The 72,089-nt window shown below is 42.9% G+C and overlaps 2 protein-coding genes across 2 annotated transcripts; both read right to left on the reverse strand.

Annotated features, from left to right (window-relative positions):
* Positions 1-5,447: 5,447 nt before the first annotated feature.
* Positions 5,448-5,792, reverse strand: LOC125372991 (ATP-dependent RNA helicase vasa-like). The gene has a single exon (XM_048383771.1). It carries the CDS (start codon positions 5,790-5,792, stop codon positions 5,448-5,450), a length of 345 nt encoding a protein of 114 aa, XP_048239728.1.
* A 9,030-nt stretch (positions 5,793-14,822) lies between these two features.
* Positions 14,823-41,619, reverse strand: LOC125372992 (A-agglutinin anchorage subunit-like). Its single transcript, XM_048383772.1, has 4 exons — positions 41,578-41,619; positions 40,668-41,407; positions 39,635-40,614; positions 14,823-15,034 (listed from the first exon to the last, which is right to left on the reverse strand). The coding sequence occupies exons 1-4, from the start codon at positions 41,617-41,619 to the stop codon at positions 14,823-14,825; spliced, it is 1,974 nt and encodes a 657-aa protein (XP_048239729.1).
* Between the last annotated feature and the right edge of the window lie 30,470 nt (positions 41,620-72,089).

The following is a 72,089-nucleotide window of genomic DNA, read 5'->3' on the forward strand; positions in this document are numbered from 1 at the left end:
ACTAGAAAAATGTGTGTATTATGAAGTCTTTTGATTGGCATTTTGAAGTTGAGGGGTCAAGAGGTAGCCCTGGACTGTTATTTACAAAGAATATAGAAGGTGTTATCCACAGATAAGGGGCATGTATTGATGTATATAACATGTTAACCTGGAACAGTGAGTGAGTGAGTATGGTTTTACGCCGCTTTTAGCAATATTCCAGCAATATCACGGCGGGGGACACCAGAAATGGGCTTCACACATTGTACCCATGTCGGGAATGGAACCCGGGTCCTTGGCATGATGAGCGAACGCATTAACCACTAGGCTACCCGACCGCCCCCTTAACCTGGAAGAACAGGTGGAGTAGCCTAGTGGTTGAAGTGTTGGCTCGTAACGACGAAGACCCGGTGTAAAGTCTGAAAGTATACCCCTCCTTCAAAGTATACCCGGGTAGATTCTGGGGCCTTCCAGAATCTACCCCCCTTTCCCAGAATCAACCCCCGGGGGTATACTCTGGGAGCTCCCAGAATCTACCCCTGGTTATAACTATAATCTAGGAGCTCCAAGAATCTACTGCAGCCTTGTTGTTGTTGTATAAGTGTTTAAGTGGTCGCCTTCTGCCAAAGCAATTTCGGCTGACCTGTCCCTCTTTGGGACTCCTGTGTAGGGTACACATATCTATTGTGAGTTTGGTGTTCACATAATTTCTGTTTTTGTAATGATATGATTTCTATTTTCTCATATTGATATGATTTCATTTTTATCCTTGGCTGCTCTGTTTATATACGTTTGAGTAGCTGTCCATCTCTCAGAAATAGAGGTAGTTTAGCCTTCGCCATTGCATCTTTTGGCTTTAGGAGATCTATGACAGATAGCAGATCTAACTGCAATACTTGTTTTAACCTAGCCCAGGCTGGGGCATGGTCTTGACATTCTAGTAACATGTGATCAATGGTTTCAGCCTGATTGCAAGATGAACAAACCTTGTCATAGTGCTTTTTGTGACCGAGTCTGAGGCGTGAGATAGCAATTTAAATTTTCCTTTCATTTGAGTATGAGTTTGGCTTTTTGTTGGACCTTGGGTGGAATTTTGTATAGCCATCTGCCGATCTTACTTGTGTCCCATTGGGCTTGCCATCTTTCTGCTATGGAGGCTTTGCTTTTGCTTTTTATCTCTAGTTTACTAAAAGGAATAGGCTGTATATCCGCATTGTCTAGAGCTACCTTCGCCAGTGAGTCTGCTTTTTCATTTCCATGAATATCTATTTGAGAGGGGATCCAACACAGCTCCACCTGTTGCCCTTGGTCCGATAGTTTTGTATATTCGTATAGAATATTGTTGACTGTTTGGCCTGGAGTTTAAGTTTCTGCCACTGATGGCCTGAAGTGCACTTGGCGAGTCTGAAAGGACGACTGCCTTTGCTTCCGGGAGTTCCGGTATGAGTTTGAGTGCATGATGAATTGCCTCCAATTCAGCCGTGAATACTGACTGACCATCAGGCAAGCGAACTGAATGTGCTTGGGGTTTGGAGCTGTGGATATGGATCCCGTAACCAGCACTGTTGTTGATAGGATTCTTGGATCCATCAGTGTATATATGGGCCCGGCTTCAAAACCTTATCCATATATAGTGGGGCGGTCGGGTAGCCTAGTGGTTAAAGCGTTCGCTCGTCACGCCGAAGACCCGGGTTCGTTTCCCGACATGGGTACAATGTGTAAAGCCCATTTCTGGTGTCCCCCGCCGTGATATTGCTGGAATATTGCTAAAAGCGGCGTAAAACCATACTCACTCCACTCCATATATAGTTCCAAGAACAGCACATTGTCCTGAAAAGGTTGATTACTAGGTAACTGGTTTGAAATGTTTTCTGGGTCAGTCTGTCAAAGGGGAGGAGGCAGAAGATTACTTACTTCCATCTGATCAAGACTGACCTCATTGAGTGACCTCTGTGCATCTTTGATGACGTCTCCTTGCCTTGTAATTTGCAGAAATTATTTGAGCCCTTATTGTGTCATATATGGTAATTGGCATCCAAGATTAACTGTTGAAGTGAGGCTTGAGCAGAGAGGCAGTGTAATTTTAATTCAGATCTCTGAAAACTCACTTGGTCTGTAAAGCAATATTACCCTAATTACACAGTGACAATAAGTTCAGTCAGACATGATTATGGACAGCTCGAACTTGACTGACAATGTGCACCAGGTCGTGGAGCATAGTCTATTAAATTTGTTCTGAGACTACGAGATAATTTGCCATCTGCGGCTTCTCCATCTAACTGTCACGGCACAAATAGGCATCATGAAGACAGATAAATTTTGTGTTACAATTTCGGTATTGTTTTCTTACATTATGTATCATGAAAAAATCAATGGTCAAGGTCACAAGACATGGTAGTAAAGTAAAACTGATTGTGGATATGGTTGGGAGGTTTGATATGACTGCTACCGTAATCGACGTAATAAACGCCCAGGACGCTCTCAAAATTAGAAATATGGGGGCTCTTAATTATTAGAATATTATTTTGGTGAGAAAAAAAACAGAGTTGAAAGATAAATTTCCTTGTTTATGCCGACAGCCTGAAATGTTTATATATGACAGATATATTTTTCCAGAATTTCATTGCCCATATTTAAGGTGCATATAACACACGAGTGCATATTATACGCAAATAAATAAGTCTTGTGTACATATATCAATCAGAAGGGGGGCTAATTGGAATTGTTCACTAGCCAATTTATTAGCAAATATCGCCATGGGTGCTTATTAGAGTGGGCCGCTTATTACGTTGAATACGGTATTTGTATCATCGGAAGTTTTGGAAGCGAATATGGCCCAAGGTATTTTTTTATCGAATAGAATACCCTGGATAATCGAGGATGAGAATGTTTGAGTTAAAGGTGTTTCACTTCATATATGCCATCTTCCTGAGGCAAGGGAATTAACTGACTATGAAAGTCCAGTTTCTACCCTTGCCGAGCAAGGCTGGAATTATGGAGTTATATTTTAGCTGGTCTAACAAGTCTATTATGTCCAGTCAAAATCGTGTAACAAAATTAACATCCGGTTCCTAAACTGCTGTGCAGATTTTGGTCGATTGCAGGATTTGCAAAACGTGTACTGTCATCGGCGTCACCAGATATTTTCCAAATCTTGTTATGTTTTTAAACAAGGTGCTGATGTGATTTGGTGCACTTTGCTGGGTAGGACACATTTTATTACAACATAGCTCTTGATTATCGGTCAGATTATCTTGACTGGGTACCACCATTTGGTTTGAAGCAAACGCAGGTGATATGAGGGGTGGAATCTGATTGGTCAATAGGAGGGACATAGAAGCAGCATCATTCTATCAAGCCCAGAAATTACAGTCTAAATTGGCAAGGGTGGAAAGTTGGTATTAATGCTGTTTTGAACATTCATTTCAGTTGTAACAGCATGTAAGATTAGGTTCCGGCATCATGAAAATGATGTAGATCTGAACACTTACTACACACCTGGAATCATTATCAAGGAGAATCTTGGTTTCAAAACCCCAATGAAAAGATTCTCCTTCCCAGTGTGTGACACCTTCATTACAGACTCGGTAACATCGCTGCCAACAGTCAAAACTCCCCACTGTGACAGGTGGCCCTAACCATGCTTGGATTCAAATCCACAACAATGCTTGGATTCAAATCCACAACAAAAGGTTCTGGCACAGCTAATGAAGGGACACAACTCTGCACAGCAAAGTAGTGACAGAGATGGTAGCGTCACCTTAAACTAGACTACTATTGAAAATATTGATATACTAAGGTGTGGTTTATTGTTACTTGATTTACAGGTTCTTCTTGACAAGTAATGTATGAATACATGAATGTATGACTATTATTGATGTCTTGCAGTTTAACCTTTTGTATGCTATAGTTATAGTTGCAACCGAGAGTGACCTCCCTTTCATACATAGATTTGGTGAGGTGAGGTGAAATTGGGTTTAACGTCGCGTCCAAGATTATTGCACTTATATAGCGACGTGCATGCACGTGTATGTGTGTGTGTGGCTGCTTGTACTAGTCCGGACTGATGCCGATTTATAGTGCTAGCTCACTGAGATACCATGCCGCAGTTTAACATGAATACCACACTCAGACACAGTATACTGACTCCGAGCCGACCAGTCCTTGTTTTAGCCCCTTAATGCCGAGCGCCAGACAGGGTAATACATAGATTTGGATAGATGCAGAACAAGAAACATGTTTGATCATTGAACATTTTGCATATCTATATTTTATTTTGCAAATTTTGGGGTCAATGCCTCAGTTTGCATTTAGATAAATAATATAGACATACCCATCATTTAAATTGTTTTTTAGGGTATTTATACAACAGATACAACCGCTCCCTCCCCCTCTACAATAATATAGACATACCCATCATTAAATTGTTTTTTTAGGGTATTTATAAATAAGTATCACCTACAACATTAACTTGTGCCGCTGTGATGAAGACAATATTGTCGGATGGGAATGAAGTGCTTATTGTGTTCCACCTGTCATCACCTGATATATGATATATGGTGGTGGAGATTTCGTCCACCCACTGTCAGGCTGTTCTCGGGGTTGTTTACATTCATATCTTAATCAAGGTCACAGCAGCATACACAAATGACATTTTATTGATATATGATATATCACAGTTGAATGTCGATTGTCAAGCCTGGAACACTGAAACTAGTGATCAATAGTGTGAGGAATGCTCCACCCCCTACAATGGCACAGGCTGCCATGTCACCCTCCCCCCACCCCCTCCTCCTCTCTCTGACCCGTCTACCCATTTCCACATCCACCGCTCTCTCCCCCTCTGCCCCATTTCCCCCTCCATCCCTCTCTCCCCCTCCGTCTTCTCCCCCTTTCTCCCCTCCCCTCCTCTCTCCCCCTTCGCACCTCTCTCCTCATCCCCTCCACCCCTCTGCCCCATTTCCCCCTCCATCCCTCTCTCCCCCTCCGTCTTCTCCCCCTTTCTCCCCTCCCCTCCTCTCTCCCCCTTCGCACCTCTCTCCTCATCCCCTCCACCCCTCTGCCCCATTTCCCCCTCCATCCCTCTCTCCCCTCCGTCTTCTCCCCCTTTCTCCCCTCCCCTCCTCTCTCCCCCTTCGCACCTCTCTCCTCATCCCCTCCACCCCTCTGCCCCATTTCCCCTCCATCCCTCTCTCCCCTCCGTCTTCTCCCCCTTTCTCCCCTCCCCTCCTCTCTCCCCCTTCGCACCTCTCTCCTCATCCCCTCCACCCCTCTGCCCCATTTCCCCTCCATCCCTCTCTCCCCTCCGTCTTCTCCCCCTTTCTCCCCTCCCCTCCTCTCTCCCCCTTCGCACCTCATTCCTCATCCCCTCCACCCCTCTGCCCCATTTCCCCTCCATCCCTCTCTCCCCCTCCGTCTTCTCCCCCTTTCTCCCCTCCCCTCCTCTCTCCCCCTTCGCACCTCTCTCCTCATCCCCTCCACCCCTCTGCCCCATTTCCCCTCCATCCCTCTCTCCCCTCCGTCTTCTCCCCCTTTCTCCCCTCCCCTCCTCTCTCCCCCTTCGCACCTCTCTCCTCATCCCCTCCACCCCTCTGCCCCATTTCCCCTCCATCCCTCTCTCCCCTCCGTCTTCTCCCCCTTTCTCCCCTCCCCTCCTCTCTCCCCCTTCGCACCTCTCTCCTCATCCCCTCCACCCCTCTGCCCCATTTCCCCTCCATCCCTCTCTCCCCCTCCGTCTTCTCCCCCTTTCTCCCCTCCCCTCCTCTCTCCCCCTTCGCACCTCTCTCCTCATCCCCTCCACCCCTCTGCCCCATTTCCCCTCCATCCCTCTCTCCCCTCCGTCTTCTCCCCCTTTCTCCCCTCCCCTCCTCTCTCCCCCTTCACATCTCTCTCCTCATCCCCTCCACCCCTCTGCCCCATTTCCCCCTCCATCCCTCTCTCCCCTCCGTCTTCTCCCCCTTTTCTCCCATCCCTTCCTCTCTCCCCCTTCGCCCCATTAGCCCCTCCACCACACTCTCTCCTTTACTCCTCTCTCCTCTTTCTCCCAAACCCCTCCACCCTCTGCCTCCTCTCTCCTTCACCCCTCTCTCCCCCTGCTCACACCCCTCCCCCTCCAATCTTCCTCACCCCTCTTTCCTTCTGCATCCTTCTGTCCCAGCAAACAGAATCAATCTGCAACTCTCCAGGAGTCACAACGATGACCCCTGCCCCGCCCCCCTCCACCAACACTACACATGTACTCCTCCTACAACACACCTACACAGTGTTTGTCTCCAACACAGCTGTGTTCTGCACCTTATCCCCCTGAGTAACACCTGCATTGTGATATTTGTTTGCGCTCACCCCCAAAGATGACTCACCACCTTACCCTCGAGGTCTCTCACCCCTCCCTCAATCCACATGTACAGTTGGTCCATATTCTTTCCTCAGGAGTGTCTATATTCTTACAGATTTCACCTACTTTCAAATACCAACCAGATCAGAATTGATTATATTACAGAGCCATCTCCCACCCCTCTCCCCCTCTCCCCTAACATTTGATCGCAGAGCCTTCTCCCACCCCTCTCCCCACCCCCTAACATTTGATCGCAGAGCCTTCTCCCACCCCTCTCCCCCATTTTGCAAATTTTGGGGTCAATGCCTCAGTTTGCATTTAGATAAATAATATAGACATACCCATCATTTAAATTGTTTTTTAGGGTATTTATACAACAGATACAACTGCTCTCTCCCCCTCTACAATAATATAGACATACCCATCATTTAAATTGTTTTTTTAGGGTATTTATAAATAAGTATCACCTACAACATTAACTTGTGCCGCTGTGATGAAGACAATATTGTCGGATGGGAATGAAGTGCTTATTGTGTTCCACCTGTAATCACCTGATATATGATATATGGTGGTGGAGATTTCGTCCACCCACTGTCAGGCTGTTCTCGGGGTAGTTTACATTCATATCTTAATCAAGGTCACAGCAGCATACACAAATGACATTTTATTGATATATGATATATCACAGTTGAATGTCGATTGTCAAGCCTGGAACACTGAAACTAGTGATCAATAGTGTGAGGAATGCTCCACCCCCTACAATGGCACAGGCTGCCATGTCACCCTCCCCCCACCCCCTCCTCCTCTCTCTGACCCGTCTACCCATTTCCACATCCACCGCTCTCTCCCCCTCTGCCCCATTTCCCCCTCCATCCCTCTCTCCCCCTCCGTCTTCTCCCCCTTTCTCCCCTCCCCTCATCTCTCCCCCTTCACATCTCTCTCCCCATCCCCTCCACCCCTCTGCCCCATTTCCCCCTCCATCCCTCTCTCCCCCTCCGTCTTCTCCCCCTTTCTCCCCTCCCCTCCTCTCTCTCCCTTCGCCCCATTAGCCCCTCCACCACACTCTCTCCTTAACTCCTCTCTCCTCTTTCTCCCAAACCCCTCCACCCTCTGCCTCCTCTCTCCTTCACCCCTCTCTCCCCCTGCTCACACCCCTCCCCCTCCAATCTTCCTCACCCCTCTTTCCTTCTGCATCCTTCTGTCCCAGCAAACAGAATCAATCTGCAACTCTCCAGAAGTCACAACGATGACCCCTGCCCCGCCCCCCACCACCAACACTACACATGTACTCCTCCTACAACACACCTACACAGTGTTTGTCTCCAACACAGCTGTGTTCTGCACCTTATCCCCCTGAGTAACACCTGCATTGTGATATTTGTTTGCGCTCACCCCCAAAGATGACTCACCACCTTACCCTCGAGGTCTCTCACCCCTCCCTCAATCCACATGTACAGTTTGTCCATATTCTTTCCTCAGGAGTGTCTATATTCTTACAGATTTCACCTACTTTCAAATACCAACCAGATCAGAATTGATCATATTACAGAGCCTTCTCCCACCCCTCTCCCCATCCCCCCTAACATTTGATCGCAGAGCCTTCTCCCACCCCTCTCCCCACCCCCTAAAATTTGATCGCAGAGCTTTCTCCCACCCCTCTCCCCACCCCCTAACATTTGATCGCAGAGCCTTCTCCCGACCCTCTCCCCACCCCTTAACATTTGATCGCAGAGCCTTCTCCCACCCCTCTCCCTACCCCGTAACAATTATCACAGAGCCTTCTCCCACCCGTCTCCCCACCCCCCTAACAATTGATCACAGAGCCATCTTCCACCCCTTTCCCTGACCCCCTTACACTTGATCGCAGAGCCTTCTCCCACCGCTCTCCCCACCCCCCTAACACTTGATCACAGAGTTCTCAACCCCCACCCCAAAACCCCCTAACAATTGATCACAGAGCCATCTCCCACCGCTATCACCACCCCACTAACACTTGATCACAGAGTTCTCAACCCCCAACCCCCCTAACAATTGATCACAGAGCCATCTCCCACCCGTCTCCCCACCCCACTAACAATTGATCACAGAGCCATCTCCCACCGCTATCCCCACCCCACTAACACTTGATCACAGAGTTCTCAACCCACCCCCCTAACAATTGATCACAGAGCTATCAACCCCCACCCCCTAAGCCCCCTACAACTGATAAAATGATAAAATATGAAACACGACCACTATAGCCTTCACCAGAGATCACAGAGCTATCATTCCCTACCCCCCCGCCCCCTACCTCTTCACAAGTGATCACAGTGCTAACTAATTACTTCCCCACCCCTCTCACAAGCACCTGCTAGCATGCAGCCCCTCACCAGCAATATGCTGTCCATGTAGGCACAGCTTAATTCAATGTATGATTATTGCTGTGAGGGATCCCCTCCTCCCACAGCTCCAATGGTAACAGCACCTGGAGAGCTGGTGATTGATGATAATGACCAAGGTATAAAGAAACCATATTTGATTTGTACTGGAAGTGTGGTAGTAATCAAGTTATCAGTCCACCCTATTGTATATTGTTCAGTATTATCTGTGTATTCATGCCAGCTCACGTGTCGGTCCGAATCATGGGAAAATAAGTACTGATTGATGAGATTATTCTCTCCATCAGCACAAGAAGGCTCCATGCAGTGGGACCTATTACAAGGCTATTCCAACACAGTCAAAACGTGTGATGATTCGTAGAATTGATTGATAGCCTGCCAACAGAATCAAATGACCCTGTCCTCAATCATGACAAAATTCATCTTTTATTTGAACGCGGTATTTCATGGAATTATGGATCAAACATTGTTACCACAATGACCACCACACACGATGTGGCACTAGATCAACCCAGTGAACATACATCTATAGACATGAAAATCTTCTATCATGTTAATGTCAACATTTAGCATTTCAGTGATGGTGACAGCTCCACTGGAGCAACAACAGGCAGTATGAGAACTCAGTAATGAAACATGGAGGTTGTTGGCAGTTTGGACGTATCTACAAGCTCATTACACAGTCCTGTAGCTCAAGGGGGAGGCCTTCCATGGGTGCCAGAAAAAATGTAAAAACAGCAATGTTTGTTTGTTTGACTCATCAGTCAACAACTACCGGTATTGAACTTTATTACCCATGAGGTTAGAAATAACCAAGTTCATTAAAATTGTATGTCTGCTAGTGTAAATATCACTTCACCCGCACCAGTGTATTGTTTCCATCATGTGGATGGCATTGTTGACGTCCTTTGAATGTTATTGTGCTGTAAGCTCGGAATGATATCACACTAGAAGGTTCGTAGCTGAAGATTGTTGACATCATTCGACAATTGTGGTTTTCTAAGACGGCAGTCATGATAAGTGCATTTTTCTAAAGGGGAGCTCAAAAGAATTAAGAAATAATGGGTAATAAAGAAAGGTAATAAAGAAATTATTATACTCGCATGTGTGTCACACTGATTTTACAAAACTTGTGTAAGAATTCATGTATTACCCTCGCTCTCACTCGGGAAATATAAAAATTCAGACATTTGTTTCGTAAAATCAGTATGACACACATTTGAGTATAATAGTCTGTATATCACATCAGCCTGTAAAAATGCTTGGACCAGACAAACCAGTGATTGATATCATGAGCATGTTAAAAAACTCATTGATGACATGCAACTGGCGAAGTCAAATGTGAGGATGTGCAGGGATTTCTGTTTGACATATTTTTAGAATGTTCAAAGCATCATAAATTTTATTTCAATATCATTCAAGGAAGAGAATTTATGGATGTCAACATCTTTGTTATGAGGAACACAACGTTTCAGAGTATGTGCTTACTCATTCATCGGGTAATTAAACGAGTAGGTACTGTAAATCTGGCAATTAATGCATCTCCAAATTAATGCAACTGCTGACCCCTATTCAAATACGACGCAACTCCCCTCCCCACCCTCCCCCATCCCCAGTGGAATGATAGACTTACCTTAATCTAACCTTACCTGTATCCAATCAAACAGCAAATAGCACCGCTTATTAGCACTGAGTAGAACCCTTCGGTAAAAACAATAAACAGTGTTTTCCTAAAAACAACACACAGTATATATGTTTACTCTGTTGACTGGCCTTAAAGAAAGTTCAAAGGAAATAAAATAATCAAACCAACAACAGTTCACTGATTGGTATGCGAAGGTGTCAACAAGCTTGACATGAGTGGGTACAATTCTTGACCCCAACAGTGATAACTCATCGGATGCCTGTTGTGTAATTCCTATTCTTTGAATGACATTGTTATATACTTGTTGCAACTGCTGTTCAATAAACCATGTTTGTGTTTATATTCAAGTTGCTATTTCCGCTGTCAAAAGTGTGCAGTGAGGCCGTCTTATTGTTGCTAGTCATTTCGGTGACATAAATGCGAAGTTAATGAATGCGAGCTAAGACCACTCACATTTTTCGCATTTAATTCACGCTTGCGTTAATTTCAAGATTTACAGTATATAATCCAAAATGTTGTGATGCTCAGAATTAAGAAGTTGACAACCATTTATTTTCTTCCTTATGTGTATCACTTCAAAATGCCTTTCAAAGACTTGAATATCATTTGTTTGGTATTCTGAAATCTCAGTATGAGATTACATTTGAAAATAGGAAAACACACAAATAAGTATTTGTCACATAATTTGTCATTAGGAATGTAGTTTGTCACAACTCAACACATTCACAAAAGCAATTGGTCTGAAGCAGCAGTGCACAGTCCTTCAGCTACATCACGGGATGTTGGCTCCATGGTCAGAAAGATCCCGAAGTGATGGAGGTCTTAGACACCTACAACTTTGGTGCAACCCACGAGCATGGGTATGGTGCTGACAAACCTGGAATGTATCAGGCTGAATCTCGGATTCGAACCCATGATCAGATGATTCTGTCATGCCCAAGGGAGGCAACTCTGCACAGCAGATTACGGCACCTGAGACCTGTAACCTGACTTCTAAAGGAAGCCATCAAGCAATACCTAAAGACTGGAAGTCCTAAATTGACATGTGACCAAAATCGATTGCTGCTGTGAAAAGTCTTTAAAGACTTTAAGTCAAATTGTGCAAGACACAGGATAAAATTTTAATCAGGAACCCTTTAGGGACCGACCATTTGAAAATCGGGTTGGGGGCGGCTGGGATTTTATGAGAAAAAAATATAGTCCCCTAAAACTCTTGAAACAAATAATTATGCTTCAGACTGTTGAAATAAATGAAATTACCTGTCACAAAAAAAATCATTCTTGCAATGTGTTTTTCTTTTATAAAAGATCAGACTCGTAGTTTAAATATGAAAATATCTGGTTTTGTAAAAAAATAACTTCCAAAAAAATCCCAGCAACCAGGCCAATTTCTGCAACAGGATAGTTACGTGAAAAGTTAAATATTCTTAATGCAATCTTTTAGCGAGGCATCTTAGAATATTTAAGAATGAATGTTTTACTTGCGGAAACCATAATAAAAATAAATGTTTTTTATGTTTAATTTATTGCTTGGACTGGCGGTTTATCAGTAGGGGCGGCGGGGCCGTGAAACGGGGAAAAAATGTGTGGCCTAATTCAACTACTGATAAGTGAAGCCAGAGCTGCTGCCCAGACTGGAACACCTTGATATCCATGCATCCCTGTGTATGTACAGGTGATAACCATGATTCATTGCTGGTGACATTTACCTGTACAAAGGTTTAGGGTTAGGCAAGGAGGATGTTCTAAGCCTCTTGTGAGCGATATGAATCGTGATGTAGACACTTACTGTGGGGCAGAGATAGGTGTTGAATGTGTATTGTTACAATGGGGGATTTGCCGATAAGATGGGATAGTTGTAGCTCACCTGGTGCATTTTAGTGTTTCATGTGTATTTACAGTTGTAGTGCACGTGATTCATGTAAATCTAGAGATATAGCTCACCTGATTCATGAATCTTTAGAGATATCTCACCTGATTCATGTAGATTTAGAAAAATAGCTCACCTGATTCATGAAGATTAAGAGATAAGTCTCACCTGATTCATGTAGATTAGAGATGTAGCTCACCTGATTCATGAAGATTTAGAGATATAGCTCACCTGATTCATGAAGGTTTGGAAAGATATAGCTTACCTTATTTGTGTATATTTAGAGATGTAGCTCACCTGATTCATGACTATTTAGCGATATAGGGTCACATGATTCATGTAGATTTAGAAATGTAGCTCCCCTGATTCAAGATTTAGATATAAAGCTCACCTGATTCATGTAGATTTAGAGATGTAGCTCACCTGATTCATGAAGATTGAGAGGTTTCGATCAACTGATACATGCAGATTTTGAGATGTAGCTCACCTGATTAATGAAGATTTAGAGATGTAACTCACCTTATTCATTAAGATTTAGAAAGATATAGTTCACCTGATTCCTGTTGATTTAGAGATGTAGCTCACCTAATTCATGAAGTTTAAGAAAGATATAGCTCACCTGATTCGTGTAGATTTAGAGATGTAGCTCACCCGATTCATGACTATTTAGAGATATAGGGTCACCTGATTCATGTAGATTTAGAGATGTAACTCACCTGATTCAAGATTTAGATATAAAGTACAACTTATTCATGTAGATCGAGAGATGTAGCTCACCTGATTCCTGTATATTTAGAGATGTAGCTCATCAGATTTATGTACATTTATGTATCAAACCCTTTTTATCTGTAGGAATCTGAGTGGGTGTTTACACAAAGCATTACTGGAACTGCTGCAAAATCATAGGGATGGCTATAGTTGACTCACAAAAGGAACCTGTTAGTGAATCTTTTAACACTTTAACAACTAGACCACCCGACCACTCCCTCATTTCTAGAATTTTGACTTATCAAGTAGTAATAATAACTTACCATGTTTAATTATAAAGGTCTGAAAGAATGAAATATATCAAGAAGTTAATTGACCTATGGATTGTTTCAGTAATGGAAGAGATTACAAGTGAAATATTTTGCTGACCATTTACATAGTAGCTTGTACTCTGTACCTCATCACCAGTTGTACCTCTGTACCTCATCACCAGTTGTAGCTTGCACCTCTGTACCTCATCACCAGTTGTAGCTTGTACTCTGTACCTCATCACCAGTTGTAGCTTGTACCTCTGTACCTCATCACCAGTTGTAGCTTGCACCTCTGTACCTCATCACCAGTTGTAGCTTGTACTCTGTACCTCATCACCAGTTGTAGCTTGTACCTCTGTACCTCATCACCAGTTGTAGCTTGTACCTCTGTACCTCATCACCAGTTGTAGCTTGTACCTCTGTACCTCATCACAAGTTGTACCTCTGTACCTCTGTACCTCATCACCAGTTGTAGCTTGTACCTCTGTACCTCATCACCAGTTGTAGCTGGTACCTCTGTACCTCATCACCAGTTGTAGCTTGTACCTCTGTACCTCATCACCAGTTGTAGCTTGCACCTCTGTACCTCATCACAAGTTGTACCTCTGTACCTCTGTACCTCATCACCAGTTGTAGCTTGTACCTCTGCACCTCATCACCAGTTGTAGCTGGTACCTCTGTACCTCATCACCAGTTGTAGCTTGTACCTCATCACCAGTTGTAGCTTGTACCTCTGTACCTCATCACCAGTTGTAGCTTGTACCTCTGTACCTCATCACCAGTTGTAGCTTGCACCTCTGTACCTCAACACCAGTTGTAGCTTGTACCTCTGTACCTCATCACCAGTTGTAGCTTGCACCTCTGTACCTCATCACCAGTTGTAGCTTGCACCTCTGTACCTCATCACCAGTTGTAGCTTGTACCTCTGTACCTCATCACCAGTTGTAGCTTGTACCTCATCACCAGTTGTAGCTTGCACCTCTGTAACTCATCACCAGTTGTAGCTTGCACCTCTGTACCTCATCACCAGTTGTAGCTTGTACCTCTGTACCTCATCACCAGTTGTAGCTTGTACCTCTGTACCTCATCACCAGTTGTAGCTTGCACCTCTATACCTCGTCACCAGTTGTAGCTTGTACCTCTGTAACTCATCACCAGTTGTAGCTTGTACCTCTGCACCTCATCACCAGTTGTAGCTTGTACTCTGTACCTCGTCACCAGTTGTAGCTTGTACCTCTGTACCTCGTCACCAGTTGTAGCTTGTACCTCTGTAACTCATCACCAGTTGTAGCTTGTACCTCTGTACCTCATCACCAGTTGTAGCTTGTACTCTGTACCTCGTCACCAGTTGTAGCTTGTACCTCTGTACCTCGTCACCAGTTGTAGCTTGCACCTCTGTACCTCATCACCAGTTGTAGCTTGTACCTCTGTAACTCATCACCAGTTGTAGCTTGCACCTCTGTACCTCATCACCAGTTATAGCTTGTACCTCTGTACCTCATCACCAGTTGTAGCTTGCACCTCTGTAACTCATCACCAGTTGTAGCTTGCACCTCGGTACCTCATCACCAGTTATAGCTTGTACCTCTGTACCACATCACCAGTTGTAGCTTGCACCTCTGTACCTCGTCACCAGTTGTAGCTTGCACCTCTGTACCTCATCACCAGTTGTAGCTTGTACTCTGTTCCTCATCACCAGTTGTAGCTTGCACCTCTGTACCTCATCACCAGTTGTAGCTTGTACTCTGTTCCTCATCACCAGTTGTAGCTGGTACCTCTGTACCTCATCACCAGTTGTAGCTTGTACCTCTGTACCTCATCACCAGTTGTAGCTTGTACCTCATCACCAGTTGTAGCTTGCACCTCTGTACCTCATCACCAGTTGTAGCTTGTACTCTGTACCTCGTCACCAGTTGTAGCTTGCACCTCTGTACCTCATCACCAGTTGTAGCTTGTACCTCTGTACCTCATCACCAGTTGTAGCTGGTACCTCTGTACCTCATCACCAGTTGTAGCTTGTACCTCTGTACCTCATCACCAGTTGTAGCTTGTACCTCTGTACCTCATCACCAGTTGTAGCTTGCACCTCGGTACCTCATCACCAGTTGTAGCTTGTACCTCTGTACCTCATCACCAGTTGTAGCTTGTACCTCATCACCAGTTGTAGCTGCACTACAGTTCTGAAGTCCTTACTGATTGAATCTACTTACTTACAACCAGTTTGAATTTTAATTATCTTTTCAGCAAATGATTTGTGGCAAACATGTTTAAATGAAATCAAAATCTGCAACAAACAAAATTTTGACAGGTTTGTTAGCTTTTAATTTAAAAGCTTTTACATGCTGAGATGAACGGTCCATCTTCAGCTACCACTAGAACCAGTTCTTTCTCTGGGAGGAAAATGCACACAAGGGAATATTTACCTACTTAGGACCACATTCATTGATTCATATATACATATATCTTAATTAGCCTGGTAAATATTTAGCCAGGGCTGCTTATATCAAACAGAGATGATGACATTATCATATGTTCATTTGTCCTCTGTCTATAGGTATTTACTTACGTCGATAGTTCTACATCAGCATGAGAGTAAAGCATGCTTGTTTCTCTGGAGCAGCTCATGACTGCATCTGTGCATCGGTAGAGATGAAGACAAAGTATTTGTCTGATTTCATCATTTGTTGCTGTGTTATTACGGACATACGTTGGCATTATGTGGCTCCATGCTCATGGGTAGGCACATCAATATTCTTGAATGTTATTTTAGGCTGAGCAATCCCTTCTACTGGAAGAGGTCTCAAATATCAGATCAAATCATGAGGGTGTTGATGAGTGAGTGAGTGAGTATGATTTTACAACACTTTTAGCAAAATTCTAGCAATATCACAGTGGGGGACACCAGTAATGGGCTTCACACATTGTACCCATGTCGGGAATCGAACCCGGGTCTTCGGTGTGACAAGCGAAAGCTTTAACCACTAGGCTACCCCACCAGGTGTTGATCAGTGGCATGTTTGACATGATGTATGTAAACATAAAACGTCAACGACAGAGAACAACCATTGTCGATTATCTGCCAAATCTTATTTCATTGGGTGCAAAAAGAAAAATGGTGTTGAAAAATATATGAACGGATCACTGAAAATCAGTGACAACTCCAGGTCTTCACTCAAAGGGTAAACAAAGAATTTCTTAAAGTCCTATTGATCTCATCAAATGATAGAGTTTCTGTAATTTGATGTTGTTAACCACCACACTCTAGGGCTGTGACGAGTCCATATTTACTACCGGGGTACCCACCTCGCTATTACCCGACCCTACCTGGTAGGTCTCGAGAGATGGGTACAAAATGTCTGATTGGGAAATGTGTGACCGTATTTCCGGCAGAAAATTTATAGGTACACGTATTAAACGGTCTGGTTGTGCATACACTGAAGTTGACTGAACTTGACTGAAGTTTTTTCTTCATGCAAACCTATAAAGTCAGAAGGAATGTGTGCATAGTCAGAAAGAAATGTAAACCTTTGTCACAATGTAACCATGGAGTTCTAGATAATTTAAGCCATTTGACAATATAATCAAATGACTAACCACGGGTCAGGGTAGTCCTGTGGTCACTTGGGTTCTACTTAGTACCCTCGACACCAGTACCTGAGGTACTTGCCCAACCCTACGGCATTCAACAATATTCCAGATGTATGAAAGGGGTCTTTAAATAGTCAAGTCTGGACAATCATTGACATCATGAATATCGATCTATGCAATTGAGATACAACGACATGCATGTAGTCAGCAAGTCTGACCACCCGATCCCATTGGTCGCCTCTAACGACAAGCATGGGTTGCTGAAGACAAATTGTAACCCAGATCTATTGGAAACTCATTTTATGTCAATAGGTAGCTGTAGTGTCCCACTTGTGAGGCATACAGTATTTGACAACTTGAATGGTCTCAACTGAAGGTCAAGGAGTGCACATGTGAGGTGTACAGTATTTGACAAGTTGAATGGTCTTACCGAAGGTCAAGGAGTGCACATGTGAAGCATACAGTATTTGACAAGTTGAATGGTCTTACCGAAGGTCAAGGAGTGCACATGTGAAGCATACAGTATTTGACAAGTTGAATAGTCATACCGAAGGTCAAGGAGTGCACATGTGAAGCATACAGTATTTGACAAGTTGAATGGTCTTACCGAAGGTCAAGGAGTGCACATGTGAAGCATACAGTATTTGACAAGTTGAATGGTCTTACCGAAGGTCAAGGAGTGCACATGTGAAGCATACAGTATTTGACAAGTTGAATAGTCATACCGAAGGTCAAGGAGTGCACATGTGAAGCATACAGTATTTGACAAGTTGAATGGTCTTACCGAAGGTCAAGGAGTGCACATGTGAAGCATACAGTATTTGACAAGTTGAATGGTCTTACCGAAGGTCAAGGAGTGCACATGTGAAGCATACAGCATTTGACAAGTTGTATGGTCTTACTGAAGGTCAAGATGTGCACATGTGAAGCATACAGTATTTGTCAAGTTGAATGGTCTTACCGAAGGTCAAGATGTGCACATATGAGGTGTACAGTACTTGTCAAGTTGAATAGTCATACTGAAGGTCAAGGAGTGCACATGTGAAGCATACAGTATTTGACAAGTTGAATGGTCTTACCGAAGGTCAAGATGTGCACATGTGAGGTGTACAGTATTTGTCAAGTTGAATGGTCTGTCAGCTCGTTAACCCCCACACATGCACCTGTTCACACCTGCAACAAATTTATCATTACATTTCAACAAGTCATGAATATTTTATTTCCAGTGAAATTGTTTTGTGTGACACTTTTATGCGTCCAGTGCATTCCACGGGACTCTGAATAGTCATGTGAAGTGTAAACAACTAGTTACAGTTAATGCCTCCTGTCTAATAAGCAAGGGATGTTCATGAAAATTGAATTTATTCATGGGTAAAGCAATCTAATTTACTAATTGAAATGGAAGAAATTATGTACAATAGCTACTCACTAACATCAGGCATATTGTATCATTTCCAGCTAAAAGAGACAATCATTTCTCTATTTGATTATGAAGAGAGTTGTCATGAAATATGTATCTTTATACAGGCATAGGGCATGACACCACATATTGTTCTGACTTATGTGTGAAGTATAGGGCAGTGGATTAATGATGACACAAATTTGCATGGAAATACCGCAGGTAGTGGGCTGATGTGAACACATGATATACCTGTTGTATCTTGAAGCCTAAGAGATTCTCATTGATATTGTGATATACTGAGTAATAGTTGCCAATCATTTACAGTGCAGTTATACATTACTATGGGCAGCCGTTCGGTAAAACAAAACAAAGTTGAAACAAGGGGACAAAAGTATGCAATAATAGTCAAATGTTACGATAAGAGTATTAAATGTTACTAATAAAGGTCAAATTATAAAAGGAACAGACACCTGTAAAAAAATACAAAGTTGAAATAAAGGGACAAAAGTGTGCAATAATAGTCAAATGTTATGATTAAAGTATCAAATGTAACTAATAAAGGTAAAATTACAAAACAAAAAGTAAAAAGATACAAAGTTGAGATAAAGGACAAAAGTATGCAATAATAGTCAAATGTTACGATTAAAGTACTAAATGTTACTAATAAAGGTCAAATTACCAAACAAACAGACACCTGTAAAAAAATACAAAGTTGAAATAAAGGTCAAAAGTATGCAATACCGGGTATAATAGTCAAATTTTACAAAAAGATGTCATATGAAAAGAAAGGACAATGTGTACTTAAGAATGTCAGTGCACACGGAAGGACACTCAACTGCTAAAGAATGTCCTTTCGCAGTTTAGTGTCCTTTCGTTCAAACTGACATTTTTTATTACACATTGTCCTTTCTTTGCACACTGATCTATTAACCAGATAATAATGGTGTTAGTGCTTTTGGGATGCTTCAACAGATGGACAAGTATCCATTTATTATAATTATGATTATAGATGTGCTTCAGGTAAATGGGTCAAGTTTGTGTTCATGCAAGTGAGTGAGTGAGTTGGGTTTAACGCCGCTTTTAACAGTATTCCAGTTATATCACAGTATGTGAGCTTAATGTGGGAGGAAAGCCCGACGTGATACAGGTCTCAGACGTTTACCACTTCGGTGAAACCCACGAGCACGGGTATGGTGCTGACAAACCTAGAAACATAATCGGTTGCTAACCCACAATTATAGGTTTTCTGGCGTGCCCAAGGGACACAACTCTGCACAGCGAATCACGGCGCCTCAGACGACTGGGCCACCCATGCCCCCGTTTATGCAAGTGAGTTGCATCTAGCACTTTGCCTAGGGGGTAGCCGAAACTGATGCATGATTTAGACATTTACCACATCGGTGAGACAAATACATATTGGTATGGTACTGACAAACCAAGGGTCCTAATCGGGTCAATTCCGGGTTCTAACCCATGCCCATTATCTGGGGTCGTGGCATGGTGAAAGAAAGTGCACAGTGAAGCCCCTTGGAAAACTGGGTCACACATTAATTTCATTTCCTTGAAAATGTGATCCTATTTTTTATGACGTATGAAATTAAATTAAAGACACATCTTTTTGAAACCATACTTAATAATTTCATATGGTATTCATACAACTATTAATTTAGCACAAGTATACATAATGTACAGTAGGAGGTTTGCTTTAATAAATAATCTGTGCTCATATTTTATTATCTTAATAATATTCATATTCATATTTGTAAAATATTTCTGATCTAGTGGTCTAGTGGTAGAGCATCTGCCCGGAGAGCCGAAGCTCTGGTTTTTAAACCCCTGTCACGTCATATCAAAAGATGTTAAAAGATGTCAATAAAAGATGGTACTTGTTGTTACCTTGCTGGCACTTGGTCGGCTCGGAGTCAGTATACTGTGTTTGAGTGGGGTAGTCATGTTAAACTCCGGTATGGTATACGCATGCACGCACGCACGCACGCACGTCGCTACATAAGTGCAATAATCTTGAACACGAGGTTAAACTCCATTTCACCTCACCATGGTATTAACAAGCTAATCACGTTATCCCCAGTGCAGCAGATAGAACAAATATTTGCAGTCCCCTACCCCCATCAAGCGGTACGTGAAACTCTGAAAGTGAAATCGTAACTATATTCTAGACAGCCTCATGGAAGTAATCATATTATGGATGTATTACGAAACTACGGCTGACTTGATGAACTTGTTGACAACGGATGACCTATAATAGCATCATCTGATAACCCGTAACATCATCGCATGATAACCTGGTTAGTGGCATGTTGAGTTATTCAATGTGGCGGTGAAGAGTTCATATTCAGGAGAGGATGAAGAATGACGACTTTAATGAGAACAACAGGACAACAACCGAAACAACAAAAAACCTGCACAACATAGCCATGCATTCTGTATGGTTATTTAAGTAAAAGCTGAAAATGCATCAGGAGCATTGCAGTGTGGAATACTATTCGTGTGACAACATCTCAGAGCAATCGATCACATTCAGTCCCCCAACTGGACACTTGGTCTATCACTTGTTCATTTCAGTAATACAGGTGTCCTTAATGCACTCAGTGTTGTTTACAAGACAACATCCAAATACTAATATTGTCTATAACAGGGAATGCTCGACTTACTAAAAGAAATCCACACTGTCGTGTATTGCTTGGGGAAATCCAAATGCTCCTGCTTTAGCGGTAATCCCCGTCATCAGCAGCCGTGATATGACACAACACAAACACACACCCAAAGTTCGCAGAACCTTTATATCAATCCATTTTCAGCATCGGCTGGGTCTGGATTTCTTTCCAATGCTAACTTTACTGGGTGCAACTTTTGTTTCAAGTGAATGACATTGCCGTAGCCGCCATTTTCTACCATTTGTAAAACCAAGGCAAGTCGACCAAGGGAAGTCACTTCAAATGGAATGTTTGGGACGGGTGACGTCACGACTCTTCGCGTTGATATAGTTCACTTTAAATTAAAGTTTAATGTTTAATGGATTGTTTTGTTATGATTTATGTTTCTGTCAATATAATGATTGTAGTTGTATTTGTTGACGTTCATCAGCTGATGAAGACAGTGCCTCACGTGAGCAAATGTACCGTGAAACGCTTCGCAACAAATACAACTTCAATCCTTAAATGATGAGATCCATGTACCAATGGCAACATCCTAAAACTAATGACAATATCCATATGCTAATGACAACATCCATATACTCATGACAACACCCATATACTTATGACACCCATATACTATATAAGGACAACATGCATATACTAATGACAACACCTTATATGCTAATGACAACACCCATATACTAATGACAACATCCATCCATTAAAGACAACATCAATATGCTAATGACAACATCCATCCATTAATGGCACTATCCATATACTAATGACAACACCCATATACTAATGACAACACCCATATACTAATGACAACACCCATATACTAATGACAACATCCATATACTAATGACAACACCCATATACCAATGACAACATCCATATACTAATGACAACACCCATATACTAATGACAACACCCATATACTAATGACAACACCCATATGCTAATGACAACACCCATATACTAATGACAACATATATACACTTAAGACAACATCAATATGCTAATGACAACATCCATCCATTAATGGCAACATCCATATACTAATGACAACATCCATATACTAATGACAACACCCATATACTAATGACAACACCCATATACTAATGACAACACCCATACACTAATGACAACATCCATATACTAATGACAACACCCATACACTAATGACAACACCCATACACTAATGACAACACCCATATACTAATGACAACATCCATACACTAATGACAACACACATACACTAATGACAACACCCATATACTAATGACAACATCCATACACTAATGTCAACATCCATATACTAATGACAACACCCATACACTAATGACAACACCCATACACTAATGACAACATCCATATACTAATGACAACACCCATATACTAATGACAACACCCATATACTAATGACAACACCCATATACTAATGACAACACCCATATACTAATGACAACATCCATACACTAATGACAACATCCATATACTAATGACAACACCCATACACTAATGACAACACCCATAGACTAATGACAACACCCATAGACTAATGACAACACCCATATACTAATGACAACACCCATATACTAATGACAACATCCATACACTAATGACAACACCCATATACTAATGACAACATCCATACATTAATGACAACACCCATATACTAATGACAACATCCATATACTAATGACAACACCCATATACTAATGACAACACCCATATACTAATGACAACATCCATATACTAATGACAACACCCATATACTAATGACAACATCCATATACTAATGACAACATCCATATACTAATGACAACACCCATATACTAATGACAACACCCATATACTAATGACAACATCCATACATTAATGACAACATCCATACACTAATGACAACACCCATATACTATATAAGGACAACATCCATACACTAATGACAACACCCATATACTAATGACAACATCCATACACTAATGACAACATCCATATACTAATGACAACATCCATATACTAATGACAACACCCATATACTAATGACAACACCCATATACTAATGACAACACCCATATACTAATGACAACATCCATATACTAATGACAACACCCATATACTAATGACAACACCCATATACTAATGACAACATCCATACATTAATGACAACATCCATACACTAATGACAACACCCATATACTATATAAGGACAACATCCATACACTAATGACAACATCCATACACTAATGACAACACCCATATACTAATGACAACACCCATATACTATATAAGGACAACATCCATACATTAATGACAACATCCATATACTAATGACAACATCCATATACTAATGACAACACCCATATACTAATGACAACACCCATATACTAATGACAACATCCATATACTAATGACAACACCCATATACTAATGACAACATCCATATACTAATGACAACACCAATATACTAATGACAACATCCATATACTAATGACAACACCCATATACTAATGACAACACCCATATACTAATGACAACACCCATATACTAATGACAACATCCATACATATTTAATATTAAGAAAGGAATTCAAATCCACAGCGCTACTTAATTATTACCCCTGTCTGTATGTGGGCAGTTAGTTAGTCCTGCACCATGACCGTGGAATATATTTATTTTATGAAAAAATAATAATCTAGAAATGCATACAAAAGCAAGTCTAGCCAGCTCAAGCTAGCTCTATTCCATTCTGAAATCAGCATAGGGAATTTTTTTATTTTTAGAGTCAAGAAGGATATTGTGTAATATAAGATTTCAGAGACTAAATGTTAGTCTAATGGGCAGTATACAACCCATGCTGTCTTACAAGTCGAATTACCATCTCATCCTTCCAGGTACCCATTCATTGCCGGACGAATAGAGACATATTTCAAACAAAGTCACTTGCTTCAGGAGACACCACAGTGTAACATATGTTTCAGTGTGGGGCATGACTGAACCGCTAGAAACTCTCAGGAGTCAAACTTGCCAATCTCAGTCACCCATTCACCTACTCTACGTACATGTCTCACACATCATCACTACAAAAACCAAGGTTAACACAGTGTTAAGAAACATACATGCGAGTTAAATTGACCTGAGAAAGTATGGTTTTGCTGTAAATGCATGTTTGACAGGATGCCCTTTTGATGATTTCCATCTTTAATATGAATTTAGTTTTACATCTTTTAGTTTTTTCTTTTCAGTTTCGACAGATATGCTTTTTCACTAAAATCATCCAAAGATGTGAAACATTCATTACTGCAAACACTGTGTCATACCCAACCAAGACATACCTTATCAAGGTTTTGTATCATGATAACTGACACTAATTGTATTTCCCTACAACTGTTTCTCATCCTGAATGCTTCAGAAGACTTCCACCAGCTGAGTGACTCATTGGTGCTACTATCTTGGCAACTAACCCTATTGGCCATCAGCTTAGATAGGCTATCAGATTGTTTTAGATAAATTGCAGTTATCACACCAGAGATAAAAAAGAAACAAATTCAGCCCTGTTTATCATAATTTGTGTTTGTTTATGTCAAATTAAAGATATGATATCTATGCTCGGCTATCAGGTGTCCATAACAGCTGGACTAAACTGGGAGATGCTGCTTACTAAGAGTGTTGGTGGTTGTCCCAGGGATGCAAACAGTTCCACATGGACGTTGCACTTAGTCTATGAAAACATTTCTTTAAAATAATTGTAATTTGTTTCTTCAAATTAACTTTTCCTCTTCTGCTGTTAGGAAACTAGACTTGGTTTAGTTTGATATAGACTTGCCTAGGCTTTTAGTAAAAAAATCTTAGTTGGCTAGCACTATAAATTGGCATCAGCCAGGACTAGTTCAAGCAGCCACACACACACACACACACACACACACACACACACACACACACACACACACACACACACACACACATGCACTATATAAGTGCAATAATCTTGGATGCGACGTTAAACCCAATTTCACCTCATGTTATAGATCTGGCATCATTTTTCAGGCAAGAATGCTCTAAATTTGGTGAGGAATCATCTATGTTTTGTGATAACTTCATTTTTGACACTTTTTTCCTTATGTACTACTCAAAAGAAATTCAGGAACAACCAATTTTTTCTTATGACTTTAGTTAACCTGTCATGGGATGTCAGATTAACTATAGTTGTATGAAAATATCGGGTGTTCTTTAACTTCTTTTGAGCAGTATTAATGCGGGAGGAGTACTAGGGTAGCACAGTGGGCAGTTGTTGTTCATGAGTTCAGTGCTACAGGGCCTGTCACCTTGGGTTTATGATTGCTGCAAAATGAGTTTTAATGGTCATATCTTTATGCAGTCTTGAAATATTATGGATTATCATGGATATTATGGATGACACCAACCTACGATCACAACTCCTAAAAATATTTAGCGCAATGATTGGTGAGTCCCTGTCAAGTAAAAAACGATACAAGTCGGTCCTGATGTCCAAGTGCTTGATGTCACATCACTTGCTTGTCACCTGCTGGTCACCTGCTAGTCACCTGTCACTTGCTGGTCACCTGCTTGTCACTTGTTTGTCACTTGCTGATCACTTGCTTGTCACCTGCTGGTCACCTGCTTGTCACTTGTTTGTCACTTGCTGGTCACCTGCTTGTCACTTGTTTGTCACTTGCTGATCACTTGCTTGTCACTTGCTGGTCACCTGCTTGTCACTTGTTTGTCACTTGCTGATCACTTGCTTGTCACTTGCTGGTCACCAGCTTGTCACTTGCTGGTCACCAGCTTGTCACTTGCTGGTCACTTGCTGATCACTTGCTTGTCACCTGCTGGTCACCTGCTTGTCACTTGTTTGTCACTTGCTGGTCACCTGTTGGTCACTTGCTTGTCACTTGTTAGTCATAGACATGTCTTTGTAACTTGCTGTGATAATTTGTAACTTGTGTCAAATGGGCTTGTCCACCCCGTAACTGAATCACATTTAACGAAATTTGTAGAAAAATGATGTCCATAATTAAAGCATTAATAAATTTCCTTTTAGATTTTCATCCAAATTAAAAAACAATATAAGGTGCGAGGTCTTTTAAAAGAAAGTTTTCAAGGTATCTGTACATAACAGTGGATGGATGTCCCAGAGCCGTACCTAAGGGAAATTAAAATGTAAGCAATGAAATTGCAGTACTTATTTTTCTTAAACACTCATAACACAAGCAGGCCAGTGCAACATATCTAAAACAGAGGGAAACAGAGATATCACGAAATATCTTCTCAACGTTTTGTACATAACACATTTTAAGTATAAAGTTTGATTATTGTGATCAAACCCAGATATCCTCATTAAATATAGATGCAAGAGAATAACCACTCTAGATTATCCACCGAAACAGGTTCCATATGGCGTAAAGGAAGAAAATAGCTGTAAAACATTTGAAAATGAGTTGTGACACCAGGTGTTCGCGTAAGGGGAAAGCAAATGTAACAAGCAAACAACTATCTCGTCAACAATTTTGACACTGGTAGGCGGGTCGACCTGAAAATTAACAAAAGACCAATGTACCTATAACAAATGCCTGAAAGAAGAACACACTGAAGTACCGGTACATTTTTGAAAAAAATCTATGACAATCTAATAATTCTTTTGCAAAGGTCATCAAAACACGGATTATGATACAACTGCAGCTAGGTTATGGAGCAACAGATGGCAGCAACCTCATCCAGTTATCTGGACGTTAGCGATTGTCTCACTTGAGCTTGTACTTTTGTGTTTGTTGATGGCTACTGCTGTCTGCTCCTAGAGACTTGTTTCTGGGAAACTATCAACACTGCATCTTCAGACTGTCTGCACTGCTCTCGGAAGTAGAGTTTTTTTCAGTCAAAAAGATGAAGATAACAGACTTGGTTTATGAAATCAGCTTTTATTTGGATGATGTGATTATTGAAATAGGATTGCAGTAAATCACTTTGTACCCAGAGAACCATTATTTTGGTTATTAGAAACATCTTTTTACAAAAAACATCATTAACTAAATGGCTTAATAATATTTTTACATGATCATGTGTTTTGTTAATTTGGGCACACTGAAGCATGACGTTGATTAGGAAGAGGAAGTGATCAGCTGCTGGGTAATTCCACATGACATGAAACATTCATGGATAAGCTCATCCTTATTGTTTATAACTACATAATAGATGGTGAGTTGCATGTGATAAGATGGTGATTTGCATGTGATAAGATGGTGGGTTACATGTGATTAGATGGTGAGTTGCATGTGATTAGATGATGAGTTGCATGTGATTGGATGGTGAGTTGCATGTGATAAGATGGTGAGTTGCATGTGAGATGGTGAGTTGAATGTGATTAGATGTGAGTTGCATGTGATTAGATGGTGAGTTGCATGTGATTAGATGGTGAGTTGCATGTGATAAGATGTGAGTTGCATGTGATAAGATGGTGAGTTACATGTGATTAGATGGTGAGTTACATGTGATTAGATGGTGAGTTGCATGTGATTAGATGATGAGTTGCATGTGATTGGATGGTGAGTTGCATGTGATTAGATGTGAGTTGCATGTGATTAGATGTGAGTTGCATGTGATAAGATGGTGGGTTGCATGTGATTAGATGGTGAGTTGCATGTGATAAGATGGTGAGTTGAATGTGATTAGATGGTGAGTTGCATGTGATTAGATGTGAGTTGCATGTGATAAGATGGTGGGTTGCATGTGATTAGATGGTGAGTTGCATGTGATTAGATGGTGAGTTGCATGTGATTAGATGTGAGTTGCATGTGATTAGATGGTGAGTTGCATGTGATTGGATGGTGAGTTGCATGTGATTAGATGGTGAGTTGCATGTGATTAGATGGTGCGTTGCATGCGACAAGTTGGTGCGTTGCATGTGACAAGTTGGTGAGTTGCATATGATTAGATGGTGAGTTGCATGTGATAAGATGGTGAGTTGCATATGATTAGATGGAGAGTTGCATGTGATTAGATGGAGAGTTGCATGTGATTAGATGTGAGTTGCATGTGATTAGATGTGAATTGCATGTGATTAAGCAACATTGTCTTACTATACAACTTAAAACAATTAAACCTCGGTGATTCTTTTCGTTGTAGATGGGGACAGTTTTGTCTTTGAATGCACTTTTATCACTTGTTACACTGAGTCACTTCAGTATATAGCCCATAACATGCTTCATTTACTCTCAGCCTAATCAGGTACTTAGACCCTTGATTAGATTACCATTCTGGCCAAATTCCACCCAGGATTCTTGCAGCTGCAGTTTCAGATAGTTAGAAGACTTAAGCTTAAATTTGCAAGAATCATCTTCAATTTTAACCCATCCTCCCTGTATCAGTTTTATAGCAGGTCTGGCTCAACCGGCTTCCCAAACTATACTGATCGTATTGCCCTGTTAACCCTTTAAATAGTATGTTCAAATCAATCTCAGTACTACTGGAGAATAAACTCTCAAATCTGAGTCAAAAATTATTTTTTTCAAATTCTTACAAAGACTGGTAGTAATGAATATAACTTTTTACAGTTTTCTTTTATTGGACCATTGTGAACAAAATAAGATGCTGTGTGGTGCAGGCATTAGCTTGGCCATCTGTTAAACTCTTTACAGGGTTGTAGGAGAGTGTGGGAGTCTGGGCAGTGTCTCCATTGGCAACAGCTGGCAATGGAGCCTTTGTTTTCCCCAGTCAAAACATTCCCAGTCATATTTACCAGGCCACTGCATCTAATTTCCTTCATTTTCAAAGGATGTTTTTAATAAAAAATGTTCTATTGATCAAGTGATTGTAAAGCAGGCCAATATGTTACAATTAGGCGGCGTATCAGGTGCACCATGGAGGTGATACACAATCCTGCACACAACTTGGTGTGGGAACTCTGTGTCTGGGGCAGGATGATCTCACCCAATCAAGTCGAGGAATTTTTATTCTTAAACAACAGTTTGTCAAGCCTAAATTTGAGACTAGATATTTGAAGCCTAACATGATTGTTTTGAAATACTTTTAGTCTGTTACATAGTATGATAGATGAAGGACCAGTGAAGATCCGGGGTAGAAGAGGTCTTCAGCAACCCATGCTTGCTGTAACAGGAGACTATGCTTGTGGTTAGAAGCGACTAATAGGATCAGGTGGTCAGGCTTGCTGACTTGGTTGATGCATGTCATCTTATCCAAATTGTGTAGATCAATGCTCATGATATCAATCAATGGATTGTCTGGTCCAGACTCGATTATTTACAGACCGCCGTCATAAAGTTGGAATATTGTTGAGTGCAGCGTTAAACAACAAACATAAAGGTGAGGTGGTGGTGTGATGTGGTGGTGGTGTGATTTGGTGGTGGTGGAGGTGTGATGTGGTGGTGGTGTGATTTGGTGGTGGTGGAGGTGTGATGTGGTGGAGGTGTGATTTGGTGGTGGTGGAGGTGTGATGTGGTGGTGGTGTGATGTGGTGGTGGTGTGATGTGGTGGAGGTGTGATTTGGTGGTGGTGTGATGTGGTGGTGGTGGTGTGATGAGGTGGTGGTGGTGTGATGTGGTGGTGGTGTGATGAGGTGGTGGTGTGATGTGGTGGTGTGATGTGGTGGTGGTGGTGTGATGATGTGGTGGTGGTGTGATGAGGTGGTGGTGTGATGTGGTGGTGGTGTGATGTGGTGGTGGTGGTGGTGGTGGTGTGATGTGGTGGTGGTGGTGGTGGTGTGATGAGGTGGTGGTGGTGGTGTGATGTGGTGGTGGTGATGTGATGTGGTGGTGGTGGTGGTGTGATGTGGTGGTAGTGATGTGATGAGGTGGTGGTGGTGTGATGTGGTGGTGGTGGTGTGATGTGGTGGTTGTGATGTGATGAGGTGGTGGTGGTGTGATGTGGTGGTGGTGTGATGTGGTGGTGGTGTGATGTGGCGGTGTGATGTGGTGGTGATGTGATGTGGTGGTGTGATGTGGTGGTGTGATGTGGTGGTGGTGTGATGTGGTGGTGGTGTGATGTGGTGGTGATGTGATGTGGTGGTGTGATGTGGTGGTGTGATGTGGTGGTGTGATGTGGTGGTGGTGGTGTGATGTGGTGGTGGTGTGATGTGGTCGTGGTGGTGGTGGTGGTGTGATGTGGTGGTGGTGATGTGATGTGGTGGTGGTGGTGGTGTGATGTGGTGGTGGTGATGTGATGAGGTGGTGGTGGTGTGATGTGGTGGTGGTGGTGTGATGTGGTGGTTGTGATGTGATGAGGTGGTGGTGGTGTGATGTGGTGGTGGTGTGATGTGGTGTGATGTGGCGGTGTGATGTGGTGGTGATGTGATGTGGTGGTGGTGTGATGAGGTGGTGGTGGTGTGATGTGGTGGTGGTGGTGGTGTGATGTGGTGGTGGTGGTAGTGTGATGTGGTGGTGGTGTGATGTGGTGGTGGTGTGATGAGGTGGTGGTGTGATGAGGTGGTGGTGGTGTGATATGGTGGTGGTGGTGTGATGTGGTGGTGGTGTTGTGATGAGGTTGTGGTGGTGTGATGTGGTGGTGGTGGTGTGATGTGGTGGTGGTGGTGTGATGTGGTGGTGGTGGTGTGATGTGGTGGTGGTGATGTGATGAGGTGGTGGTGATGTGATGTGGTGGTGTGATGTGGTGGTGTGATGTGGTGGTGTGATGTGGTGGTGGTGGTGTGATGTGGTGGTGGTGGTGTGATGTGGTGGTGGTGATGTGATGAGGTTGTGGTGGTGTGATGTGGTGGTGGTGATGTGATGTGGTGGTGGTGGTGTGATGTGGTGGTGGTGGTGTGATGTGGTGGTGGTGATGTGATGAGGTGGTGGTGATGTGATGAGGTGGTGGTGGTGTGATGTGGTGGTGGTGGTGTGATGTGGTGGTGGTGTGATGTGGTGGTGGTGGTGTGATGTGGTGGTGGTGATGTGATGAGGTGGTGTGATGTGGTGGTGTGATGTGGTGGTGGTGGTGTGATGTGGTGGTGGTGTGACGAGGTGGTGGTGGTGTGATGTGATGTGGTGGTGTGATGTGGTGGTGTGATGTGGTGGTGTGATGTGGTGGTGGTGGTGTGATGTGGTGGTGGTGGTGTGATGTGGTGGTGGTGATGTGATGAGGTTGTGGTGGTGTGATGTGGTGGTGGTGATGTGATGTGGTGGTGTGATGTGGTGGTGTGATGTGGTGGTGTGATGTGGTGGTGTGATGTGGTGGTGTGATGTGGTGGTGTGATGTGGTGGTGGTGGTGTGATGAGGTTGTGGTGGTGTGATGTGGTGGTGGTGGTGTGATGTGGTGGTGGTGTGACGAGGTGGTGGTGGTGTGATGTGATGTGGTGGTGTGATGTGGTGGTGTGATGTGGTGGTGTGATGTGGTGGTGGTGGTGTGATGTGGTGGTGGTGGTGTGATGTGGTGGTGGTGATGTGATGAGGTTGTGGTGGTGTGATGTGGTGGTGGTGGTGTGATGTGGTGGTGGTGTGACGAGGTGGTGGTGGTGTGATGTGATGTGGTGGTGTGATGTGGTGGTGTGATGTGGTGGTGTGATGTGGTGGTGGTGGTGTGATGTGGTGGTGGTGGTGTGATGTGGTGGTGGTGATGTGATGAGGTTGTGGTGGTGTGATGTGGTGGTGGTGATGTGATGTGGTGGTGTGATGTGGTGGTGGTGGTGTGATGTGGTGGTGGTGTGATGTGGTGGTGGTGGTGTGATGTGGTGGTGGTGTGATGTGGTGGTGGTGGTGTGATGTGGTGGTGGTGTGACGAGGTGGTGGTGGTGTGATGAGGTGGTGGTGTGATGTGGTCGTGATGTGATGTGGTGGTGGTGTGACGAGGTGGTGGTGGTGTGATGTGGTGGTGGTGTGACGAGGTGGTGGTGATGTGATGAGGTGGTGGTGTGATGTGGTCGTGATGTGATGTGGTGGTGGTGTGACGAGATGGTGGTGGTGTGATGTGGTGGTGGTGGTGTGATGTGGTGGTGGTGGTGTGATGTGGTGGTGGTGTGATGTGGTGGTGGTGGTGGTGATGTGATGTGGTGGTGGTGGTGGTGGTGGTGCCGATGTGATGAGGTGGTGGTGGTGTGATGTGGTGGTGATGTGATGTGGTGGTGGTGTGATGTGGTGGTGGTGATGTGATGTGGTGGTGGTGTGATGTGGTAGTGGTGATGTGATGAGGTGGTGGTGGTGTGATGTGGTGGTGGTGTGATGTGGTGGTGGTGGTGTGATGTGGTGTGATGTGGTGGTGATGTGATGTGGTGGTGGTGTGATGAGGTGGTGGTGGTGTGATGTGGTGGTGGTGGTGTGATGTGGTGGTGGTGGTGGTGTGATGTGGTGGTGGTGGTGTGATGTGGTGGTGGTGATGTGATGAGGTGGTGGTGGTGTGATGTGGTGGTGGTGGTGTGATGTGGTGATGGTGATGTGATGAGGTAGTGGTGTGATGTGGTCGTGATGTGATGTGGTGGTGGTGTGATGAGGTGGTGGTGTGATGTGGTGGTGGTGGTGTGATGTGTGGGTGGTGTGATGTGGTGGTGATGTGATGTGGTGGTGGTGTGATGTGGTGGTGATGTGATGTGGTGGTGGTGTGATGTGGTGGTGGTGTTATGTGGTGGTGGTGGTGTGATGTGGTGGTGGTGGTGTGATGTGGTGGTGGTGATGTGATGAGGTGGTGGTGGTGTGATGTGGTGGTCGTGTGATGTGGTGGTGGTGTGATGTGGTGGTGGTGGTGTGATGTGGTGGTGGTGTGATGTGGTGGTGGTGGTGTTATGAGGTGGTGGTGTGATGAGGTGGTGAAGGTGGTGGTGTGATGAGGTGGTTGTGGTGGTGTGGTGAGATGGTAGTGGTGGTGGTGTGATGAGGTGGTAGTGGTGGTGGTGTGATGAGGTGGTGAAGGTGGTGTTATGAGGTGGTTGTGTGATGAGGTGGTGGTGGTGGTGGTGTGATGAGGTGGTGGTGTGATGAGGTGGTGGAGCTGGTGGTGTGATGAGGTGGTGGTGGTGGTGCTGTGATGAGGTGGTGAAGGTGGTGGTGTGATGAGGTGGTGTGAAATGGTGGTGGGTTATTGCATATTGCCAGGTGTTTATGAATGTGCGAGGCCCGCTTTAGCTTGACAAGGGAGATGAGATGAACTGGAGGATGGTTTGAAAAAGTTGACCTCAGTCCAAGGGAGATTAGATCACATTGTTTTAGGATGGACATAATAACTTCGTACCAGATCAGTTGTCAATAATCACAAAGCTAATTCTTAACAAAACTAGAATCTAAACATATAATAAACAATACAAAATACAGAAACTCTTCTCCAACCCCTGCAGATATCAGATAACAGCCCTGTACAGCTGGATTCCCTGGGGAAATGTCCCATGCTTTCTCTCAGGCCACAGAAGCGTCGCTGTTCTCTCGCCAGACAGTCTGCAAGCTATTTAACACAGACGTAAGAAAAAGTAGAAGTAATTGACCGAAAATGGATTTAATAAGGAATAAGTGAAGTGGCGTTCATGTTGTCTGACGATTAGTATGATAGCCATATATACGCCTTCTCCACCAATACATACCATTGTCTGTAGACAATTACATACAGACACCCCTTGTAGCCTTGCTCCAAGGCTGTACTGAAAGAAATGTCCATGGATGTGTAGTAATTCTATCCTCCAAATAGGCAAGTCTAGATATGTGAACACTGCTCCAGGCACTTATAGGGACAACTTATTTTTTACAAAATCTAGAAATTATGATTTAAACTAATAATTAATGCCTAATAGACTTGTGCAAGTCTACCGTTATTGTTTCCTCATTGTTAATGACATACACAGCATCTGGCCAAGTTGGTAAACAGGTCCCCGGCATTTCTTACCACCACATGGGGGATTAGCTCACATACACACAGAGTGGGACAGCAGCTCCTTGTGACAATCAGCCTACTCGCTGGGAGTCAACATTTCTAGTTTTCATATTAAATAAAATGCTTATTTTCTTATATTTTATTATATATCCGAGCTTATGGTAAAAAGTGTTAAATGTAAATGTCTTGAACTATCATTGACAGTTATTTCTATGTATTTTGGCATTTATTTCAAAAGCACTTGTACATTTGAAAATTATATTATGAAATGCAAATATGGCTATTTGATAAGATAAGATAAAATTTATTGCAGAAAGCATTCCATTACGTAACAGATGCAATCTTTTAAATGACAAAATATTATGATTCATACATATACTGACATACATGCATGAATACATGTAAACACACACACACACGCACGCACGCACGCATGCACACACACACACACAAATATAAAAAAAATATCAATAGTACATTTTTGAAGATATTATACATAATGTAGGTGTAGGTATCAAGAGATAGGTACAAATGTCCAATTGGGAATAGTTTGACTGTAGCCCTGGCAAAATGTATTGAGATACACATATAAAACGATCTGGTCATGCATACACTGAAGTTTACTGAAACTTTATCTATATTCAAGCATATGAAAGGAATGCGTTCATAGTCAGAAAGGAACTATCCGAGTTACCCGTCCCAGCCCTGTAGTGCATGTTATAAAGTAGATCAAACGTGTTTATATAAACAAACGCACACACACAAATATAAAAAAATATCAATAGTACATATTTGAAGATATTATACATAATATGTCACCGGTTGATTAAGATCAAGGGGTATTTATTGTTTGAAATAATAGATATGGAAACAAATGCAATTGATGTTGACGGCTTCAATATTTGAGAGAATGTAGTGAAATATTTTGTTTTCGTGATTGTGGATATTTACATTGTGTGTGGATAATTTTCCAAAGAGTATATTTCTGTCTTGAGTGTGTTTGGTACAGTGAAGTAGGTAGTGTTTTTCATCATCCATGGCTGAACATGTGGAGCATAGTCTCTGATGTAGTGGGGTTGGTGGATTTGTATGTTTACCAGGTTCTATATTTAATTATAGAAAAGTGCACTTGATATTTTCTTATTTTACAGTGACTGAGATAAGGTTCTAATTCTATTTCATTGATAACTATCCTTTATGTCCCAAGTTTCCTGTGCCTTTAGTTGCATTAGCATCTTTGAAGAGGGAGTCGAGTTTAGACTTTATTGTCTCATTGAATGATGGTGATAGGTAATCCGAAGTACTCATATTGTGTTTTTCTAAGAATGGATTGAGCTGGTATTGCTGAATACCTGAAAACTGAATCTATTTACAAGCAGGGAGCACCTTCATTGCTCTGTATGTCTGTATTGTATATATCCCCCACAATGCTTATATTTGTTCGTAGCACAAAAAGAGGAAAATTGTCTTCTACGCGACCCTCCCCTTGTCCACGCCCCTCCACTAAATTGTCTTCCACACGACACAACCTAAATATATATTTTTTTTCTACACAATCCTCCCCTAAATAGAAATTGTGTTCAACACGACCCTCCCCCTGTCCACAACTCTCCCCTAACTTGTGTTCTACACAAGCCTACCCTTAATACAAAATTTCTTCTATATGACCCTCCCCTAAATAAAAATTGCGTTCTACACAACCCTCCCCTTGTCCATGACCTCCCCTAAATTGTGTTCTACATGACCCTCCCCTTGTCCATGACTTCCCCTAAATTGCGTTCTACACGACCCTCCCCTTGTCCATGACCTCCCCTAAATTGTGTTCTGCATGACCCTCCCCTTGTCCATGACCTCCCCTAAATTGTGTTCTGCACGACCCTCCCCTTGTCCATGACCTCCCCTAAATTGTGTTCTACACGACCCTCCCCTTGTCCATGACCTCCCCTAAATTGTGTTCTGCATGACCCTCCCCTTGTCCATGACCTTCCTTAAATTGTGTTCTACACGACCCTCCCCTTGCCCATGACCTTCCCTAAATTGTGTTCTGCATGACCCTCCCCTTGTCCGTGACTTCCCCTAAATTGTGTTCTACATGACCCTCCCCTTGACCATGACTTCCCCTAAATTGTGTTCTACACAACCCTCCCCTTGTCCATGACCTCCCCTAAATTGTGTTCTGCACAACCCTCCCCTTGTCCATGACCTTCCCTAAATTGTGTTCTGCATGACCCTCCCCTTGTCCAAGACCTCCCCTAAATTGTGTTCTACACGACCCTACCCTTGTCCATGACCTTCCCTAAATTGTGTTCTACACCACCCTCCCCTTGTCCATGACCTCCCCTAAATTGTGTTTTGCATGACCCTCCCCTTGTCCATGACCTTCCCTAACTTGTGTTCTACACAACCCTCCCCTTGTCCATGACCTTCCCTAAATTGTGTTCTGCATGACCCTCCCCTTGTCCAAGACCTTCCCTAACTTGTGTTCTACACAACCCTCCCCTTGTCCATGACCTCCCCTAAATTGTGTTCTACATGACCCACCCCTTGTCCATGACCTCCCCTAAATTGTGTTCTACACCACCCTCCCCTTGTCCATGACCTCCCCTAAATTGTGTTCTACATGACCCTCCCCTTGTCCATGACCTCCCCTAAATTGTGTTTTGCATGACCCTCCCGTTGTCCAAGACCTCCCCTAAATTGTGTTCTACACGACCCTCCCCTTGTCCATGACCTCCCCTAAATTGTGTTCTACACGACCCTTCCCTTGTCCATGACCTCCCCTAAATTGTGTTCTACACGACCCTCCCCTTGTCCATGACCTTCCCTAAATTGTGTTCTACACGACCCTCCCCTTGTCCATGACCTCCCCTAAATTGTGTTCTACACGACCCTTCCCTTGTCCATGACCTCCCCTAAATTGTGTTCTACATGACCCTCCCCTTGTCCATGACCCTCCCCTAACTTGTGTTCTGCATGACCCTCCCCTTGTCCATGACTTCCCCTAAATTGTGTTCTATACGACCCTCCCCTTGTCCATGACCTTCCTTAAATTGTGTTCTGCATGACCCTCCCCTTGTCCATGACTTCCCCTAAATTGTGTTCTACATGACCCTCCCCTTGTCCATGACCTTCCCTTAATTGTGTTCTGCCCGACCCTCCCCTTGTCCATGACCTCCCCTAAATTGTGTTTTGCACGACCCTCCCCTTGTCCATGACCTCCCCTAAATTGTGTTCAACACGACCCTCCCCTTGTCCATGACCTCCCCTAAATTGTGTTCTGCATGAACCTCCTTAAATTGTGTAATTGCATTTATGACTGACCCTTTGAACCCAACCCACCCCAATCTGTCAAACACAGGTCCCTGATTTCTGTTGCCGAAGCTTCAAAACAGCCAGATAGCTGGAACAGACATTGTCACAACGCTATTTTTGTGTTATTGACGTGGGACAGGTTTGTGCAGGTTTGTTACAATTTATACCTGTGTGTTTTGTATCTACTGGCGTGTTATCACGATGTTTCTTCACTGCTGTGGAGACAGACAGCGTCAATGGAATCCCTTTATCACATTGCACAACAGCCTGTAAGGTGTCTCCTTATAAGGAGCCGATTCTCAGAAATTCAGAATCTTGTTTTTCCTGTGAACTAACTTTCCGTTTCATTTCTGTTTCGTGATAAGCAGTATCAAGTTTCACTGTGACCAGTCATTGTGAACAACAAGCTGTGAATGTTGTGCGTTACATGTCAATTGTTTCATTATTCCTGCCGATTGTCCTGAGATAAGAAACTTGCTGAAATGGCAGAAAATTGTTCATCCAGTATGTTCTATTGTCAAGTAAGCAGACTCCGCCATATTTAGTTCCTCTTTGTGGGGTGTTATTATCTGAATCTGTACATATAATAGCCTTGCTCCAAGGCTGGGCTGTAAGAAAAGTCCATGGATGTGTAGTAACCCGGTAATTCTAGCCTCCTAATAGGCAAGTCTAGATATGTGGACTCCAGTCTCTTATAGGGACAACTTGTTCTTATTATTAACATAATCTAGAAATAATGATTTAAACTAATAATTATTGCCTTAGAGACTTGTGCAAGTTTAAACATCGAAATGTGAGGTGTGTTATTATCCCAACTCATAAGGTGTTAAACCCAATTCACTCACTCACTCCATAAAACTACACAGTATATTACAACATTATACCTATGTCACTCACACTAACTTTTCAAAACTCACTCATTAAAACCTACCTTAAACCTCCATGGTTCAAAGCAGCATTTAAACCCACTCACTCACTCACTCACTCACTCACTCACTCACTCACTCACTCACTCTCACCAAATCCTAATTATTATTATTATAATTTGGCAATGTGATGCGTAATTTTTACCCTGGGATAGGGATGTGATCGTCCATAGAGTGCCCCAAGTCAGGTGCTGTCCTGTTCCCTGTATTTACCTGTCATTCTACTTGATAACAATCCCATAATGCAGTGCATACAGACACACAGAATAAGCGCAAGACACTGATGTATTTCGCCTTCAATAGAGTTTTACTATTTGTAAGGGGAAGAAATAACTTGTTTGCCTCCTCTGACCTGTCCTTGTAGACTGTCGTTATCTCACGTAGATTGTGTTAAATTAACTTGTTTGAAGGTAAACATGCGACAAGTAAGAACTGTTGTTTAAGGTGCAGTGTTGATTCGGCAAGGGTCAGCTCTGCTTGGTCTTAGTGCATAAGGGCTGGGACGAGTCCAAATTTACTACCCGGTTACCTAACCCCTTATTACCCTGCCCAACCTGGGTACCTAACCCCCTATTACCCTGCCCAATCTGGGTACCTAACCCCCTATTACCCTGCCCAACCTGGGTACCTAACCCCCTATTACCCTGCCCTACCTGGGTACCTAACCCCCTATTACCCTGCCCAACCTGGGTACCTAACCCCCTATTACCCTGCCCAACCTGGGTACCTAACCCCCTATTACCCTGCCCGACCTGGGTACCTAACCCCCTATTACCCTGCCCAATCTGGTAGCCTAACCCCCTATTACCCTGCCCAATCTGGTAGCCTAACCATCTATTACCCTGCCCAACCTGGTAGCCTAACCACCTAATACCCTGCCTAACCTGGGTACCTAACCCCCTATTACCCTGCCCAACCTGGGTACCTAACCCCCTATTACCCTGCCTAACCTGGGTACCTAACCCCCTATTACCCTGCCCAACCTGGGTACCTAACCCCCTATTACCCTGCCCAACCTAGGTACCTAACCCCCTATTACCCTGCCCAATCTGGTAGCCTAACCCCCTATTACCGTGCCCAATCTGGTAGCCTAACCCCCTATTACCCTGCCCAATCTGGGTACCTAAACCCCAATTACCCTGCCCAACCTGGGTACCCGCTGTAGGTATCGAGAGATAGGTACAAATGTCCAATTGGGAATAGTTTGACTGTAGCCCTGGCAAAATGTATTGAGATACACATATAAAACGATCTGGTCATGCATACACTGAAGTTTACTGAAGCTTTATCTTTATTCAAGCATATGAAAGGAATGCGTTCATAGTCAGAAAGAAACTATCCTAGTTACCCGTCCCAGCCCTGTAGTGCATGTTATATAGTAGATCAAACGTGTGTATATAAACACACACACACACACACACACATGGTTGCTGCACTCTGTGACCCCATGGCTCCCCATCAAGCATGGGTACATGGCATGGAGAAGATATTGATGTCAGCATCAGGCTATATTTTTTCCTTCACTTCTTATGTTACGCTTTGAGTGATTCTTAAGGACTGACATACACTGTTTGAAGATTTATGTTATGGTAGTGTTCGAACCATGATGGATGTCTGACGTTAGTTTTTTCAAAGCAGTGCTAAACAAAACACACCTACCCAAATCAAACCTGCACAATTCAGAGCAGCATTGAAACCCACTTGTGTTAGTGTTCGACCCAGGAAGCAGTGCTGGTTGTAGATGAGTGAATGGTCCCCAGGAAGCTGTGCTGGTTGTAGATGACTGAATGGTCCCCTTGAACGTGTGCTGTTTGTAGATGACTGAATGGTCCCCAGGAAGCTGTGCTGGTTGTAGATGACTGAATGGTCGCGAGGAATCTGTGGTGGTTGTAGATGACTGAATGGTCACGAGGAAGCTGTGCTGGTTGTAGATGACTGAATGGTCCCTAGGAAGCTGTGCTGGTTGTAGATGACTGAATGGTCCCCAGGAAGCTGTGCTGGTCGTAGATGACTGAATGGTCCCCAGGAAGCTGTGCTGGTTGTAGATGACTGAATGGTCCACAGGAAGTTGTGCTGGTTGTTGATGACTGAATGGTCCCCTTAAACGTGTGCTGGTTGTAGATGACTGAATGGTCCCGTTAAACGTGTGCTGGTTGTAGATGACTGAATGGTCCCCAGGAAGCTGTGCTGGTTGTAGATGACTGAATGGTCCCCAGGAAGCTGTGCTGGTTGTAGATGACTGAATGGTCCCCTGGAAGCTGTGCTGGTGGTAGATGACTGAATGGTCCCCTTGAACGTGTGCTGGTTGTAGATGACTGGATGGTCCCCAGGAAGCTGTGCTGGTTGTAGATGACTGAATGGTCCCATTTAACGTGTGCTGGTTGTAGATGACTGAATGGTCCCCAGGAAGCTGTGCTGATTGTAGATGACTGAATGGTCCCCAGGAAACTGTGCTGGTTATCGATGACTGAATGGTCCCCAGGAAGCTGTGCTGGTTGTAGATGACTGAATGGTCCCCTTGAACGTGTGCTGGTTGTAGATGACTGAATGGTCCCCAGGAAGCTGTGCTGGTCGTAGATGACTGAATGGTCCCGAGGAAGCTGTGCTGGTTGTAGATGACTGAATGGTCCCCAGGAAGCTGTGCTGGTTGTAGATGACTGAATGGTCCCCAGGAAGCTGTGCTGGTTGTAGATGACTAAATGGTCCCTAGGAAGCTGTGCTGGTTGTAGATGACTGAATGGTCTCAAGGAAGCTGTGCTGGTTGTAGATGACTGAATGGTCCCCAGGAAGCTGTGCTGGTTGTAGATGACTGAATGGTCCCCAGGAAGCTGTGCTGGTTGAAGATGACTGAATGGTCCCCAGGAAGCTGTGCTGGCTGTAGATGACTGAATGGTCCCCAGGAAGCTGTGCTGGTTGTAGATGACTGAATGGTCCCCAGGAAACTGTGCTGGTTATCGATGACTGAATGGTCCCCTTGAACGTGTGCTGGTTGTAGATGACTGAATGGTCCCCAGGAAGCTGTGCTGGTTGTAGATGACAGAATTGTCCCCAGGAAGCTGTGCTGGCTGTAGATGACTGAATGGTCCCCAGGAAACTATGCTGGTTATCGATGACTGAATGGTCCCCAGGAAGCTGTGCTGGTTGTAGATGACTGAATGGTCCCCTTGAACGTGTGCTGGTTGTAGATGACTGAATGGTCCCCAGGAAGCTGTGCTGGTCGTAGATGACTGAATGGTCCCGAGGAAGCTGTGCTGGTTGTAGATGACTGAATGGTCCCCAGGAAGCTGTGCTGGTTGTAGATGACTGAATGGTCCCCAGGAAGCTGTGCTGGTTGTAGATGACTAAATGGTCCCTAGGAAGCTGTGCTGGTTGTAGATGACTGAATGGTCTCAAGGAAGCTGTGCTGGTTGTAGATGACTGAATGGTCCCCAGGAAACTGTGCTGGTTATCGATGACTGAATGGTCCCCAGGAAGCTGTGCTGGTTGTAGATGACTAAATGGTCCCTAGGAAGCTGTGCTGGTTGTAGATGACTGAATGGTCTCAAGGAAGCTGTGATGACATGATGGCATGATAAATATAGTGAGATTCTAGTCCAAAAAATAAATAACTGCTGGAGGAACAGCAGTATTGACTGGGTCCGTACTGTTTGTTCACTGGCTATTCTGTAATTTGTGTTCTTCAACATTTTACACATTGGTACCGTGGCCTTTGTATTGTCACATATTTATACAGCCTCGATTATCCATTGTACTATGTCTAATTACTGTGTTATGATAAATACCATGGACCCAGTCACAACCACAGCTTTGTATTGAGTCCAGTTCCAGTGACACGCTGCCAGAAGTAACCACCCAGTCAGATAATGCTGCAGTTTTAGGACTGAAATCTGACTAGCGATATCACATGATTGAAACGAGTATCGATATCACATGACTGAAACCAGCAGTAATATCACATGACTGAAATCTGACTAGCGATATCACATGATTGAAACCAGCAGTGATATCACGTGACTGAAACCAGCAGTGATATCACATGACTGAAACCAGTAGTGATATCACATGACTGAAATTAGTAGCGATATCACATGACTGAAACCAGTAGCAATATCACGTGACTGAAACCAGCAGCGATATCACATGGGTGAAAGCAGCAGTGACATTACATGACTGAAACCATCAGTGATATCACATGCCTGAAACCAATAGTGATATCACATGAATGAAACCAGTTGTGATATCACATGACTGACACCAGCAGTGATATCACATTTGTGAAACCAGTAGCGATATCACATTACTGAAACCAGCAATGATATCACATGACTGAAACCAGTAGCGATATCACATGACTGACACCAGCAATGATATCACATGAATGAAACCAGTAGCGATATCACATTACTGAAACCAGCAGGATATCACATGACTGAAACCACCAGTGATACAAAAGTGGCTCCCTACCCTAACAACATTATAAAAAGTGGCTCCCTACTCCACCAGCACTACAAAAAGTGGCTCCCTACTCCACCAGCACTACAAAAGTGCCTCCCTACTCCACCAGCACTACAAAAAGTGGCTCCCTACTCCACCAGCACAACAAAAGTGGCTTCCTACTCCACCAGCACTACGAAAGTGGCTCCCTACTCCACCGGCACTACAAAAAGTGGCTCCCTACTCCACCAGCACTACAAAAAGTGGCTCCCTACTCCACCAATACTACAAAAGTGGCTCCCTACTCCACCAGCACTACAAAAAGTGGCTCCCTACTCCACCAGCACTACAAAAGCGGCTCCCTACTCCACCAGCACTACAAACATGGCTTTCTTCATCCTCGTTATAACACAGAGTGTCTCTCAACATTTGAGGATAAACATTTAAAAAGAAAAAACATTTAAAAAGAAACCAGCAGTGATATCACATGACTGGAACCAGCACTAAAAAAAAGTGGCTTCCTACCCCACCAGCACTACAAAAGTGGCTCCCTACTCCACCAGCACTACAAACATGGTTCCCTAATCCACCAGCACTACAAAAAGTGGCTCCCTACTCCACCAGCACTACAAACATGGTTCCCTACTCCAGCAGCACTACAAAAGTGACTCCCTACTCCACCAGCACTACAAACATGGTTCCCTACTCCACCAGCACTACAAAAGTGGCTCCCCACTCCACCAGCACTACAAACATGGCTCCCTACTCCACCAGCACTACAAAAGTGGCTTCCTACCCCACCAGCACTACAAAAGTGGCTCCCTACTCCACCAGCACTACAAAAGTGGCTTCCTACTCCACCAGCACTTAAAAAAGTGGCTTCCTCTTCCACCAGCACTACAAAAGTGGCTCCCTACTCCACCAGCACTACAAAAGTGGCTCCCTACTCCACCAGCACTACAAAAGCGGCTTCCTACCCCACCAGCACTTCAAAAGTGGCTTTCTACTCCACCAGCACTACAAATGTGGCTCCCTACTCCACCAGCACTACAAAAATGGTTCCCTAATCCACCAGCACTACAAAAGTGGCTCCCTACTCCACCAGCACTACAAACATGGTTCCCTACTCCACCAGCACTACAAAAGTGGCTCCCTACTCCACCAGCACTACAAACATGGCTTTCTCCATCCTCGTTATAACACAAAGTGTCTCTCAACATTTGAGGATAAACATTTAAAAAGAAAAAATCCATTGCCATTTAATATGTTCCGAATCACCTTAAATATATTTTCTTTCCCATGTACAAATATATTTAAGACGCCCGTGTGTTTCCTGGCTTGAAATTTGGAACAATGTGGAATAATGTTACAAATAGCTTCAGTATGATTGCAGGGACCTGGAGGCCATGTTTTACTTTCAAGGGCGAAGTTGGTAGCAGTTCAGATTGGTTTCACTGACTCAAGCCTTCCAATGAAAATAGACACTACAAGATTTGTGAAGTTCTTTCAATTATTGCATTTCTGCAAACACCTTCAGTAAAATTGTTGTTCAAGATGTCCATTCGCTCTTGTGCAATTAGGTAACCCTGACCATGACCTTCAGATCAAGTCAACAATGGACAAGGGTGTCTTGATCTGTATTCGCTCATCGGCTTTTTGTCCTCTTTCCTATTGAGCTCAAAGAGCTCAGAGGTGTTGACTCGACCAGACTTCATAGGGTAACAAAATACTGTCTAAACTTGGGGTAAGTTGTCATTTTACTCAATAATCTCTGTGTCAACAATGGCCCCACGTCGGAGCAGGATTGTAAACACCCCAAGGTGGGGCGGGATCAGAGGGACGTTCTCGTTAACTCCGTGCAGAGCCATTGCGGAACTGCTTTGTTTGGTGCAAGTACCTGTTGTTGTCCTCTGGGTCAGGAGATGTGAGGAGCTTGATGTAATCCCGTAGAGCCTGCACAGTGGACACTGGGAAATGGGAGACACATGATTTTCAATTTTTTAGATTTTTCCATTAGATAATAATAACGTAATGTTCATCCCCATCACCCTCACAGCCAAACACCCTGCCTCATTTGATTGGCCCTAGGGGAGGTGGGGTAGCCTAGTGGTAAAAGCGTTTGCTCATTACACTGAAGGCCAAGGTTTGATTGCCAAAATGAGTACAATGTGTGAAGCTTATTTCTTGTCCACAGTTTGATGTTGCTCAAAGCAGCGTCACTCACTCACTCACTCACTCACTCACTCACTCACTCACTCACTCACTCACTCACTCACTCACTCTTCTGTCCCCACCTTGATACTGTAGGAATTGCTGTAAAAGGTGGCTATGCTTGTCACAAAAAGCGACTAACGGGATCGGGTGGTCAGACTCGCTGACTTGGTTGATGCATGTCATCGTATCCCAATTGTGAAGATAGATGCTCATGATGTCAATCACTAGATTGTCTGGTCCAGACTCAATTTTTTACAGACTGCCGTCATATAGCGTGAATATTCTGAGTGTAGCGTTAAACAAGAAATAAACAAACTTACTGTCCCATAGTTCTGACAGAGGAAGAAACTGCTCAGTGTTCCCTTCTTTCTTAGTTCTCAGATCTAAGTTCTCGCTATCGCTAAAAAAAGGTCTGAGGACATCCCATTACGGGTCACGTCAGAACGACCTTTCGCGAACTTTGACCGACCACTGAAATGGCTAACAGGAAGTCGACATAAGCCAATTAGAAAGCAGCTTTCTCGAGCTTTACGGCATTCGTTTCAACCTGGCAACTTCCATTTCAGACTATGCTTGAAAAATATGTTGACACAGTTCTCGATTAAAATTTTGGAAACTTTACAAATGAACATTGCGGAATGTCTAGTGTATGGTTGCGATTGTATGGCAGTGCTTCCAATGTACTGTGCATCGCCTTCTCCGTTCAAATGTTTTTGCCACAGAAGCGAGAGATATATGATAATTTTGACGGAATTAGTCATAACTGTCGTTCGGTATACCCCGTGTTAACGTTTTCGAGGTTGCAAACTAGAAATAGGGGGCTCTTATTGGAATATTATTTTGGTGAAAAAAACAGTTGAAAGATCGTAAATTTCGTGGTTTATGCTGACAGCCTGAAATGTTTATATACGACAGATATATTTTTCCAGAACTTAATTGCCCATAATTAAGGGTGCATATAACACATGAGTGCATATTATACGCGAATAAATAAGTCTTGTGTACGTTGATCAATTGGAAGTAGTGCTAATTAGGATTGTTCACTAGCCAATATATTTACAAATATCACCGTGGGCGCTTATTACACAGAAGGGCGCTAATTACGTCGAATAGGGTAGGCGTAAATCGACATCTACTTCTGTTGATGCTACAGCGTCACCATCTTTTTATGTAGTCGTGATGGTGACTGTCACTATACTATCAGCTCAGAGTGGGGATTCCTGGGCAAAACGTCACTTGTTTGTGGAATCTAATGAGGATTGGATGGTTACAGATTGTGGTCTGGAGATTGTTGTTTACAATGTACTACTCAATTGAAGTTCAAAAACACCCTAGTTATTCATGTGACTGCAGTTATTCCGTCATGTCATGACATTAATAACTATAGTCATATGAAAATGTCGGGTGTTCTTAAGCTTCTTTTGAGTAGTATTCTTGTCTTGCCGTGCGATAATTCACTCAATCAATCAGTGAGTGAGTTTGATTTAACGCCGCTTTTAACATTATTCCAGTTATATTACGGCGCGTCAGCTTAATGTGGGAGGAAAGACCGAAGTGATGCAGGTCTCTGACGTTTACCACTTCCGTGAAACCCACGAGCACGGGTATGGTGCTGACAAACCTAGAAACATAATCGGGGTGAACCAGGATTCGAACCCATGAAAATAGGTTTCTGGCGTGCCCAAGGGACGCAACTCTGCACAGCGAATCGCTACGCCTTAGACGACTGGGCCACCCGTGCCCCCCTCAATCAATCATTTACATAACCCACCCTCCCACCTAGCATGAAGCAAAAATAACAATACTCAGTGAGCGTTACTAAAAAATAATATCACTGAACTTGTTGCTGCTAAGGGTAATAATAATATCATCCTTATTATTCATGTTATTGAATCCATGCCTGCTGCAGTCTCCAGGAAAGCAGTATATTCTTATAGAGCCACAGATCAATATATTACACGTATAAAAATATTTGAAAAAAACAATGATTTCAAATTGATCATATAGGCAGAAGGCAAACATCAGTCAAAGATTTTGTTAAGTCAAGTTTATTTGTGGTGGTGGGGTAGCCTAGTGGTTAAAGTGTTCGCTCTGCACACTGAAAACCCAGTTTTGATTCCTCACATGAGTACATTGTGTGAAGCTCATTTCTGGTGTCCCCTACCGTGATATTGCTGGAATATTGATAAAAGCAACGTAAAACCATACTCACTCACTCACTCCCCTACTCATTCAAGCCAAATTAATATTCATAATTGTACAGTGTGTATTGACAGTAAACTATCAAACACACTATATAACTAACTAACAGATAGAACAAACTGTTATTTTGTCCCGAACATTGCTGTATATATGCTTATAGTAATCTATGGTTATGATGAACTAAAACAGCTGTCCCTTTGAGTTTGTTATAACCTTAGTTTACTGTATATAACTTGGATAAATCATGCTTGAATTGATACATGTAGTTTGAACTGAAAGCGTTTTAGTTCTTATAACATTCCTATATTAATTCAATCAGGTCCCTCTTTCACCAACCTGGTTATGATGCCAACCTGGTTATAAAGCCAACCTGGTTATAAAGCCAACCTGGTTATAATGCCAACCTGGTTATAAAGCCAAACTGGTTATAAAGCCAACCTGGTTATAAAGCCAAACTGGTTATAATGCCAACCTGGTTAATATGCCATATTATCCGAAGTACAAAAGGTGGCATTAAAGTGAGTGAGTGAGTGAGTGAGTGAGTGAGTATGGTTTTATGCCGCTTATTCCAGCAATATCATGGCAGGAGACACCATTGGCTTCACACATTGTACCCATGTGAACGCTTTAACCCCAGGCTACCCCAACTGCCCTTGGTGGCAGTAGAACCAGGTTGTACTATACTACAACACCAAATAACATCCCTGTTGATGAAACACATCTTTGTTAACTACACATATATGCCTACATACACCGACTTCCTTTCTACAAAAAGCTAAAAGAAGATTATTGACTGTCATCTGAGTGTGGTTCATCAGTTTTCATAATGTCCTTGATGTTTGCAGTGGGTGTTGGAACCACCAGGATACAGAAATCAGGAACACGAAATTAAACTGGCACCCCCCCCCCAATGCAAATGTTGATGTAGCCTTGCTCCAAGGCAGTACTGAAAGAAAAGTCCATGGATGTGTAATTTGTGTAGTAATTCTATCAACCTAATAGGCAAGTCTAGATATATGACTCAAACTTATAGGGACAACTTGTTCTTAATATTTACATAATCTAGACATTATGATTTAATGTAATAGTGATAGTATTAGAGACTTGTGCAAGTCTAATGTTAAGGAGCGATGGCAGTCAGGCCAACCTGCTATGGCTGTCACTCAGCTTCCAGGAGAATACTGTCACACAAACAATTCTGCACTTGATGTAACCAAAACCTTGGTCAAAATAGACAAGCCTAGCCAGCTTATGAAATCAGTACCAGAATGTTTATAAAACTGAAAAAACTGGAGAAATGTATTGTGTGACAAAAGATGTTATATGCTGAGAGATGGTGCAGCCTGGGTGCCATGTGACCGGCTGCTGCGCTGGGGGACGTGGACAGTGTGGAGAACTTGCTGTTCATGTCACAAAGATGAGAAAATAATTACATGGTGTTTTAAGCATTGATGTGACATGGATGTGTATATAGTGTACAAACATGATACCATGGAATACCTTTAGCACAACACCATGGGATGCCTTACACTCAACAACATGGGATGCCTTAAACACAACACCATGGGGTGCCTTTAGCACAACACCATGGGGTGCCTTAAACACAACACCATGGGCTGCCTTACACTCAACACCATGGGGTGCCTTACACTGAACACCATGGGGTGCCTTACACTCAACACCATGGGATGCCTTACACTCAACACCATTGGGTGCCTTAAACACAACATAGTGGGATGCCTTACACAACACCATGGGGTGCCTTAAACACAACACCATGGGGTGCCTTAAACACCACACCATGGGATGCCTTAAACACAACACTATGGGGTGCCTTAAACACAACACCATGAGATGCCTTAAATACAACACCATGGGGTGCCTTAAACACAACACAATGGGAAGCCTTGAATACAATACCATGGGATGCCTTAAACACAACACCATGGGATGCCTTACACACAACACTGTTGGATGCCTCCTATGGGATGCCTTAAACACAACACCATGGGATGCCTTAAACACAACACCATGGGATGCCTTAAACACAACACAATGGGAAGCCTTGAATACAATACCATGGGATGCCTTAAACACAACACTGTTGGATGCCTCCTATGGGATGCCTTAAACACAACACCATGGGATGCCTTAAACACAATACCATGGGATGCCTTAAACACAACACCATGGGATGCCTTACACACAACACTGTTGGATGCCTCCTATGGGATGCCTTAAACACAACACCATGGGATGCCTTAAACACAACACCATGGGATGCCTTAAACACAACACCATGGGATGCCTTGAATACAACACCATGGGATGCCTTACACACAACACTGTTGGATGCCTCCTATGGGATGCCTTAAACACAACACCATGGGATGCCTTAAACACAACACCATGGGATGCCTTAAATACAACACCATGGGATGCCTTACACACAACACTGTTGGATGCCTCCTATGGGGTGCCTTAAACACAACACAATGGGAAGCCTTGAATACAATACCATGGGATGCCTTAAACACAACACCATGGGATGCCTTAAACACAACACCATGGGATGCCTTAAACACAACACCATGGGATGCCTTGAATACAACACCATGGGATGCCTTACACACAACACTGTTGGATGCCTCCTATGGGATGCCTTAAACACAACACTATAGGGTGCCTTAAACACAACACAGTCAGATACCTTACACAACACAGTGGGATGGATGCCTCCTACGGGATGCCATCTGAGCTCATTACCAGAAAAGTGTGTGTTGTTTTCTCACAAGCCCCACACTGTTAGATGCATGTGCAGATTACAGGAAGTATGGACACCTGCTTAATTCGTTTGAAGAAACTTGAAAATTAAAAAATGGAAACTTCACATAAAAAAATATATAGATCCATTGCTAAAGTTCAGGAAATGAAGAGTTAATTCCACACTCAGAATGCTGACTCAGTGTTTTCCTGTTAAGTGAAACATTTTTTTCAATTGGCGCCTCTCTGTTCCATTAGATATTTGGGAAAAATGTGTGATGCTTAATTGTGATTGAGGAATGGTGTCAAAGTGTGGAATAAGGTGGAAATGTGCTAAATATTGGACATACAGACATCATGAGTCATCAGTATGGGGCATATACTAGGCATCCCCCAGGTACTTGAGTCATACTGACCTGGTGTACCAAGGACCTACATAGTGGACATATACCAGGCATGCCCCAGGTACTTGAGTCATACTGACCTGGTGTACCAAGGACCTACATAGTGGACATATACCAGGCATGTCCCAGGTACTTGAGTCATACTGGCCTGGTGTACCAAGGACCTACATAGTGGACATATACTAGGCATGCCCCAGGTACTTGAGTCACACTGACCTGGTGTACCAAGGACCTACATAGTGGACATATACTAGGCATGCCCCAGGTACTTGAGTCATACTGACCTGGTGTACCAAGGACCTACATAGTGGACATATACTAGGCATGCCCCAGGTACTTGAGTCACACTGACCTGGTGTACCAAGGACCTACATAGTGGACATATACTAGGCATGCCCCAGGTACTTGAGTCACACTGACCTGGTGTACCAAGGACCTGCATAGTGGACATATACTAGGCATGCCCCAGGTACTTGAGTCACACTGACCTGGTGTACCAAGGACCTACATAGTGGACATATACTAGGCATGCCCCAGGTACTTGAGTCATACTGGCCTGGTGTACCAAGGACCTACATAGTGGACATATACCAGGCATGCCCCAGGTACTTGAGTCACACTGACCTGGTGTACCAAGGACCTACATAGTGGACATATACTAGGCATGCCCCAGGTACTTGAGTCATACTGACCTGGTGTACCAAGGACCTGCATAGTGGACATATACCAGGCATGGCCCAGGTACTTGAGTCACACTGACCTGGTGTACAAAGGACCTACATAGGAGACTTATACCAGGCATGGCCCAGGTACTTGAGTCATACTGACCTGGTGTACCAAGGACCTACATATTGGACATATACCAGGCATGCCCCAGGTACTTGAGTCACACTGACCTGGTGTACCAAGGACCTACATAGTGGACATATACCAGGCATGGCCCAGGTACTTGAGTCACACTGACCTGGTGTACAAAGGACCTACATAGGAGACTTATACCAGGCATGGCCCAGGTACTTGAGTCATACTGACCTGGTGTACCAAGGACCTACATAGTGGACATATACCAGGCATGCCCCTTGAGTTCTGTGTGGTCACATTAGGCTGGTGTTCCAGGTTGGGCTGGGATAAGTCCAAAATTTGCGACCAAGGTATCCAACCTATTACCTGACCCCATCCAGCTACCCACTGTTGGTCTCAAGAGATAGGTACAAACTAGAGCCCTGGCTAAAAGTATTAAATATGTATAAAAAAGTATCTGGTCTTGCATACACTGAAGTCGATTGAAGCTTTATCTTTATTCAAATGTTTAAAGTCTGAAGGAATGCGTTCATTGTCAGAAAGAAATGGGAACATTAGTGACTTATAGTGTAACCATGGAGTTGTAAATAATGTTTATCATTAAACAACATATCACGTGACTAACCATGGGTCCTGTGGGTACCCAGGTCCTACTCAGGACCCACCTGACTTGAGTACCTTAGTTACTGTCCCAGCCCTAGTATCTAGTCCTGTGGGTACCCAGTACCCAATGGACCCGATTTACCGAGTACCCAAATACCCGAATTACCACCCCAGCCTTAGTACCAGGTTGTCCTGTGGGTACCCAGGTCCCACTCAGGACCCACCTGACTTGAGTACCTGAGTTACCGTCCCATCCCTAGTACCTAGTCCTGTGGGTACCCAGTACCCAATGGACCCGATTTACCGAGTACCCGAATACCCGAGTTACCACCCCAGCCTTAGTACCAGGTTGTCCTGTGGGTACCCACGTCCTACTCAGTACCCAACAGACCCAAGTACCTGAATTACCACCTCAACCCTAGTACCAGGTAGTCCTGAGGGTATTCGGGTCCTACACTGTACCCAACCGACCCAAGTACCTGAATTACCACCTCAGCCCTAGTACCAGGTAGTCCTGAGGGTATCCGGGTCCTACTCAGTGCCCATCGGAACCGATTAACCGAGTTACCCATCCCAGCCAAAGTACCATGGATCTAAATAGTGGACATATACCCCTCATCCCTTGGGTACGACAGGGTCACATTGACCTGATAGGTACAGAATGATTGGTTCACTAAAGTCAGTCAACATAGTAAGTCGGGGTATTAATCTGTCTGTGTACTCGGACAACATATCAGTGGAATGTGGTCAGGTCATTCCATTCAGCAGGACCAGGTCCGAGCTGAGACGCCCTGTGGCGTCACCTCCTCACATTGTCTGTGTATAATCAGGTTTACAGAACTTCCTTGAAGGGAGATAATTACAACTACCCTATACCTGCAGCTCTGTTCAAGCAAAAATAATCAGTCAGCAGAACACTTTGAGTGAGTGAGTGAGGTTTTACGGCGCTTGTAGCAATATTCCAGCAATATCACGGCGGGGGACGCCTGAAATGGGCTTCACACATTGTATCCATGTGGGGAATCAAACCCGGGTCTTCGTCTTGACGAGCGAACACTTTAACCAGCAGGCTACTCCCCTCCACCCTTTGATGAGGGGTCATAGATGGCCCTGTGGTCCCGAGTGGCCATGTGGGGTTGTGTCCAGCCACCAATTGATGCTGGTGTGGGTTTGAATCCCAGATTCCTCTTATCATGATCATGATCCGTGGTTTGCCATCACCATAACCATACTTGTGGGTTTCACCAGAGTGGGAAATGTGTTTTTCGTCAGTCTCACTTCCAACTGTTTCATCACAGACACTAGTACCCATAAACGAGAGTGATGCAAAGCAAGTGATGAAGAAATTCTCTGTGCTCATTCCTACCATATTAAAAGATATTTTACCGAACAAGATCTTTAAAACAATCTAAATGCTAGTCTCTGAATATGTTTCTGGGTTTGTGAACACCCTGCCTACAGATACTTAGTGATGGCAGCTAGGCCTTGACTTTACTAGAATACTGTTCAAAGTGGCATCAAACCCATTTACATTTCAATTTTCTACTCTGAAAGGATACGTCTCTGTGAGTGGTTGTGAACACTCTTCCAATGGAGGTCGCATCAGGTGAAGTTTCTAACAGGCCAATCAACACCCAAGCTTCTCGCACAGAGTGAGTGAAGAGTCCACACAAGCATATCTCATTCATATCATGCCATATCATATCATATCTCGAAAAAGAATGTAATCAAGAAGTTCTGAATGGCAAATAATAAAGTCCTATATGATTATATTGTGGTAGAAAGTCTACACCCCCTGTAGTTTCTGAGCGCCATGGCGTCTACACCCAAAAGGAGTTACCATTGAAGGTATATTTGTGTCCTGTGGCATTTTTTGGTTGCTAGGAACAAAATTGAGGTGGTATAATGAAATGAAACTGAAGTGTTTTAGAAAGCTGACATCTGATTGGTTAAAGAACCTATGCATTCACTCAGTGTTCACCTGTTGACCTGACGTGACCTGACGTGACCTGACGTGGGGATGCCATCAGATCATCAAGCAGAGAGATATCATGTCTCAGTAAAAAGTCTCACTTTAATGAGATCGCAACAAACCACAACATTCTTAACTGTACTCATTGTCACGAAATGATGTGTCATACTTGTTTTTTTAATTGGTTAACAAATCTAATCTCTTTCTTCCATCAAACACAAGCTCACTTGCTTACCACAAAAAAACTATGCATACAAAATGCTACAATGTGCAGCCGGCTCAACAAATACCGCTGATATGGCAGTTATTCAACTGACATGTCTTTCTTATAATGTTCTTCAGTTGAACCTACTGAATAGGATCTTTCACAAAGAGGACAAGAATTAAGAGTTGTTGAAAGTTGATACCATTTCTGAATCATTCATAATCAGCTGGTTCTTTTGGTGCCACCGTTTGAAATCAACAACACATGCTCTCTTTTTTTTCAGCTTAAGGTTGTACAAGTAATTTCAGCATGCAGGACAATGTTGAAAATATTTATAAATATCGAAGAAATTCTGCTTATTATTCAAATAATTTATCTCAGAAGGTTTGTGCGAGGTGTTTGTTTGGACGTCACCACAGCTCTTAGCAGGCTCTGAATCTGGTGCTGCATATCTCTGTTAAGTGGGTGCACCCTTCGGGCAGGAAGACACAACATTGGCTAATTTCTGTCAGGTTTGTTTTCTCCTCCATAATGAGAGGTAACTATGTTTTTACAGAAATCCTTCGTAACATGCACAGTTATGGCATCCGGTGCATGGCTCACAGCTGCAACGGAGTGGACAAGCATTCCAACTCATTCTCTGGCTATTTCCTGCACAGTCACAAGTTCTGGTACCGCCAACTTAATGCTTAGAATTTTGCTGAGGTGAAATTATTGGTAAAGTACTTTAAGTTGTGCCTCTCTTTGTGACAAGAGCATTAGTAGTTTCCGACCATCCCATCACCACCACAACACCAACACCCCATCAGCACAACAACACAACACCCCATCAGCACAACAACATCCCATCACTACAACAACAACACCCCATCACCATCACCACAACAACAACACCCCATCACCATCACCACAACAACAACAGCAACATCCCATCAAAAGAACAACAGCAACACTCCATCACCATAACAACAACACCCCATCACCACCACAACACCAACACCCCATCAGCACAACAACACAACACCCCATCAGCACAACAACATCCCATCACTACAACAACAACACCCCATCACCATCACCACAACAACAACACCCCATCACCATCACCACAACAACAACAGCAACATCCCATCAAAAGAACAACAGCAACACTCCATCACCATAACAACAACACCCCATCACCAGAACAACAGCAACACCCCATCACCACATAACACCAACACCCCATCACCATCACCAAAACAACAACACCCCATCAGCACAACAACAACACCCCATCACCACAACAACAACACCCCATCACCATCACCACAACAACAGCAACATCCCATCACTACAACAACAACACCCCATCACTACAACAACAACACCCCATCACCATTACCAAAACAACAACACCCCATCAGCACAACAACATCCCATCACTACAACAACAACACCCCATCACCATCACCACAACAACAGCAACATCCCATAAAAAAAAAAACAGCAACACCCCATCACCACAACAACAGCAACACCCCATCACCACTACAACACCCCATAACCACCACAACAACAACACCCCATCACCAGAACAACAGCAACACCCCATCACCACATGACACCAACACCCCATCACCATCACCAAAGCAACAACACCCCATCAGCACAACAACAACACCCCATCACCACAACAACAGCAACACCTGATCACCATACGACAGCAACGTCCCATCACCATCACCACAACAACAACACCCCATCACCACCACCCCCACAACAACACCCCATCACCACAACAACAGCAACACCCCATCACAATAACCACTACAACAATGCCCCATCACCACAACAACAGCAACACCTCATCACCAGAACAACAGCAACACCCCATCACCACCACAACAACAGCAACACCCCATCACCACAACAACAGCAACACCTCATCACCAGAACAACAGCAACACCCTATCACCACAACAACAACACCCCATCACCACAACAACAGCAACACCCCATCACCACAACAACAGCAACACCCCATCACCACAACAACAACACCCCATCACCACAACAACAGCAACACCCCATCACCACAACAACAACACCCCATCACCACAACAACAGCAACACCCCATCACCACAACAACAGCAACACCCCATCACCACAACAACAACACCCCATCACCACAACAACAGCAACACCTGATCACCATTCGACAGCAACGTCCCATCACCATCACCACAACAACAACACCCCATCACCACCACCCCCACAACAACACCCCATCACCAAAACAACAGCAACACCCCATCACCATAACCACTACAACAACGCCCCATCACCACAACAACAGCAACACCCCATCACCACAACAACAGCAACACCCCATCACCATCACAACCACAACAACACACCATCACCCCAACAACAACACCCCATCACCACCTCCACAACAGCAGCAACACCCCATCACCACCTCCACAACAACAGCAACACCCCATCACCATCACCACCACAACAACCGTAACACCCCAACCGGGGTGACAAACCAAGAAACATGCTGGATGAACCATAATGTAAACCCACGGTCACGGAGACACAACTCCACACAGAGCATTACAGCACACGTTACGGCCATCCCTTCCCCTTTAATTCCAGTGCTGAGACACTACAAGTTACTGTTTCATCTCCTAATCCTCCTCATTGTCCTCAACCAGGGTAGACATTAGACACAGCGTTTGGAGTTCAGGAAATGTCATCTTAGTGTGTGTGTACAGTGTGCAGTCACAAACTATATAGTTCACTTCAGGTGAAACCTTGACGAGTCAACAGAACTACATAACGGTTATTTAGGTCCGTGGCTATACTAACCAAGATTTAGAAAACTCCTCTCTAACTTCCAGTTAACAATGGTTTAGAACCATAAGAAAGTCTAAGAAGGAGAACCTGTTTGTTCAATCAACTTTATATATCATAAATTTATATATTGTTTCCTCTAGACCCCCACTTAAGGAACGAAGAACGAATTAACAAGGTATGTTGTCCTTATTAGCTTATGTCAATACATCTGTATGCAGAGAAAAAAAATTATGCTTCCTAAAGCAATTGTTACCTGTCATCTTTAACCAGCTCGTGGCTGCAGGCATCATACAGTGCCTTACTCCCACACGCATGTGAAACTGCCATACTGTTGGCTGCTTTAATGGAAAGGTTTGTGGGTGGATGTCCTCTTTCTTTTGTTCCCTCACAAGAAATCTGCATCGTCAGGAGAATTATTTTATTTCATTTTATTTGAAAGAATTTTATCCCTTATGTTAGTGATTTTGAATGTATTTTTTATAGCAGGTGACATTTGAATAGAAGTAGTGAAATTATTTAGCTTGTCTACGGTATGCTGCTGTCATAAATTCTACCCACTGAGGCTAATTTGGGACTTGGATTTCCATTTAAAAGTGTTTCATGATGGCCGTCCTCTGAATAGTGATAAGGTCACCTTGAGCTCCTCGGGATTATGTATGAGCAAAGTAAATAAAACAATTCAGAGATTTTCAAACTGAGCAATAAAATGGATCCCCAGTGAATTGGTAAGGCCAGGATCTGATTTTATTTGCTGATCTGAACTTAAATGTCCACTGCCAACTAGTGAACAATTGTAAATCGACATTATTAAGCAAATATATACGGACAAATTTAGTAGGTAGCTATTCGTTGCTCATTATCTATTTAATGGTTTTCTTCTTCTGATTGTAATTTCGAACAACAAAGGAAAATGAAACTGAATTAGTCCCCAGTCAATGCATTAAACTACCATCATTGACTAACAATCAGAAGTATAGTGCTGTGTTAGTCATGCTGGTTTGACAGAGGGTGATCCATATCGTTAACTTGGCTTGAGGAGAGGACAGCATTCATGTATGATGACAAGGATCGTGTGACTTTGTCTCCGGCTGCTGCTGTGGTGTTTGTTGACAACTACTATCAGTGATCATTTCAATTATTTAACTTTACCTTTGTAATTCAAGATATTAAATTAGCATGATTTAGTATAAGGTTCACAAATATGTTTCCTTTTGACCGGTCAGTCTTGGATTTTAGAATGCAAATATATCAGACCTTTGTGTTACAATGCTTCACACATTGTACCCATTTCGGGAATCAAACCCAGGTTTTGTGGGCGAACGAACACTTTAACCACTAGGCTACTCGACCACCCCACGCCAAGAGAAGTAGATGCAGAGATTATCATGTTACTGTAAATTTAGTTAGCATCTTGTACAAACCAGAATAAGCAATAATAGTCCCTTGATATACCGACAGACTCAAAAACTAGTCAGCTACACAAATTATATTTAATTATAGTTTGACCTACCAAAGCTGATTTGTAACTAAAGACAGTAAATACAAGTGACAATAACCATTTCATAATTATAAGAAATCTCCAATGTATGATTCTAACTATATCATGAGCATATGTGTTTATGAATCTCTATTACATAGTGGCTTGACTCGGAAAGAAAATTAGCTCGTAACTCTGTTTTGGAAATTAGCTCCTTTGTACGCATGATGAAAAAGCTTCATATGATATTTACGAGAGCTGTTTTTATACATTTGAGTTTTTCATTTAATGCATGCGTTTCTGTATGCAAGTTAATTGAAATTTGAAGTAAATGGGTTTTGAATATTTTGGGGGGTATTTTATGCAAATATGTAGCTCTCGTTTCGTAATCATGGTCCTATATGACATCTCGATAAAGCCAGTCCGGTTTACGTCTTACACATGTCTTCTCGTCCACTATTACAAATTGTACCCCTGTGAATGTGAGATTAAAAAAAATGCATGAGCTGCGATAGTCTTTGTGCTATGTTGTCTCTTCGAACAAGTGACCCTGAAGTAATAATATTCTCACCGACAAAAGACAGGCAAATACATGTACCATACATGTTGGTTAATATGTGACGAATTACTCATATTCAAAGATATTAGATTGGTTCGATTCACAAACGAACATACTGGTATGTTGTGTGAATCGACACTCATGAGCGCATCACACGTGACGTCACAGATCCATGACTCGAGATGCACTATTTGTCTTGTACAGGATTAGCATGCACAGTTTGGAAATCATGTACAGCATATCATGATAAGAATAAAGACACTTGTAACACTTGACTGATTGTTAGTGTTTTGTCATTAAGTGGTACACATTGGAAACATCTCTTCTTAACGTACATACTTTCCTGTATGATTCTATGGTTTGGGGGGCGGTCGGGTAGCCCAGTGGTTAAAGTGTTCGCTCGTCACGCCGAAGACCCCGGTTCGATTCCGGACATGGGTACAATGTGTGAAGCCCATTTCTGGTGTCCCCCGCCATGATATTGCTGGAATATTGCTAAAATCGGCGTAAAACCATACTCACTCATTCTATGGTTTGCGTTTCTTTTGGCGATGAGTATATATGACACATATTCTTCTCATATGTACTTCTCTGTGACTGGATGGTCTGCAATCATTGTTATTATTATTATTATTATCATGACATATATGTGTAAAGGCCACAGCGGAGTTTACGTCATGTGTCCTGTAGTCCAGACATTGACATGCTTGTTATGATATGTCACCACTTTAACATAGGCACCCATCTGACCCAGGGTCACATGACATCTTAATGCTCTGTCATTGGTTGAAATATAGCAAGGAAAAGATCCCATGCATTAAGTAATGTACCGATTTCCAAAAAAAGTTCACTCATGTTTATTCATGTATCCTTGAGCTGATGAAGTAGTTGTGAATGTCGTGATGAATAAAAGTTGCTATTCATAAAAAGTGTCATGTATTCATGTATAACATGTAAATGTGTTTCAAAGACTTCATGTATCCTTGAGTTTTTCAAAAGAATATTAAGTTGAATCTGAATAAATATGTATAATGCCAAAACGGCAACATGATAATCACAGCAGGCTTGTTGAATGCATTTTTGCGCATTTTTGCTCCAAAATGTTTGTTTATTTTCTGTGTTTATTCAATACTGAATGCAGCAATATTCAAGCGATATCACAGAGGCCTATAATTTAACTGGGCCAGGTAAATCACTTGTTGATCATCTCTCATGACAAGCACGGGAAAACAGGCCCCTATTCTAACCCAGAATAACATGTGGCTGACAAATGAGTTATCCCAACCAGCCTAGGTCAGGTTGTTGTCTTGTCTTCATCAAGATTCAGGAGACATCAGTTGAAACAGGAGTTCTTATTGTGACCATTAGGAAACCATATATATTGCATGTAGTTCTCGCCAACTATTGGTCTATGTTAACCCATATCCAAATTCCCCCCACTATACACTCTTCAAAAAAACAATGCACAGGTAGTATGTAGTTCAATGGACCGGACTACACAAAAAATCTGGTATATAAATTGGATATATGTTATTGGAAAATTTTGGTTGCCTGATATTCAACAAACAGTGCATCAAAGTGCACCCATTGTCGAATTGCAATGTCTCAATGGCATTGTTTCCACACTTCTTCAAAATTGTCATGGAGGAAAACAGTAAAGCAAAATGCACGTGCAAGTTACGGCAATTGTAACTCGTGGTAGTGGCTATAAAAAAGCAAGCATAAGCCAATAATTTGTCATTTAATTGTCAACATTTTTTCAAGTTTCGCAAAATGCCGAGACTCATCCCTGTTTTGCAACAGATCCATCGACAGTGACGTATGCATTGGTGCCATACCTTACAGACTTGGAATTTGAGAAACTGGAGACAATTGTCGTTTAGCAATGAATCATGATTTCTTCTTCACCGGCGAGATGGAAGACAACATGTTTATCATCGTGAATCAAATTCTTCAACCTCACCTTCCTCCAATAATTGTTTTAACAGGACAACGCTCCAATGCACACAGCCTGGTCACGGTAGATTACCTTCATAATGCCAACATCAACGACTTGCCCTGGCCATCGAGATCTCCAGGTCTCAACCCAATTGAACACCTCTGGGATGAACTCAATCTACATGTACGTCAACATCAGAACACGACGCAGACACTCCCACAACTGGCCAACACGTTACAAGCAAAATTCCGCAGGACAAAAATCTTACACTTATACAGTATGTGCCGAGGAGATGCAGAGCCGTGATTGCTGCCTGGGGCAGTCACACAAGATACTGATTCTCAGCGCACCCTTGTGTGACAAGACAATGAACAGTTTTCAATGCTTTTTCATGTGCCTATCGAGCTCCAAACTTTTATTTTTGTATCTATGATATCACAATGAATAATATCGACTTTATCAGGTACAATAAATTTACCTGTGTGTTTCGTTTTTGGAAGAGTGTATAGTCTAAAACTTGTCATTCAGTCCATTTAACCTTAAACAGAGCTGAGGGCTCATCAGGGGTGTAATTTTGTGTTGGGCCTATTTTGTTTGTGCATAGTCTAATGATTACTTTATCTATTTCTATTAATTGTTATATTAATTGTTATACAAATGTTTGATTAAATTCTGATGATACTCCCTTTCAAAAATTCATGAGTTAGTGAGTGAGTAGGGTTTTATGCCACTTTTAGCAATATTCCAACAATATCACATTTGGGATACCAGAAATAAGCTTCACACATTGTACCCATGTGGGGAATCAAACCCAAGCCTTTGGCATGACAAGCGAACACTTTAACCACAAGGCTACCTAACTGCACCATAAATTCACGAGCCCCTTCAACCATTATGTCACATGGTCATGTTAAATAAGAAATTCATGGACAGCATAAGCAGAAATAGTTCTGGACCCTTTATGTAGAGACATAATCTTTTGCATAAAACTATTTTAAGCAAATACATGTGCTGGGAGTGTGTTGTACAATGTCATAAAAGCTCTTTTAGATTTTTATTACCCCATGTCAGATATCAGTTGGTGCAAGCCATGGTAGCGATGGTGGGATGTTCAAACAACGAGGTTATTGATGTGTGCCAATAAGCCAAGCCACAAACCAAAAGTAAAATATGCAAGTAGCATGCCCTTCTATTGCTCAACCTTATTGTTGGATGTCAGTTCATATCATGTGTAATTCATAACAACAATGAAATTGCTTCATTTTGACAAGAGAATTATTCAAGTATCAATATGAAGTCACAAAAGTTTAGAACATGAACGTTTTCACGATTGTATCAAAGTAATAAAAAATATGTGGCATAGATTTTGGAATGGAAGTCAGTTTACTTGCGTATTGTTGTATGGTCGTTATGGCAACACTTGACGAGGTTTGAAGTACAATTCATCCTTTGATTACACAGGTCAGGAAGTGAATACGAGAATATGTTTTATTCTACTGTCAGCAATTTGTATCACAGTGGCCTGTAAATAATCAAGTCAAGACCAGACACAGCAGTGATTGATGAGCAAGTTCTATGCCATCAGGGTACAAATACACAACCAGCCTCATCACAAATTGTTGCTATGTTTCCCAAATGAGTTGGCTCTTCATTAAGGCATCGGGTAAGCCTTAGGTCCTTGAGACATGTTCTGTCCCAGAAACCCACAGGATGCAAGCCTTTTGTTCTTGAGACCTGTTCTGTCCCAGAAACCCACAGGATGCAAGCCTTTTGTTCATGAGACCTGTTCTGTCCCAGAAACCCACAGGATGCAAGCCTTTTGTCCAGGGGTCCGGAAAATTTTAAATCCCAATCGGACATTTGCATTTAGGCCACGCCCCCTTCAAATAGCGTATTTTAGTATGACTTTTCACACACATTACAAGTTTACGTATTCATAATATGATGAATTATGAATTGTTTCAATTTAAATTGTTTAATTCACCGGACAATTAATAACAAATAATATCATTTTAGATTTACATGGAAAAAATACGTTTGTTTCTGTTATAATAACGATCTGTTAACGTAGTGAACGGTCTAATTAATATTCATGAGTTATATTCATGAGTCTGCTCAAGTGTACGCGTTGTAACATTTGGATCGAGACTATTATCCCATATTTGGTTATCACGTGACCTCACGGGAAAAGGGTTTTTTTAAACTAAAGATTTTTTTAAAAACAAGACAGATAATTTAATCACAAATACTAAAATATCGTTGATAGCAATAGTTATTTGAATACTTTTTTCATCTGTACTTAATTATTGACCATAAAAAAATTGGATATCGATCGTCCGAGAAAGCAAAATGGCGGTCAATCAAGATTCAATATACGACTAGCTACTGAAAACAATAAAATCTGCAAATCCTCATTGTATGTCAACCAAGTGAAAGTCGTTAGCCACGACTTACAAAATGATCGTCCAGACTTTGAGGGTTTGGCAGATCCGCTCGACTGATCTGCATCGGTCGACTGGCTGTCGTCACGCTTTCGCTTCTTGTCTGAGGTTACGTATCGTAGCATTGTGAGGATAATGAGGTACATCGATGATGCAAGGTATTAATGTACAGTTGTAAACACCTTTCACTCAAATTAACAAGATGTTCTCAGTAATTAATCCTCGATTAATCAGTGTCAACTCAGTTTATTGCCTATTTCAGTGATCGACAGATTGGACTATCATGTAGGTACGATGTATTTACAGCAATCAAAACAAACAAAGCTTGTCAGTGTAGTTAATCTTCATTGTGTTGCAACTGCAGACAAAAAATGCTCAGTCCTAACTGTTGATCATGTCCGGTCAAAATTTAAGAATGTCCGGACAATACTTTTTAAAATGTCCGGTAAGCAATATTTTAAAACGGACATTTGAGATTCCCAATCGGACATGTCCGGCGCATATGACGGTTTCCGGACCCCTGCTTTTGTCCTTGAGACCTGTTCTGTCCCAGAAACCCACGGGAAGCAAGCCTTTTGTCCTTGAGACCTGTTCTAGCCCAGAAACCCACAGTAAGCAAGCCTTTTGTTCTTGAGACCTGTTCTAGCCCAGAAAACCACAGGAAGCAAGTCTTTTGTTCTTGAGACCTGTTCTAGCCCAGAAACCCACAGTAAGCAAGCCTTTTGTTCTTGAGACCTGTTCTAGCCCAGAAACCACAGGAAGCAAGTCTTTTGTTCTTGAGACCTGTTCTGGCCCTGATTCCGGCTGTACGACGGTGGTCTGTAAATAATCGAGTCTGGACTAGACAATCCAGTGATTGATATCACGAGCATTGATTTACACATTTGGGATTCGATGACATGCATCAACCAAGTCAGCGAGCCTGACCACCCGATCCCGTTAGTCACCTCTTACGACAAGCATAGTCACCTTTTACGGCAAGCATTGGTTGCTGAAGACCTATTCTACCCCGGGTCTTCATGGGTAGGGTAAGATATTCAATAAGTAATGGAAACATACCTCAAAACTTACTTTTTCACTTATGCACATTTTTATCAAACTTGATCTGATGATAATTTTGCATCAGAACAATCGTATGCTCCGGTGATGTATCGGCTCCTGATCAAAAACTTTCTGTTGGGCTTGAATCACGTGACCGTAACAAGATGGCGTCTGATTGACTCTTCTTGCTCGGCTAGGCATTATCACTATAAAATTAACAAGACATGGTCATTTGACCGTCCAAGTGATAACAGAAATAAATGTTCTCAAAGGTAAGACTTAACTTTAGTGTATTGGTATTGTGGTCAGACAGGTAATCAGAAATACTTCTCAGGGGCTCGAAAACCCATAACACAAGGAGATATTTAGGGTGAACTGTAAAAAAGCACAGACCTAAATATTGTGGTCCATAAAAAAAGGAATTAATCCATTTCCATAATGATCTTCTTTGTTAGAGTGGACAGAAGAGAATAAAGCTCTTTTTGAACATTTAGGAATTTATTTGACATTCATAAAAACTTTGGTCCTGAAGTCCATTAGCAGAGCGATAAAGAAACAAACCCAAATATCAAGAACTGTTTTGTAAGATGTTTTGCAAAACCTAGATCCCAGACATGTTGCTTTATATGAAGTTTATCTTATTAATATTATATTTCAAAATGTAACTGCTGTCTGGTTGTGTGTTATGGTTGCAAGAGAGATGTTTGACGAGTCTATTGTTGTCATGTGACACCTGTGACAGCTTGACCTTGAACCATGAGTATAATTGACAGCAAAGGGATTTTCATTAGACGCAAAGGACTGAACTCTCTAACCCTGCCAAACACCCCTGTCGTTAGATGAATTCGGGAACTTTATATTCACATAAAATAATAAAAGTGCTTGATGTACAACTGAGTTCCAATAATCAACATTTGACACAAAGACTTGATGACAATATGTCAGAGGTTAGGTTTTATAATGGGGGAGGTCGGCAGTCACTGGCACATTAAGGAGGTCAGTTCTCCTTAAACCCCAGGATCGATATCAAGTGCACTCCATGGCACCTAGACTCCAGTGACCTCAGTGAGTAGGAAGCAATATGTCAGCATTGTTTCCCAGTTAAACAATATTTCAAAATATTAAGACATAAGTTTATGATTTAATACACATGTCCCTAACGGCTATTTTCTATGATGTATATGTTAAGACAGACTTTGGATTTAGTCTTCCGAGAACAAAGAGCCACATTATAGGAGTGAATGACCTAAGTTGTCGAGATATACAGGTGTGAGGCATCAGGAAGGGTGGGCAGTTTTCAGGCCTAACTGATGAGATGTAGGCTTGTACAGGCCTATGTTGGATGCATATGTGTGTAAAAGGTTGTGCAAGTCTATGTTGGATGCATATGTGTGTAAAGGGTTGTGCAAGTCTATGTTGGATGCATATGTGTGTAAAGGGTTGTGCAAGTCTATGTTGGATGCATATGTGTGTAAAAGGTTGTGCAAGTCTATGTTGGATGCATATGTGTGTAAAAGGTTGTACAGGCCTATGTTGGATGCATATGTGTGTAAAGTGTGGTGCAAGTCTATGTTGGATGCATATGTGTGTAAAGTGTGGTGCAAGTCTATGTTGGATGCATATGTGTGTAAAAGGTTGTACAGGCCTATGTTGGATGCATATGCGTGTAAAGTGTGGTGCAAGTCTATGTTGGATGCATATGTGTGTAAAGTGTGGTGCAAGTCTATGTTGGATGCATATGTGTGTAAAGTGTGGTTCAAGTCTATGTTGGATGCATATGTGTGTAAAAGGTTGTGCAAGTCTATGTTAGATGCATATTTGTGTGAAGGGTTGTGCAAGTCTATGTTGGATGCATATGTGTGTAAAAGGTTGTGCAAGTCTATGTTGGTGATATATGTTTGTAAAGGGCTGTAAAGCTGAGATTGGTGACATATGTTTGTAAAGGGCTGTAAAGCTGAGATTGGTGACATATGTTTGTAACGGGCTGTACAGGCCGAGGTTGGTGACATATGTTTATAAAGGGCTGTACAAGCTGAGATTGGTGACATATGTTTGTAAAGGGCTGTACATGCTGAGATTGGTGACATATGTTTGTAAAGGGCTGTAAAGCTGAGATTGGTGACATATGTTTGTAAAGGGCTGTACAGGCCGAGGTTGGTGACATATGTTTGTAAAGGGCTGTACAAGCTGAGATTGGTGACATATGTTTGTAAAGGGCTGTACATGCTGAGATTGGTGACATATGTTTGTAAAGGGCTGTACATGCTGAGATTGGTGACATATGTTTGTAAAGGGCTGTAAAGCTGAGATTGGTGACATATGTTTGTAAAGGGCTGTACAGGCCGAGGTTGGTGACATATGTTTGTAAAGGGCTGTACAAGCTGAGATTGGTGACATATGTTTGTAAAGGGCTGTACAGGCCTAAAATTGTCACTTCATTGCCAGATATGGCAAACAGTCATTTAATATGCAACACAAGATGATAGTTTATTCTGCCTGTGGAAACTCACGGCTAACAGTCTGGAGGACAGCACTATCTATTATACACACATATATACACACATATCAAATATTTTGAAGCCTAATCAATCATTATCCATCATAGATCATAGTGCTATTGTGGTATTGCCTCATTGCCTTCTACCAGCATGTAGGTCAGGAAACCACCATGTCGCACAGTAGAGGGGGATTTGGGGGACCTGGGGGGGTTCCAGGGAATTTTTCCGGTCACTGCTTCAAAACACTTAATTATCATAATACATAGTGTATCAACTCAACAGGTTGTTCAGAGAATTAGCCTCAGGTTGTAATTTTGTTGAAAAGGGATCCATTAATATTTTTCAAAATTAGTTGCAAGTTGCTAAGTTAAATGAAAGGTGATTGTCATACCATTTGAAGGACACTGGTACATTATAACAACGAAAGCAATTTTCTTCACTTTTAGACAATGAAAATGATGAATATGAAAAAAGTGTATTTTTTTTGCCAGTTGGTGAAGAAATAATTTGTCATTTCAAAGAACTGTTGTCAAAATTGGGGCAGAAAGTTAAGTTTAACACTTAACATTCCCTTTTATTTCTTTAAACATATTAGGGCTTAATGTCTGACAGTCAGTAAGGGTATTTTTCACTCCTTATTCAAGAATCTAGTTGTCCGATTGTCCAATTCCTGCCTTGTAATGTAAGCCCACAATAGTCAACTGGTCGGTCATTTCGGATGTCATGATATCAACATGTTTAATGTGATGCCGCTTACTTGTCGTGTCACTGTCCTGTCTGGACTTTAGGTTTAAGTCTGATAGCAGTCACAACATAATCCTCACCGATAAATATGTCACCGAAATATGGGTTTTGTAAATTGTAATGATAAATTAATACTTAAACTTCTCACAAGCCAGTAGCACAGGATTATACAAGCAAAACATTCTTGGATGTGTGTATACTAGAGTATTAGCATCAAGCTTGTTAAGACATAAAGACAAATTCAGAACAAAAACTGAACTGAAAAACACTATATCTCAGGTCACGCTCTAACTATGTGGAATATACAACAGGTATAAATGACTCAGACGCATTCTGTGATGTTGATGGTTAAATGTCAGTGCAATGAAATACATGTATCATAGTCTTGAAAAATTAAATCAACTTAGAATCCTTTTCACTTCAAGAAACAGATGATTCAGCATTATATATACACAAATATTTTGAAAAAGTGACAAAACAAAATTGAACAATGAAGTTGGAAAGTTGATTTTTCTAAAACTTGCTTTTACCAAAGAGCCAGACGTTATTGTTCTTCCTGCTAAGAAATGTCAGTGGGGTGGCCTAGAGGTTAAAGCAATGGCTTGTCATGCTGAAGGTTGGAGTTCGAGTTCCCACATGGGTACATGCATGGTGTGAAGCCATCTGGCGTCCAGCAGTACTGAAAGCAGCAATAAACCAAACTCACTCACTCACTCACTCACTCACTCACTCACTCACTCACTCACCCATACAAAAACAACTGTACAAGATTGACAACAAAACTCTGTACAACATAATCATATTTCAATCAAACAGCTCTTTTGGTTTTGCTATTTGGGAAGGAGTATCCATTTAACAATAAAAACAATATAGCATTGGCTGTGGTTCTTGAATAGACTTTTAATCAGGGTTCAGTAAAGCTTTAAGTTTGTGAAAAGCAAAAATCCTAGATTAAGGTGGCAAGGTGAGATAATAGGGTAAGGTGAGATCCTAGAGTAAGGTGGCTGGGTGAGATAATAGAGTAAGGTGAGATCCTAGAGTAAGGTGGCTGGGTGAGATCCTAGAGTAAGGTGGCAAGGTGAGATCCTAGAGTAAGGTGAGATCCTAGAGTAAGGTGGCTGGGTGAGATCCTAGGGTAAGGTGGCAAGGTGAGATAATAGGGTAAGGTGGCAAGGTGAGATCCTAGAGTAAGGTGGCTGGGTGAGATCTTAGAGTAAGGTGACTGGGTGAGATAATAGAGTAAGGTGGCTGGGTGAGATCCTAGAGTAAGGTGGCTGGGTGAGATCCTAGAGTAAGGTGACTGGGTGAGTTAATAGAGTAAGGTGGCAAGGTGAGATCCTAGAGTAAGGCGGCTGGGTGAGATCCTAGAGTAAGGTGGCTGGGTGAGATCCTAGAGTAAGGTGGCAAGGTGAGATCCTAGAGTAAGGTGGCAAGGTGAGATCCTAGAGTAAGGTGGCTGGATGAGATCATGGAGTAAGATGGCTGGGTGAGATCATGGAGTAAGGTGAGATCCTAGAGTAAGGTGGCAAGGTGAGATCCTAGAGTAAGGTGAGATCCTAGAGTAAGATGCCTGGGTCAGATCCTAGAGTAAGGTGGCAAGGTGAGATCCTAGAGTAAGGTGGCAAGGTGAGATCCTAGAGTAAGATGGCTGGGTCAGATCCTAGAGTAAGGTGGCAAGGTGAGATCCTAGAGTAAGGTGGCTGGGTGAGATCATGGAGTAAGGTGGCAAGGTGAGATCCTAGAGTAAGGTGGCTGGGTGAGATCCTAGGGTAAGGTGTCAAGGTGAGATAATAGGGTAAGGTGGCTGGGTGAGATCCTAGAGTAAGGTGGCAAGGTGAGATCCTAGAGTAAGGTGGCTGGGTGAGATCATAGAGTAAGTTGGCAAGTTGAGATCATAGAGTAAGGTGGCTGGGTGAGATCATAGAGTAAGCTGGCAAGGTGAGATCCTAGAGTAAGGTGGCTGGGTGAGATCATGGAGTAAGGTGGCAAGGTGAGACCCTAGAGTGAGGTGGCTGGGTGAGATCCTAGGGTAAGGTGTCAAGGTGAGATAATAGGGTAAGGTGGCTGGGTGAGATCCTAGAGTAAGGTGGCAAGGTGAGATCCTAGAGTAAGCTGGCAAGGTGAGATCCTAGAGTAAGGTGGCTGGGTGAGATCATGGAGTAAGGTGGCAAGGTGAGACCCTAGAGTGAGGTGGCTGGGTGAGATCCTAGGGTAAGGTGTCAAGGTGAGATAATAGGGTAAGGTGGCTGGGTGAGATCCTAGAGTAAGGTGGCAAGGTGAGATCCTAGAGTAAGGTGGCTGGGTGAGATCATAGAGTAAGTTGGCAAGTTGAGATCCTAGAGTAAGGTGGCTGGGTGAGATCATGGAGTAAGGTGGCAAGGTGAGATCCTAGAGTAAGGTGGCAAGGTGAGATCCTAGAGTAAGGTGGCTGGGTGAGATCATGGAGTAAGGTGGCAAGGTGAGATCCTAGAGTAAGGTGGCTGGGTGAGATCCTAGAGTAAGTTGGCTGGGTGAGATCATGGAGTAAAGGAGTGAAGGGGCAGGGTGAGTTATGTCTGCAGCCCTTCAGCATGTCCAGTGCCTGGTGACACACCCACATTATCCCGCTGACAAGCATAACTCATTATATATAAACGATGATAGATATACTACAAAAATGAACAAGTTAACATCTGCTTATATCTTTTGTAAAGACAGTCATCACAAAGTCATCTTTGTGAGGAAAAGGGCATTTCTAAGAGAAATTTATGTTTAAAGAGCATTTATTAAATACAAAATTTGTTTAAATTGAAAGTAGTTTCTATAACAAATATGTTCTATTGCTACACAAAACCCACAGCTTCCTTTTCCAGATCCTGGTAAATCCCTCCTGGGGTCTTTATGACGTCAATTTCTAGCTTTCATTGCACGTCACGCCTTTGATCATATTTAATGTTGCCATTTTAGTTTTATATGTTGGCTCGTAATAATAAATACTATTGTGACATTACTCTCAGTTTCCAGAAAAGAGAGCTTAAATTTCATATTCTTCCATTATCCAGGACAGTAATGCACATTAGATTTTCAAACATAAAAAAGAGACAAGCATTAAGGAATAATGAATGCACACATTTATTCCAAATTGTTCATGTTTTTTTTATTTCTATTATCCAATTGCCTATATAATTTTAAAAAAGATGATTATTTACACATCAGAGAATAAACACTTTCATAGGTTCTTGGTATACATGTACTAATTATCATCTTTTTCATTTATGTTATTGTCGACTATTATGTGGCATTTGTTATTAAATAAGCTAAAACACTACTTTATTAATTGCACAGATGTAAGAGCTGTGATATGTGAAGGTGTCTAACTGGCTGCACAGATTGTGTTAGAGGCTTGTTACTGGTTTCCACAACAGCGACATGAGTGAGAATGACGTTAATGGCTGTCTGATCACACCAAGTGTCAAACTCGCTGCATCACGTTTCTCGTCCTCGTCATACACCTCGCTGAACAGACAGGGGAAAGTCAATTGCTTATGATTTGAAAAAGAAAAGCAACTTTCCCCATTTCCTTGTGGTATGTCATGGGATATCCAATTTGGTGAGCAAGCAAATGAGCAGACGTCATTGGCAGCCATGACACATTTGGCAGTCAGAAGTCAGTGAGCTAGAACTAGTTGTCTGTGTAAATGTGTCTGTTCCTACTCATGCATAGATGTAGTCTCAGAGGAATTGGTTTGTTTTCACATTACAACAATGACATTACATCTGAAGAGATTAATCATTCTGTACGCCAATCCACGTTGGGACTGGGAAAGTTTTGTCCATTACCCTGCCAGATTTTGAGTGAGCTTGTTTTCAAAACTGTATGGGGCAGTGTTTCAGCAGAGACCATACAGCGATATCGGTATATGGTCTCTGGTTTCAGTTATATCATGGCATGTCAAATTATTGTGGTTTGATGCACGAGTGTACTGTAAATAATTACCCTCCCTGATGCTTGTCATATTTTTGTATGACCGTACCCATTTCCTTGTCTATCCTCCCTGAAAAGACAAAATGCAAAAGCACCTTATTGTTTGTATAAAAATACCCTTCAGGACCCTTCCCAAATATGGGGATTATTTTTTGTAACTCTTCCCTGGATCCCTGGATCTTTGGTGACCCTCCCTGATTCCCCCTGACCCTCCCTGATTCCCCCTGACCCTCCCTTAGTCCCCCGACCCTCCCTTAGTCCCCCGACCCTCTCTGATTCCCCCTGACCCTCCCTTAGTCCCCCGACCCTCCCTTATTCCCCTGACCCTCCCTTAGTCCCCCGACCCTCCCTTATTCCCCCGACCCTCCCTGATTCCCCATGACTCGCCCTGATTCCCCCTGACCCTCCCTTATTCCCCCGACCCTCCTTTACTCCCGCGACCCTCCCTTAGTCCCCCGACCCTCCCTGATTTACCCTGACCCTCCCTTAGTCCCACGACCCTCCCTGATTCCCCCTGACCCTCCCTTATTCCCCCGACCCTCCCTTAGTCCCCCAACCCTCCCTGATTCCCCCTGACCCTCCCTTATTCCCCCGACCCTCCCTGATTCCCCCTGACCCTCCCTTATTCCCCCGACCCTCCCTTAGTCCCACGACCCTCCCTGATTCCCCCTGACCCTCCCTTATTCCCCCGACCCTCCCTTAGTCCCACGACCCTCCCTGATTCCCCCTGACCCTCCCTTATTCCCCCGACCCTCCCTTAGTCCCCCGACCCTCCCTGATTCCCCCGACCCTCCCTTAGTCCCCCGACCCTCCCTGATTCCCCATTACCCCTGCCTTAGTCCCCCGACCCTCCCTGATTCCCCAAGACCCTCCCTTAGTCCCCCGACCCTCCTTGATTCCCCATGACCCTCCCTTAGTCCCCCGACCCTCCCTGATTCCCCATGACCCTCCCTTAGTCCCCCGACCCTCCCTGATTCCCCATGACCCTCCCTTAGTCCCCCCACCCTCCCTGATTCCCCATGACCCTCCCTTAGTCCCCCGACCCTCCCT

This window comes from Haliotis rufescens, unplaced genomic scaffold, assembly GCF_023055435.1.
Source record: "Haliotis rufescens isolate VD_foot unplaced genomic scaffold, xgHalRufe1.0.p SCAF_5, whole genome shotgun sequence".
NCBI classification, from domain to species: domain Eukaryota; kingdom Metazoa; phylum Mollusca; class Gastropoda; order Lepetellida; family Haliotidae; genus Haliotis; species Haliotis rufescens.

Coding starts and splice junctions, on each gene's coding strand:
- LOC125372991 (XM_048383771.1), bottom strand. CDS start 5,792: ATGGGGCAGAGGGGTGGAGGGGATGAGGAGAGAGGTGCGAAGGGGGAG.
- LOC125372992 (XM_048383772.1), bottom strand. CDS start 41,619: ATGTTGAAGAACACAAATTACAGAATAGCCAGTGAACAAACA. Junction 40,615..40,667: donor AGCTTCCTTGAGACCATTCA/GTCATCTACAAC, acceptor ATCTACAACCAG/CACAGCTTCCTGGGGACCAT. Junction 15,035..39,634: donor TGGGTCGAACACTAACACAA/GTGGGTTTCAAT, acceptor GATGAGGTACAG/AGGTACAAGCTACAACTGGT.